The 72,089-nt window shown below is 41.4% G+C and overlaps 1 non-coding gene and 1 gene segment (V, D, J or C); one reads left to right on the top strand and one right to left on the bottom strand.

Annotated features, from left to right (window-relative positions):
• Positions 1-26,519: 26,519 nt before the first annotated feature.
• On the bottom strand, positions 26,520-65,950 carry LOC100294952 (T-cell receptor beta chain T17T-22-like). The segment is given in 4 exon segments: positions 26,520-27,049; positions 31,512-31,547; positions 65,453-65,749; positions 65,873-65,950. Coding segments are annotated over 4 exon segments (711 nt in total).
• Positions 64,944-65,015, top strand: TRNAS-GGA (transfer RNA serine (anticodon GGA)). The gene has a single exon. It is a non-coding gene; the product is annotated as a tRNA-Ser (tRNA).
• Positions 65,951-72,089: the final 6,139 nt, after the last annotated feature.

The following is a 72,089-nucleotide window of genomic DNA, read 5'->3' as shown; positions in this document are numbered from 1 at the left end:
TTAATGGGATAAAATATATTTTCTGCGTGCCCCTTTCTATAGGAACCTCAGTGGATCATCTCATTCATGTATATCAGATATAAATAATGGCAATGAATTGCTATTGTTGTTTAGTCACCCAGTCGTGTCTGACCCTTTGCAACCTCATGGACTACAGAACGCCAGGCCTCCGTGTCTGTCACCATCTCCTGGAGTTTGCCCAAGTTCATGTTCATTGCATCAGTGATGATGTCCAGCCATCTGGACAGCAATGAATAAATGACCCCAAATATTTATTCAAATAAGAGACTGAATTCTAGAACTTATTTTTGGAATACTTTTCTGTAATTAAATGATTAACACTTTGATAACTTGAATTTTTATATTAAGGACAATTCTAAAAGAATTTCAAAAGTTTTGGTTTGGAAGTAGAAGTATTACTTTGCTCTATAGGGAGAGTTTTGGAGAAGGCAATGGCACCCCACTCCAGTACTCTTGCCTGGAAAATCCCACGGACGGAGGAGCCTGGTGGGCTGCAGTCCATGGGGTCGCTAAGAGTCGGACACGGCTGAGCGACTTCACTTTGACTTTTCACTTTCATGCATTGGAGAAGGAAATGGCAACCCACTCCAGTGTTCTTGCCTGGAGAATCCCAGGGACGGGGGTGCCTGGTGGGCTGCCGTCTATAGGATCGCACAGAGTCGGACACGACTGAAGCGACTTAGCAGCAGCATAGGGAGAGCTTATAGAGTGTATAACTCTAAGTCTCGCTTCTTGTTATGACTTTTCTAACACTTCAGGTTTTGGTTTCAGTCCACTTTTATTAAAAATGTACTTTAGAGCTAAAACACTGTGTTAAAAATTTCTTAATCTGGGGGACATAGAGTGGTAAAGAGATTTACTTTCCATGATTTTTCTTCTGTACTGTATGAACGTTTTATCAAGTTCATGGATTACTTTTCCAACAATTAAATAGAAACATTCTCAGTAAAATATTCAATGCCTTTCAGTGTTTTTCATTAACCTATTTTTGCCTTTTAAAGTACTTTCCAGAGTGGAACTAGGCAAATGAATGTGAGAAGTTAGGGAGAAGTTACTTAATTGACTAAAGCGTGTATCTGTCCCTCGACATGCAATGGCAATTTATTTTAGACAATTGTCTAAATGTAAAGTATTTTCAGTTTTCAGTACAGAATGGCTGAACTTATTTTTATTGTTCATGTGTCACTTGATAATAAAGGATAATTTTGGATTCTGAAAAGCATTTCTGTAACTGGTAGAATTTAACCTTTCAAACCACTTAGTTCAAAGTGTTAGGAAACAATAAGCTCCCATGTTTGTCAGGTTAAATAATGGTGCTTTATTTACTCTAGGCAGGGTCTCCATGGCTGGAGAATGATCTGCCCAGGGCCTCACACAGAGCTGTGCCCAAGAGGGATTGTGTGTGTGTGTGTGTGTGTGTGCTCTCTCAGTCGGTCAGTCGTGTCCAACTCTTTGTGACCCGATGGATGATAGCCCGCCAGGCTTCTCTGTCCTAGGAATTCTCCAGGCCAGAATACTGAAGTGGGTTACCATTTCCTTCTTCAGGGGATCTTCCAGACCCAGGGATTGAACCCATATCTTCTGTGTCTCCGACAGTGGCAGGTGGATTCTTTACCACTGAGCCACCTGGGAAGCCCTTTGATCTATCCAAATTGGAAAATAAAACAATGGTTTATTTCTGACTTCCACTGTGCAATCTTAGCAATGTTTTCCCTGTCCTAAATATTACTTATTGGAAAATTATACTCTGATAACAAAAACTTAGAAGGAAGAAAGTTCATAAATTTTCACTTTAATAGAACAGCTTAATGTTTTGTCCATGTTTTCTTTTCCAGCCTTGCTTGTAGGCACATGCATTTTTACATGTGTGAAAACATGTAAAAGAACAAATTGTACGTTTGATTGGGCTTCTCTGGTGGCTCAGATGGTAAAGAATCTGCCTGCCAATGCAGGAGATCAGAATTTGATCCCTGAGTTGGGAAAATCCCCTGGAGAAAGGAATGGCTACCCACTCCAGTATTCTTGTCTGGAGAATTCCATGGATAGAGGAGCCTAGAGTGCAGAGTCCATGGGGTCACAAAAAGTCAGACATGATTGAGTAACTAACCACTATACTAGGTTTGATATTAATCTTAGCTAATCATCAGAATCACAGAAGGAGAGTAGACAAAAAGAAAAATGCCCTAGTTCAGAAATCACAGGAACCCCTTACAATGGTGAAGCCCTTTATAGTTTACAAAACTCTTGTACACTCAGAAGTATGAATACATAAAATCAAATTTATTTGCTATTTTATGAAATAGTTTCTTAATTGGCCAACATTTTGCCCCTTTATAGTACTACGGTAATCTTTTGTGAGATTCTGAAGTGACATTTGCTTTATCAAAGAAATAAAATTACTAGAGAAAGGAAACCAGATCTACTGATTTCCTTTCCTTCCTGGTTTTATTTAATTTCAGTCGTGATCTTTTAAAATCTATTTAATTTATTTTAATTAGAATAACACATCCGTTAGGTAAGGCAGCAAAAAAGGGAATTTTCTGAGGTTTCTTAACAAATTTTGGCAATTTCATTAGCCCTGCACTGGATGTTTTAATTTCGACTTCTGTGAAAGAAATGGGGTTTGTGGATTTTGATAATGGCACACAACAGATATTAAGTCATCAGGTTTTGATAGAACCAGGAGGTCTAATGACAGGATTTAAACTGAGATTCACAGAATCCTTTGAGTTTGAGTGTCGGGTTCTTGGGAGGAGGAGGAGAATGGTAGAGTGTATCCTGCTTTATCGTTAGTGGAGCTCTGAGGATGGGATTGATAGCTCCTGTTCCAAAGTGAAGAAACTCCAGGAAGTATTTTGTCTAAACTTGCAAATGGTAAAGCAACGCCTGTGTGTAGGTTGATAAAAAGAACAAGGGTACTTTCTTTTAACCTAGGCCCTGGACTTGGTTCTTCCGTGGTGTCTCTGTTCTTACAGTAACCTTAAAGAGGTGGTCTGTTAATATCTTAAAATTATAGACTAAGAAACTGAGCTTTTGAAAGTGTCACTTACTTGCTCAAAGCCAGTCACCCAAGTTATAGCAGAGTTGGATTCAAATCAGGTCTGCCTGCTCTGAAGTCCATCATCTTTTCATTGTACTTTTATTATTATACTGAGGAAACTATGATTAAATTTTTTTTTTTGTTTTTGCTTTTCTTGACAATTTGTTCCAAGATTGAATGATTTCCTTTTTCTGGACATGAGTGGGTTCTTAATTTCTCTGCCTCTGACCTATGGCTGGGCTGGACCAGACCTTCTGTTGTTTCCTATTCCTCCTGCTTAATCCACTCATGGGAGTGGGAGAAGGGTACTCGGCATGAGCCAGGATATTAAACAATCCCTTTCTTTGACTTTTCCTTGGCTTCTCTGTGACTCAGATGATAAAGAAACTGCCTGCAATGAGGGAGACCTAGGTTTGATCCCTGGATCAGGAAGATCAGCTGGCAACCCACTTCAGTATTCTTTCCTGGAGAACTCTGTGGACAGAGGAGCCTGGTGGGCTACAGTCCATGGGATCGCAAAGAGTCAGACATGATTAAGCAACTAACACTTCACTTCTCTTTTTCTTACTTTTTCCTTGGTACTAAGAGGACAAACTTTGTAGTAACTGAAATTGGGAATCTTAGGAGGAAAGGTCCCACTCATGGGGTACACATCAGCAGCATTTTGCTCCTCCATTGTGGCTTAAGCAACCTGTGAGTGGACCCTCACTCCAGCTCAATAGTGAGAAGAGCCTGTTTTCATTTCTTCTTTTACCAAGCCCAGCTGGATAGCACAGGTGCAGGGCTGGGCTCTTAAAATAAAAAGTCTTTGTTCCATGTTGACGTGGCGCTATGGAAACCCCCTTGCTGCTTCACCTGTTGCTCAGATTAATGAAATGATGATGATCTGTTTTCCATTGTGCTGTTTTCAACTTCTCTGAGACCTTTCATTTATCAGTGGGCATTTCTACTATCTTCACTTGTTAAATACAATGGGCTTATTCATGGTAACCTTGAGGATTCCTTTCAAGCTTTGATATTCTGTGCCTGTGTTTCTGATGAGGGCTCAGATCTTAGAATTCACAGTCTTTATTTTGTTTCATTTTCTCAGCAATATTATTCTAGCAGGAGTAGCTGGGCCTGCAAATGAGTCTTGGTGGTTAGAGTAGGTTATCTCATTATTTTGACTTCCCTTTTGCTCTGTATCAGCAACCCTCTGGAAAGCAAGGGTCAAGCATCATTTAAAACCTTGAAGAAATCTCCATGTGTATGTATGGGCTCACAGAAAACAATGGATGATTTAATTTCATCAGGGAGGGTTATTTCCATGACAGTGGTTCTTCCTTTCTGACTTAAGAGTTAAAGATTCCTCTCAAAAGTTGTAAATCTTAAGAAATTAGACTTTAAGAAATTGATATTTATATATCATACGACATCCCTTATATGTGAAATCTAGAAAGAAATGATACCAATGAACATACTTACAAAACAGAAACAGACTCATAGATTTAGAGAATGAACTAATGATTATCCCGGGGAAAGTTGAGGGGAAAGGATAGTTAGAGAGTTTGGGTTAGACGTGTACATACTGTTATATTTAAAATGGAAAACCAACAAGGACCCACCGTAGAACACGTGGAACTCTGCTCAATATTATGTGGCAGCCTGGATGGGAGGCGAATATGGGGGAAAATGGATACATGTCTTAATATATGCATGGCTGAGTCCCTTTGTTATCCACCTGAAACTCTGAAAACATTGTTAATAGGCTATACTCCAAAGCAAAATAAAAAGTTTATAAAAAAGAAATGGATATTTATAAAACGGCTATGGCATTTTTTCTGATGGTCAAATCAATCTTTGAGTCTTATTCTTCTTTGTTGGGGGGTGGTTTCCTTGGTGGCCCAGTCAGTAAAGAATCTGCCTGCAGTGAGGGAGACTTGGGTTCAATCCCTGGGTTGGGAAGATCCCTTGGAGAAGGAAATGGCGACCCACTCCAGTAATCTTGCCTGAAGAATCCCCATGGACAGAGAAGCCTGATGGGCTGCAGTCCATGAGCGACTAAGTCAAATCAATCTTTGAGTCTTATTCTCCTTTTTTCTTTTTCTTTTTTTTTTTGTAATTTAGGAATAGTAGTACCTCCTTTATGGGATTGTTGTGGTAAACACATGCGAAAAAGGATGTAGCCCTACTTAGCAAATGTTTGACACATTTTAGGCATTCTGAAAATGTTCACTTAGGGTCAAATAATAACTTACATTTTTTCTGCTCATGAGTGCTAGCTATTGATTAACCTTGAGGCTAAAAAATTGGCCCCATGATCTTGAGAAGCTAGCAATATTTTTTTAAGCTAACAATATTTTAATGAAACAAAACAAACATATATGAAACAATTAGAGAACAGCTGAAGTCAGGACATGACCGGTTGTTGTTCTGGAGACAAAATACCCCAACCAGAGCAGACAGATTCTCACAGTGATGGTCTTTGAGTCAGATTTTCAAGAAGAGTGGTGTGCCAGCATAGCTGACCACCCTAAAAGTCAAGGCCAACAATAAAGAAACAACTAAGTAAAATTACACACTATCAATAGGAGAGAATGATGTGTATCTGTCAAAATGATCAAGATAACATCTAAGTCAAAAACAGAAGTGCTGGCTTGAAAATGTACGGGTTATTTTCAAATATCTTTTGATAATGATTTCTAACGTAATTCCACGGTGATTAGAGAACTGACTCTGCATCGATTTCAATACATTTAGATCATGAAATTTTTGTACCTTGTTTTATGTCCCTGGATATGTTCCAGTGTCTCCTAGTTTATAGTCTATGGGAACTTGAATAGAATTTGTATCTTATTATTGTGTGAAAATTGTACAAATCTTAATTATGTTGAATTGGTTCATGGTGCTTTTCAGGTCTACTATATCCTTCTACTCTTCTGTATGTTCATTCTATTAATTTTTGAGAGTTTGATCTTGAAGCTCCAACTAAAAATCTTAATTTATCTCCTTAAAAATAACTGTAATATATAGTAGAACTATATGTAACATTTTTCTGTATTTTCCAAGTCTTCTGTAAATGTGTTATCATGCTTTTATAGTTTAAAAGATTTAAAAAGGAGAAAAAAACAGAAGTGCTGGGAAATAAAAGTAAATGAAAGAAGTTGTACACAAAATTATGGTAATAGTGTGACTTACTCCTATCAGTATGAATGAAATACACAGATAAATATTAGAAAGTAATATGACATGAGAAATGAAAATAATAGATGTATTAGGGTTATGGAAATGATAAAATTTCATAAACATGCTCTTTAGTAGGGTTTCACTTATAAAAATTGACATAGACCAAACATTTTAGATAATTTCATACTGGATAATGGCTGGGATTGAATATCGTACCAGTCCATGAATGAAGGTTCCACCCTTCTCTGGGCTAAGACTTCCTCTCTGATGTTCAATTCACTGTGATCTGTCTTGACTGACTCAATTTTTTTTTTTAAGAGAAAAAAAATACGAATCCAGTAGGTTGAGAAGCCCTCTTCCATTTACATTTCTGTGGCTCTTCCGTCTGCAACCTGTTATTGAATCCAAAGGAAGGAAGAAGCCCTAGAAACTCTGAGTTTGAGCTTTATGAATTTATTTTGCTACTTCTGTAGAAAATGTCTGGTTCCACTAAGAATCAGTCAACCCCAATAGAGGCTCATATCCCTTTAAGATTAAAAAATATACCCATAGTCAACTTGGCAAACTTATGTTTTATTTTGGTAGATGGACCCTTCATTTTCAAAGAATTCTCCATAAATGTCCCTTAAAAATATATTAACCTTTCAGGGACACATTGATTCCATGCAATGATTTGCCCTATAGGTCAAGTCATGAATACTTAGGACTGGTTCTTCCATAGTTTGATTAGGTGGGTTCTTATTAAGGGAAAGATTCTGAGAAAATGCAGCACAACAGGGACCCTCAGTCAAACTGATTCAACTCTATGCAAGCCCATCTATTGAAAGCTAGTCTCATCTAACCAATCAAGAAAACACGTGGGTATTTAAGCCAGTGACTCGGAGGATGAGTCATTCCCTTTAGATCAGAAGTTAACAAAGCAGCCTGGCCCAGGTTGCCCTCTAGTCTTTCCTGCCACCTCAGGGAAGCCTGGGGTCCTTTTCCACTCACTCTATGCACCAACCTTTCAAAGCCTCCTTGGCTAAGTCTGCTTGAAAATGTAGAGGAAGGAGAAATGGACAGAGAGCCTCAAAACTGACTTCTAATGTTGGCTCAACGTCAACTACTAAATCATTGGAAGTTAAGCTTTGTTACTGTTGTTCCGTCACTAAGTTGTGTCTGACTTTATAAAAATTAATCTATTTTTTAATTGAAGGATAATTGCTTTACAGAATTTCGTTGTTTTTCTGTCAAATGACAATATGACTCAGCCATAGGTGTACACATGTCTGACTTTTTATGACCCCATTGACTGAAGCACTCCAGGCTCCTTTGTCCTCCATTATCCCTCAGAGTTTGCTCAGATTCATGTCCATTGAGTTGGTGATGCTGTCTAACCATCTCACCCTCTGCTGCCGCCTTCTCCTCTTGCCTTCAATCTTTCCCAGCATCAGTATTTTCCAGTGAGTTGGCTCTTTGAATCAGGTGGTCAAAGTATTGGAGCTTCAGCTTCAGCATCGTCCTTCCAATGAATATTCAGGGTTGATTTCCTTCAGGATTTACTGGTTTGATCTCCTTGCAATCCAAGGGTCTCTCAAGGGCCTTCTCCAGCACCACAATTCGAAAGCATCAATCCTTCGGTGCTTTCAACATTTTGCAGTTAACTTGTTAATTACTTAGTCAACTACAAAGTCAGTCAGTCAAACTTTTGAGGGCTTAGTCTCTCCTTTTTTTATCTGACTGATTTTTCTGGCCACTTTTCTTCAGTCCTAATGTTCTGTGAATTCACTTTTAACTCTCTTATCCAAACTTCATGATTAACTCAAACCAAATCCCAATCACTCTGATACTTTTACCTGGTTCTTCTTGGGGTGATAGTGTTCAATTTGGCACTGTTCTAATTGCCCTTGTTTATACCCATTTTAGGGGATGAGGGTTATGTTTTATTTTTTTACACAGACTTCTTGAGGGTAGAACTTGTGACTTCCATGTCCTTATATCTCTTCACAGTGAGTTGACGTCTCAGGGCCATTGTCAAATGACATTCTTCCTGGTGAGTCTATCCTTTATGTTAGAGTTTTTCTCATGTCTATAAAGCATTCTTAACTCAAGAATAGAATGTTATTAAAATTTTAAATAAATACTGGAATTTTTATAACTTTAATATTTCTTTTTGGAGTAAGTGTTGGAAATAACTTTATACACACAATTTATTTTGAAAACTTCTTCTTAAAACTGAGGTTGTTTGATAAATCTGTCTGGTGAGAAACATAAGCAATCCTTTCCAGTTGTGAAAGAGCAGTGATTCTTAGTCATTTAGTGCAAATAAGTTCTTTCCTGTCAACTCAATGACTTCTTACCTCTGGTCAAACCATTCTACCCAAAAGTGTACTTGCTTTCCACTCAAAGAGGAAACGCCCATCATGTGTGTGCACAGAGTAGAGAGAGTGGCAAGGTGGTGGGCGGGGGTGGTGTTGGTGGATTTGAACTAGAATATTTGGGATTGTGAGAAATGATGCTTAATTTCTAGGTGGCTGGCTCCAGAAGGTGCAATCTCCCATCCTTACATGAAATCAGAACTTCATAATTTATTAGCTGTGACTGAAGACACAATTCATTGTGACTGAAGGCAGCATAGAGCAGGTACACCACACATGGACAGCAAAGCAAGAAGACCAGTCCCTGAAGGTCACTTTTGGAAGGTGGATTCCAAATGCAATGGGACTCTTCAGGAAGATCTGGATGGTCAGATCCAATGGTGTTTCAAGCAGGTGGTTGTGTTGAACAAAAGGAGGTTTGAAATCAGAGGGCAGGTATCTGAGAGACGGCTTTTCCACTTGGGCAAGTTTCTCAGTCTTTCCTGTTCTATTTCTTCATCTGTAAACTGGGGTAATAATGTCACACTCTATGAGTTTGTCTATCCAAATAACAAATAAGCACAATCACACACACAGAAAAACAACCCCTATAATAGTTACACAAACATGTATCAACCATAAATAATTCATATTCATTTACTCATTTGTTTATTTAACAAATGCTTTTCAACCAAGGCACTGTGCCTCATATGAGGCACTAAAACAAGTATACAACCGCATTAAGATGAAGGTGCAAAAATTCTAGTTCGAGGTCTTAATACATGGTAGATGGATCATCAACCAAAGTATGAGAATAAAGAATGACTTTCAGTTGGTTCTCAAACTACTATTGTGATCTTCAAATATTGTTTTGTTGCATAGATTTCAAGAAAAACACTATCAGTTTCTTTATAATGGACAGAATGCCCTGCCTTTTAGGAGCTTATATTTTGATGGGAAATAAAGACAGAAATCTTTGGGTCTCACACAAATCAAATACATGAATGATGGATGGTATGTACTGAACACAGTGATGCAGGGAATCAAGAGAGTAGATTGGGTGAAATCAGCAGAGTTTCTCATTTTTCAGAGATGATCTTTTAGAGGAGATGGGATCTCTGGAGGTCAGCTGAAAATAGAACCAAGTTTTCATTGATTTTCAGACATACCTGCAGATAAATAGCTAATAAATTATGAAGTGAACAAGTTTGATATTGTGTCATTGCACAAATCACTTGTGCTTCATTATTTCAGAGTGTGTCGTGAATCTGACAACACAGGTTAAAAGTATATTTGAAATTGTCATATCAGATAATCCTATGAAAACACAATTTGTTTGATTTCATTTGTTAACTCTGACTACAGAATACAGTAACTGGAAGACATGCATTCGTTTTTCTTATGTAAAAATCAGGTGTTACTGTATTTCTGAGCAGAATGCACAATTGAAAGCCATGTTGAGGTTGAGGGTGGAGATGCTCTTGTCAGATACCAGTCTGTGGGTCTGCGTGTGTGTTGCACTATGTCATTTTCATCTCTCTGATTACTGTCTCCTGTTTCAAGAACTTTGGATTTTTAGTCAATTTGGGAGAAGAATCCAAGAATAGGTGTTGGGTCAGAAGTTGTAACAGAATGAGTTGTTCTGAGTCCCCAAGTTACTTTTCTATTTATTTTCTTAAAATGTTCTGTGATGTTTATTTTTCCTTGTTATGTGTCTTCAAGCTTTTTCAATCCTCAAAGAGTGGGCAGGGGGAGGGGAGGAGAAGACAAGCTCTCAAGGAGAAGAGCAGGAGGCCTCAGACCTAACCAGCCCTTGGGCTTGGGGCTCTCTTCACAACTGCTGAAATCTGAGGAAATCTTTCTATCTTAGGGTGGCTGCTCTGGTGAATAAAGTCAGTGGAGACTCTTTCCTAGATCACCATTACTAGAGTATTTAATTGCTAGGTTATCATCTAGCAGCGGAACCCTAGATGATACAGTGCATGGCAGACAAGCTGATCACCACCTCAACAAAGAAGTTCTCAGAAGCCTGTGGCCTGGGCTCTCAGGGGAAAGACCTAATGAGAACTCTCTTGAGAGCTACCCAGTTTCTCTGTTTCTTTTTGTCTTTCTCTTTTTTATTCCAATTTCTATTATCTTTTGCCTTTCTTCCAGCTCTCTTTGGGCTTCCCTGGTGGCTCGGATGGTAAAGAATCTACCTGTGATGCAGGAGACCTGGGTTTGATACCTGGGTCAGGAAGATTCCCCTGGAGAAGGGAATGGCAACCCACTCCAGTATTCTTGCCTGGAGAATTCCCTGGACAGAGGAGCGTGGCAGGCTATAGTCCATGGGATCTCAAAGCATCGGACACAGCTGAGCAACTAACACTTTCTTTCACAGCTCTCTTTATTTTTCCTTTTCCCTCTAATTTTTTAAAAAATATTTATTTATTTGACTGCACCAGGGTTTAGTTGCTTTACATGGGATCTTTGATCTTCTTTGCAGGATGGAGGATCTTCAGTTGCAGCTCGAAAACTCTTAGTTTCAGCATGTGGGATCTAGTTTGGTGACCAGGGATCCAACTGGGCCCCCTGCCTGGAAGCCCCCTGTTTTAGCCACTGGACTACTAGGGAAGTCCCCTTTTCCCTCTAATCTTTTTCCAAATGTTCTTTAATTCAATACACTGTGGAATTAAATTACAAACATTAATTTGTTAAATAAAACACTGTGTGCTGCTGCTGCTGCTAAGTCGCTTCAGTCGTGTCCGACTCTGTGCGACCCCATGGACTGCAGCCCACCAGGCTTCTCCGTCCATGGGATTCTCCAGGCAAGAACACTGGAGTGGGCTGCCATTTCCTTCTCCAATACATGAAAGTGGAAAGTGAAAGTGAAGTCGCTCAGTCGTGTCCAACTCTTAGCGACCCCATGGACTGCAGCCCACCAGGCTCTTCCATCCATGGGATTCTCCAGGCAACAGTATTGGAGTGGGATGCCATTGCCTTCTCCAAAACACTGTGTACCCACACACAAAATATTTTCTATTTGTTAAAACAGAAGAAGAGAATTTAAGCAGCTCCCCCAGAATGTAGACGTCTAGGATAGATTATCCATTTAGATTGGTGATCCTCAATCCAGAATTTCCTCACTTCTGGATCATTGTCTTTGGTGGGCAGTGAAAGAAAACATATGTGGGAAGCTCATATGTGGATCTTTGAGTCTGTGGCAAGTACAGAGACATGAATGGGAGTAGGGAAAGGTCCTTATTTTATTCAGGTCCAGGGAACACATTCAAGCTTCTGTGGTGGCTGAGGATCTTAAAGGTCCCAAGGTGAGTGTTTGTAGGTCATCTGCAGCCTTGTGAAGTTAGGGACATCTGTGTCTTCCTCTTTACTGTGCATCTTCCCTCACCTACCCACCAGCCCCCAGGACACAGACCCAAGTGCTCGTAAATGTCTATAGAATGAAAGAATCCAGGAATAGGTGTAGGGGCAGAAGTTGTAAGAGAATGAGTTGAATATATTCTGACTCCCCAAGTTATTTATCTATTTATTTTCTCATTCCTCTCTATCTGTGGTGCTCATTTTTTCCTTGTTATGTGTCTCTTTCCAATAGGGAAGGGCAAAAAACCCAGATCGGGTTTTTTAGAGGACTTCAGTAAATGAGCCGTCACCTGTGCCCATGTGAACCCGGGTGAGAAGCCAGGTCTCGGCTGGCAGGTCGTCCAAGAAGAGTCTGTGATGTCTTAGACTCCAGAGCCTCCTTTCCACAATGATATAAACACACTTTTAGTTCACCATACTTCTGGTGAGAAGAGAGCTGAATGGTTGGACCACTTGAAACCATGTGCTGATGTTTGGAGAGCTCGTTTCTTTTTTTTATTTTTCCAGTACGAAATTTTAGTCTTTTGGGAAATGCACCTTCCACCTAATCCTACAACACTTAAAATATTTTTATTTTGTATTGGGGTATGTGGTCATGTATGGATGTGAGAGTTGGACTGTGAAGAAGGCTGAGGGCCGAAGAATTGATGCTTTTGAAGTGTGGTGTTGGAGAAGACTCTTGAGAGTCCCTTGGACTGCAAGGAGATCCAACCAGTCCATTCTGAAGGAGATCAGCCCTGGAATTTCTTTGGAAGGAATGATGCTGAAGCTGAAACTCCAGTACTTTGGCCACCTCATGCAAAGAATTGACTCATTGGAAAAGATTCTGATGCTGGGAGGGACTGGGGGCAAGAGGAGAAGGGGATGACAGAGGATGAGATGGCTGGATGGCATCACTGACTTGAAGGACGTGAGTCTGAGTGAACTCCGGGAGTTGGTGATGGACAGGGAGGCCTGGCGTGCTGTGATTCATGGGGTCGAAAAGAGTCGGACATAACTGAGCGACTGATCTGATTTGATCTGATCTGATAGCCGATTAACAATGTGGTGATAGTTTCAGGTGAACAGAGAAGGGCCTCAGCCATACGTATACATGTATCCATTCTCTCCCAAATTCCCTCCCGTCCAGGCTGCCACACAACATTGAGCAGAGTTCCTTGTGCTATACAGCAAGGCTACCATTCTTCAGGTCATTGAGTGCAGATACAATCCCAAACCTATAGAATTATGATTAGAAAAGGAATGAAATTAAGGCTCAGAGCATAATTCCTCAAATAGCTACTGTCCAGTAATTTCAAGGACTGTTTGCCAATCTTGCAACATTTTTATGTTCCATAACAGTGTCAGGCAAGATGCCCTGGAGGAGGAAATACACTGAACTGAAGTTGATCCTTAGGCCTGTGGGCGAGATATTGTATCAATAAATGGTTCTACTTTGTGTCTCAGTATTTCCATTTTTCAGAAGGTTGAGAGAATTTTCTTGCCTTTACATATCAACTAGGTGAAGAGGAACAGAAGGACTGTGGTGTATTATTGCAAACTGGAAGAAATGAAGATTTCACACAAAATTAAAAAGCTTCCTTGTGGAATCACTGCAGGGAGAATATTCACTGAGCTCAGCCATGGAAACCAAGAACCTATGAAACATTAAAAATCAGAAAAGATTGTGGATTGTCCACATTCTCTGTGACATGCCCTATCCTAAGTGAATTACACACAATATTTCATTTAATGTTCATAGTAATACTGAGACAGAGGTTTTATTTCTATTGCTTTATTATAGACAAAGAACCTAAGACCTAGACAGGGTAAATGGGTTTCCAAGTGATGGATCCCCATGTCACAGTGCCTTAGCCCACGGCTTCCCACTCAAAGGGTTGGAGCACTGGAGTGATTCATGAGAACACCCTTTTGTTGTTGTGTTTAGTCACTACATTGTCTCTGACTCTTGCTATCCCCATGGACTGTGGCCTGGCAGGCTCCTCTGTCCATGGGATTTCCCAGGTAAGAATACTGGAGTGGGTTGCCATTTCCTTCTCCAGGGGATTTTTCTCCACCCAGAATCAAACCCACCTCTCCCACATTGACAGGCAGATTCTTTACCACCGAGCCACCAGAGAAGCCAGAGAACACCCTGGGGTGTTTACCTGGGGTCAGGTAAATCCCAGGTTGGCTACTGTTTGGGCAGGAGGATGAAGGTATGTATCTTTCCTTGTATGGAGGTTTCCTGACCTCCAACGTGTGTTATGGGCCCATCCTGTGTGGTTCCACAGGGCCCTTAGACATGCCACTGCTCTGGTGGGATTTCTGCTAGCTTGTTTCCACACTAGGTTGGGAGCTCCTTGAGGTTGAGAGCTCTATCTTGTTCACCATGTTTCTGCAGAACATAGCACAGAGCCAGGTACTGAAGATGCTAATAAGAAAATCTGTGGAATGAAGGAATGTGGGCATCCATACAAATGGATATTACCTATATTAGTTAGGGTTGCTTGGTGTAGAAGTGCAAACAATTAACCCTGTGACTTGAGTGAGGACCAACACATGGCTGAATGGATGTGTACATGGCTACATGCATAGATGGAAGGGGGAAAAGTAGAGGAGACTGCTTCTGTCCTGGGAGCTGGGAAATTTACTGAAATGTGATCTGAAATGTTTCTGTGAATCATCCCTGTGTTCCCAGCCTCCTATCCCTGAGATGCTCAAACTATTCAACATGAATGGTTTCTTTAAAAATTTTTTTTTAAATTTAACCTTTTTATCTTGTATTGAAAGTGAAAGTGAAGTCGCTCAGTCATGTCTGACTCTTCGTGACCCCATGGACTACAGCCTACCAGGCTCCTCAGCCCATGGGATTTTCCACGCAAGAGTACTGGAGTGGGTTGCCATTGCCTTCTCCTATTTTGTATTGGGATATAGCCAATTAACAATACTGTGATAGTTTCAGGTGGACAGCAAAGGGGCTCAGCCATACATATACATGTGTCTCCATTCTCTCCTAAACTCCTTCCCATCCAGGCCACCACATAACATTGAGCAGAGTTCCTTGTGTTATACTGTAGGACCATGTTAAATGGTCCTTTTTAATATAGCATTTTAAATATAGCAGTGTGTACATGACCATCCCAAACTCCTAAATATCCCTTCACCCCTGGCAACCATAAATTCATTCTCTAAGTCTGTTGAGTCTCTTCCTGTTTTGCAAGTAATTTTGTTCGTATCATTTCTTTTTAGATTCCACTGAATTGTTTCTTGTTTCTCTCAGACACTTCTTCAGGGGCCTCATGAGGAACCTGACTGCTCACAGCTTCCTTCTCACATACAGTGTATATGTGTTCTGTTACCACATCAAGCCACTTAGAGGATGCTGACCTTTCTGGGCTGAGGTTTTCAAGCCTCTAGGACTGGAGATGGGGCAGTGGGGTTAGGCAGGATGGTATTAAACAAGGGTAGGGTCCATGCTGCTTCCATCCTAGTGCTGGACACAGACTTGGTCGGGTGCTGTGGGGGTCCCAGGTGCAGGGGGCCATGGAAACTAGTGCAAGGGTGTGGAGTGTGTGAACCACACAGGCTGTTGAAGGAGGATGGGAGTGAAACCAGCAGATGTGCTCAAGGTTCTGTTTTCAGTTCCCCAAAAGATCTTCTCCTTGACCAAAGCACTGTGACCGTTGCTATGACAGTTGCTATCTTGGTCCTTGGGGTTCTCCCTTGTTACGATTTCATTACTTTTTTGGTCTTAGGCCAGTCACCATGAAACTCAGTAATAACCAGTCTGGGGTTGGGGTGGTTTGGGCATGGCTGGGGCCTGAGTGCTGTGATGGTGGAAAACACTGGGGATGCAAAAAGGGACCTTTGGTTAATGAGTTATCTTTCCAAACTAGACCAATACTCCTAGTTGTCTTGGGCTTGGATGACCCTCCATTTTTGCTGAAGGTCATGAATTCCTCCCTTGAGAAGTCTTTAATTAGTTCATTTCTGCATCTGGTAAAAACAAAACAGGTAGAAAGAACACTGACTTCAAATCTTGATTCTGTCTCCCAGTGACCATGTCATGCCATACTTTTTAGTCTCTAAATCTGTTAATGAGATATTCAATTTCCAGCTCCTCTCATTCAAAGTTCGGTGATTCTTCGATCCTGAAAATTGCAACCATGAATAGTAGTTATCAAGGGACTGCATTTTAGAATTTGGGCTCTTGATCAGGCTGCCTGAGTTTGAAAACTGATTTTAGTATTTCCTGACTTAGGAAATGACCTTGGATGTAGTATGTACTCTAAGTCTTAGTTTGCTTATAATACAAACTACAAATGGGTTGTTGGTGGATTCAGTGACATGATCTCTGCCAGTGTTGAGACATTACTATCCATTACTGTATCATAGTGTACAAATCTGTTACAACTTGGTATGTGTTGAGCCACCAACAGTATTGCAGAAGGTCTTCTCTGTGTAATTTTTGTTTCCTACCTTGACCATCAATATTTTGTTACTATGTCATAGGTTGGAGGTTGTTCTTTGAGCCTTTAATGAAATAAAAATTTGTGTTTTTTCCAGATAAACTTACTTGCAAACAGAAACAGACTCACCAACTTAGAGAGCGACCTTATGGTTGCCAGGAAGGAAGAGACGGGGAATTCGGGATGGCCATGTACATTCCACTATATTTAAAATGGGTAACCAACAAGGCCCTACTGTGTAGTACATGGAACTCTGCTCAATGTTACATGGCAGCCTGGATGGGAGGGAAATTTAGGGGAGAATGGAGACATGTTTATGTATGGCTGAGTCCCTTTGCTGTCCACTTGAAACTATCACAAAATTGTTAATCGGCTATAGCCCAGGATAAAATAAAAAGTTTAAAAAAACATATATATATATTTTTTTTTTTTTGAGAAGGACTAATAGAAAAGATTCATAGTCACTGTAAAGTTCAACTGTTTTGTTAGTATTGAAAAGTGAAAGTGAAGTCACTCAGTCCTATCGACTCTTTGCGACCCCATGGAATGTAGCCTACCAGGCTCCTCTGTCCATGGAATTTTCCAGGCAAGAGTACTGGAGTGGGTTGCCATTTCCTTCTCCAGGGGATCTTCCCAACTCAGGGATCGAACTCTGGTTCCTGCATTGCAAACAGACGCTTTACCATCTGAGCCACCAGGGAAGCCCTTTGTTAGTATTAGAGAAGTTAATTGAGGCTCAACTAGTACTGTTACAAACCAGTAACATTGAAAACTTACACAGAACCTGCCATGTGCAAAACTATGAGAAAAACTGCTGTTTTGGGCTTACGGTTTAAGACATAGTTCTACCTCATATGAACTCTGTAATCTTAAGCACATTACATAACCTCCTTAGTAACAGTTTGCACGTCCACAAGGCAAGGTTAATGTCATCAGTGCCTGTGGACACCCCTTTCTCTTCTGTTACTGGGTGAGCTGTCTGTGTTCCTAGGTAAGGGTAACATCGTATCTACTTGTGGTCCCCCTTTCCCACCTCACATACTAGATATGCCTCAGCAATTTTTCCTTCTCTCTCTTACAGCACCGATCTTCTTTCGCTGCTAGACGATTTTCACAAGCCTTTGTCAGGAAGGAATACATTTTTCTCTACTGCTTTAGATTCTTCTGGCTGGTCTGACAATTAAATTGACCTGAGACACATTAACAGGAGAAAACAGTTTAATCACATGGATAAGTGGGAGAGATCTAGAAAAACTGAGTAACTTGCCCAAATGGCTGAAACCGTCATCTTAAATATCATCTTCAGCTAAAGACAAAAGAGGATGTTGGAGGTAGTGATTTGACACTTCAAAGGAGAGGAAGGCAATTCATATGAAGATGGAAAAGTAATGTTTGGTATCACTTCATGGCAAATAGATGGGGAAAAAGTGGAAACAGTGACAGATTTTATTTTCTTGGGTTCCAAAATCAATGCAGATGGTGAATGCAGCCATGAAATCAAAAGACGCTCCTTGGAAAAAAAGCTATGACAAACCTAGAAAGCTTATTAAAAAGCAGAGACGTCACTTTGCTGACAAAAGTCTGTATAGTCAAAGCTATGGTTAATCCAGTAGTTATGTACGGATGTGAGAGTTGGACCATAAAGAATATTGAGTGTCTGGAGAATCCCCATGGACAGGGAGCCTGGCGGGCTATAGTCCATGGGGTCACAAAGAGTCGGACACTACTGAATGACTAACGCTTTTTCTTTCACTTTTATGGTTAACTGTTTTTCAACAAATGTGCCAAAGTAATCCAACAGAGAAAATTAAAATCTTTAAAAATAAATGGTGCTGGGGCAACTGGGTATCTGTATGAAAACATAATATTTATGTTGACTCTCACACCTCATACTCTATGCAAAAGTTAATTCTAGATGGACCAAATTGAGCTTTTCTCCCAGACTTGCAACATCTGTAAGCTTCCTCATTTCATTAAAGCAACTCTATCCCAATTCCTCAGGCAGAAAATCCTGGATGCAACCTTGTCTCCTCTGTCTTTTTCTGCACCCACATTGTCAGCATGTCCAGTTAGTCCTGCTTTCAAAGCAGTGTGACCTCTTGCCTTAGGTTATTCTAGTAAACTCCTAGCGATGGGTCTTATCCCACCCCTGACAGTGTATTCTCATCAGAGCACTCAGGAGGGTCCGGTTATGTATAAGTCATGTGAAATTATTTTGCTCAAAACCCACTGTTTGTCTTACTTGGAGTATAAAAAATTTTCCTGTACCCAACGGGCGCCGGTAGGACCTGCCCCTCCCTGCTGTGACTCTGTGCTGTCAACACTCTGGGTACACACCTACTTCAGGACTTTTAATCCATTGCTCTTCCCGCTGCCTAAAATGGTTATCCCTTATCATGATTCACTTCCTCACTTCATTTAGGTCTTTAAATCTAAATGTTACCTTATTAGTGACAACATTCCTCATGACTGATCTGACCTTATAACCTCACTCTAACAATCACTGCCCTCTTTCTCTGCTATAAATTTCTATTTAATACATATAATTATTTAAGATATTGTTTATGTATTAATCTTATTTATCATTTATCTCTGCAGCTAGACTATAATCCTCACAAGGGCGGGGAATTTTACCTATGTTGAATCTCCAGCATCTAAAACAGTGCCAGCAATATTTTAGGCATTCAATCACTACTTAATGAGAAAAGGAATAAAAGGAAGTGAGAAAAGGAAGTCTCTCAAGGAAAACTTGGGGGCCCTACACTGGCATACCCCCACCTTCAGCTGGGTTGGTAGTCTTTTCCTGGGCAGAGACAGCGTTTCAACAGTGTTCGAGACTTACCAAGCATGAAATATCAATCATTCGTGAGAAAAAAGAGGTCCACATCTATGGCATGGAGCTGGGCATCACCTGTTTGGGAATAAAAATAATTGGACATCTTGAAAGCAGCATATGGATTGCATATACACTAAGACACAGTTAAAAGAACCAAAACTTCCTGGTAGTTGGGAGTGGGTTTAGAATAATAATAAATATTTAGTGTCATAAGATTGGGATAGTCCAATGGCTAAACCCCTACTTCCACCCACCACTCCTAAGCCACCTGTTCCACCCACCACACCACCCCAAGTACTCTTGGATGCATCATTTCCCCTCTGGGTTTGTATGATATAAGACATTTGCATTATATTAAGACAAAGCTATGGATTATGGATCCTGGAGTCTTTTTTTCCAGCTCTAATGTCTATTAGAGTACATTAGAGTAGCTTCAAAACTATGCTGTAACTTTCTATTAACTTTCTTTTTTTTTTTAATAAGAAAAGACGTTTCCAGAATTAACCATGGGTCTTAGATTTGGTGCTAACACATCCCCATAGGTTCTTAAACAGGTTGATAATTAAATGTAAAATTTGGATAAAACAGAGAGAAAAGAGGGTGAGTCAAGAAATAGTAACAAAAAAACAATCAAAAAATGGATGGTGGAGAGCAAGAACTGGGGGACCAAAAGGGAGATAGAGGAGGAGGAAGCAGCAGCAAAAGCTGATCGATGGAGGATAAGCAATGAAAGAGGAAAGGGAAAGAGGAAGTGAAGACAGATCCTTGTCTGTTTATTTTTTTACACTGTACCTGGTCCAAGCACTGACAATTCCAAGACCTAGCTCTTTCATTGTGTCCCCCAACCTAGTAAGTCTCTTTGTATTTTCTTGAGTTGCTGGACTTTGGTGAGCCCAGGTGGCTGCCAGGCCTATAGAAGGTGCCACAGATCTATAGACTACTGGTTTTTTCAATTTCCCTAAACCATTTTCTTTTCTGATGCTGTCATTTCATGGGGCTGATTCAGCTTCCTTGTCCTATTAACCAATAAGAGAATTAATGATTTTCTGATGCTGACTCATTCATCTGTACAGATGGAAGTTTGTTGAGAACTGAACTCTCATCCCTGTTATCACCATTATGTTAGTTTGCTTGGGCTGCTGTGACAAAGCATTTGTTGTTCTTCAGTCGCTAAGTCATGCCCGACCCCATGGACTGTCACCTGCCAGACTCCTCTGTCCATGGGATTTCCTAGGCAAGAATACAGGAGTGGGTTGCCGTTTCCTCCTCCAGGGAATCCTCCCGACTCAGGGACCAAACCCGTGTCTCCTGCATTGGCTGGTGGATTCTTTACCATTGAGCCACCAAGGGAGCCCAACAAAGTATTGGGGTGGCTAAACAGTTTCATAAGATGGTACGGGCAAACCGGAATGAACTTTTTGGCCAACCTGATACCACGAACTTGGTGACTTGAAATGACACAAATTTATTCAGTTCAGGAGGCCAGAAGCTTGAAATTAAAGTGGTTCCTGCTTGAAGCTCTGAGGCAGAAGCCACCACAAGCCTCTTTGCTAGCTTTTCTGGCTCTCCAATGATCCTTGGGGGGCTTTCTTGGTGGCTCAGGGATAAAGAACCTGCCTGCAATGCAGAAGACATGGGTTGGATCCCTGGATTGGGAAGATCCCCTGGAGGAGGGCACAGCAACCCACTCTAGTATTCTTGCCTGGAGAATCTTATGTGCTGAGGAGCCTGGTGGGCTTCAGACCGTAGGATTGAGAAGAGTCTGGCATAGCTGAAGCGACTGAGCACACACGCATGCTCAGTGATCCTTGATGTGAATTACTTTGCAGTTGCTTTATTCCAATCTTTGCTTTCATCACCACATGACCTTCTCCCTGTGTGTCGCTGCATCTCTAATCTCTTTATAGAAGGACACTGGGCATTGGATTTAGGGACCACCCTAATTCAAAATGACCTCACTTAAAAAAAGATTATTTTGAAAAAAACTAGAGAATAACAGGAAGCTGCAGTGACAGAACATAGATGTCTGGTGTGCTCTTCACCCATTTCCCCCAGTGGTTACTTCTTACATAATTACAGCACAATATCAACCTCAGCAATGTGACATTGCTACAATGTGTATGTACCATGCTATGTCATTTGAAGGAATGATGCTGAAGCTGAAACTCCAGTACTTTGGCCACCTCATGCGAAGAGTTGACTCATTGGAAAAGACTCTGATGCTGGGAGGGATTGGGGGCAGGAGGAGAAGGGGACGACAGAGGATGAGATGGCTGGATGGCATCACTGACTCGATGGACGTGAGTCTGAGTGAACTCCGGGAGTTGGTGATGGACAGGGAGGCCTGGTGTGCTGCGATTCATGGGGTCGCAAAGAGTCGGACACGACTGAGTGACTGAACTGATCTGATGAAAGTGGAACTGTTAGTCACTCAGTTGTGCCTGACTCTTTGAGACTCCGTGGACTGTAGCCCACCAGGCTCCTCTGTCCATGGGATTCTCCAGGCAAGAATACTGGAGTGGGTTGCCATTCTCTTTTCCAAGGGATCTTCCCGACCCAGGGATCCAACCCATGTCTGCTGCATTGCAGGCAGATTCTTTATTGTCTGAGCCACCAGAGAAGCCCTATCACATTTCTAGATGTATATAACCACTACTGCAATCCAGAAATAGGATTATTCCCTTATCACCAATTTCTCCCCATATTTTTAAATTTTTAATTAACTGTTGGATGCACTGGGTCTTGGTTGCTGCGTTGGGGTTTTCTCTAGATGCAGTTGTGGTGAACCTGGTTGTGGTGGTGCTACTCTTTAGTTGCGGTATGCAGGCTTCTTATTGTGGTGCGTCTCTTGTTGCAGAGCACAGGCTCTATAGAGTGAGTTCGGGCTCTGTAGTTGTGGTGCACAGGCTTAGTTGTATCACAGCATGTGGAATACTCCAGAGAAGGGATTGAACCTGAGCCCCCTGCATTGGCAGGTGGATTTTTAACCCCTAGACCACCAGGGATGCCCACCAAGTTCTCCCTCTATAGTTACATTCAGTCTTCTTTTCCCCCACCAACCCTCACCCCTGGCAACCAGTAATCTGTTCTCCACCTCGATAATAATATAGTTTCAAGAGGGCTGAGTGCTGAAGAATTGATGCTTTTGAACTGTGGTGTTGGAGAAGACTCTTGAGAGTCCCTTGGATTGCAAGGAAATCCAACCAGTCAATCCTAAAGGAAATCAACCCTGAATATTCATTGGAAGGACTGATTCTGAAGCTCCAATATTTAGGCAACCTGATGCGAACAGCCAACTCATTAGAAAAGACCCTGATGCTGGGAAAGATTGAGGGCAGGAGGAGAAGGGGACGACAGAGGATGAGATGGTTGAATGGCAACTGACTCGATGGACACGAGTTTGAGCAAGCTTCGGGCGGTGGTAAAGGACAGGGAAGCCTGGCGTGCTGCAGTCCATGGGGTCACAAAGAGTCAGACATGACTGAGCGACTGAACAACAACAACAATAATGTCATGTAAAAAGAATCTTGTACTGTGTGACCTGTTGAGACTGGCTTTTCTTTTTTTTCCACTCAGTATAGTACACTTCAGGATCATCTTAGTTGTTGCATATATATCAGTATTTTGTTTCTTTTTTTTGCTACATGGTATCCATAAAATGGATATATCACAGTTTGTTCAGCCTATTATTTAGAGGCATGTTGAGGGATCTGCTGAGTCACCTTTCGAGTCATGTATAGGGGGCCATGTTGGTGGTTTGCAGTTATTACATACAAAACTGTTATGAATAACTATGAACAGGTTTTTGTGTATGTGTACTTTCTTATTTCTTGGGGATAACTGCTGTGGAATGCAATTACTGGTGTATTTTGTTTAGTTTTTCAGGAAACCAGCCAACTATTTTCTAGTGTTACCTGTAACATCTTACATTTCCGCTAGCAATGGATGAAAGATCCAGTTTCACTGCATCTTTACCAGCATTTCAGTATAATCTCACTTTAATTTGATTACATCTGCGAGAACCCTATTCCCAAATGAGGTCACTTTTATAGGAATGCGAGCTGGAATTTGAACGTATCTTTTTGTAGGATACAATTATTACCCGTAATACCTGTTTCTACTTCCTTGAGTCACAGTGGGTCTGTCTTCAAAGTTTTGCTTTATGAAAAGACCCTTGCATGGGATCAGAGATGCTATTGACTGTTGAGTTTTGCCTCCAGAGATGGATGAGAAAGTTTATGTCATTTGAAGGGACCTTACTAAGTCTTTCTGAACTTTGTTCAGACCTCCAAAATTTCAGAGACTTGATAAAAATAAATATCCTCAAGATGTACAATGTCAGTGTTGTCTCCCTACCCTCTTTTCCCATGAGAGTCCTTTCCCACTTGCTCCAGTACTGACAAAGGAAAGGAAAAAAAATGGAAGAAAAACTGGATTATAAAGTTCTTGAAGGAAAGGACACCATCTTAGTTACTTGTGTACCTCTTTCAGGGTATCAGCTGAAAAAGGTGCTCAGTAAATATTTGTTGGATGGGTAAGTAGATGAGATGGGAGAGGCTAGGATGCCTGCACAGAAGTGGGGGAAGAGAGTCAAGGTTGGTTTTATATGTGGCCTCCTCCTGACCTCCCCGCTTCCCAAACACATAACCTCTCATTCATGGGATCCTAATATATGGATCAGGTTAACTACATTCTTTTGCCCATAGCTGAACGTCTGTTCCTTTCCATTGCTACTTATGTGTGTATGCCTCTGATTTCCAAATGGAGAAGTCCCTGAGAAGGTAGCATTTGAGTTTCTGTTCTGTGCAGCACCCTAAGCACCGGAAGGCAGAATGGTTATATAGATGTCAAGAGAGCAGAATTGGGCAGGTGGGGATTTGATCCTTGGCCCACCATCTGTGTGGCTTTGATCTATTACTTATTCCTCTTGGCCTCTCTTATCTGTAAATTGGGTATAAGATATTGATGTGAGCATATCTTGAAGTAGAATGCATATACAGAATCGTGCACAGATTATAATTTCACAGCTCAATACATTTTCACAAAATGGCATGCTTCACATTACCAAGAATACAAGAAGCCCCATCTTATATTCTCTTAGGCACTACCTCCACTGCTGCTGCTGCTAAGTCGCTTCAGTCGTGTCTGACTCTGTGCGACCCCATAGATGGCAGCCTACCAGGCATCGTTGTCCCTGGGATTCTCCAGGCAAGAACACTGGAGTGGGGTGCCATTGCCTTCTCCTATGCATGAAAGTGAAAAGTGAAAGTGAAGTCACTCCGTTTTGTTCGACTCCTGGTGACCCCATGGACTGCAGCCCACCAGGCTCCTCCATCCATGGGATTTTCCAGGCAAGAGTACTGGAGTGGGGTGCCATTGCCTTCGCGGCCCAAAGTAATTCCTATCCCAATTTCTAATTGTATTTTTCCTGGTTTTGAACTCTTCATAGATGAAAATATAGGGCATATCTTTTGTGTTTGGTTTCTTTTGCTGATTGTCATGCTTATGAGAATCATCTATATTGTTTGGTATAGTTATAGTTTAATATACAAACATGCTACAATTTAATGACTCATTCTACTGTTGGTGGACATTTGGGTTGTTTCTAGTTTGGGGCTTTTATGAATGAAGATGCTCTGAAAAATTCTTACATATGTTTTTTTAGTGGGCAGGGACATATTCATTCAAGGGCAGGATTGGTAGGTATTAGGGTATGAATATCTCTCAGCTATATAGAACCTGACTTACACTTTAATAAACATTTTGTGTTTTAACTGTGTTTTCTGGTAGCTCAGCTGGTAAAAGAATCCACCTGCAATGCAGGAGACCCAGATTGGATTCCTGGGTCAGGAAGATCCAGTGGAGAAGGGATAGGCTACCCACTATTCTTGGGCTTGGGCTTCCCTGGTGGCTCAGCTGATAAAGAAACCATCTGCAATGCTGGAGGCCTGGATTCTATCCCTCGGTTGGGAAGATCTCCTGGAGAAGGGAACGGCTATCCACTCCAGTATTCTGGCCTGGAGAATTCCATGGACTGCAATGGGGTCACAAAGAATTGGACATGACTGGGCAACTTTCATGTTCTTTCATTTTAACTGTGTAGTGTAGTAAGAATTAAATTAGGTTGTGGAAACATTTAATGTGGTCTTTGGCAGATAGGAGGCCTCAACATCTATTGCATTTAAAATGTAATGAAGGCATCGTATTCCCTTAAGTCAAAGTGCCATAATGGACTTAAATATCTCCCTATTGCTTCTTCACCTACATTATTATCATTGTATAGCCACAATGAATGAATCTGTTTCTAGCCATTCCATTCTTTTGAAAGATTTTCTGTTGGTAAATTAGATTCAACTGGATCAAAGACTATGTTATCATAAGAACCATCACCCTGCAAAGGGCTCTGAAGCCTGCTGAGAAGGGGAAATCAAAGAGGCAAGAGTCTCAATCCCGATGACATATATAACTAAGGAAAACTTATTGTATAGCCCAGGAAACTGTACTCTATACCCTGTGATGACCTGTATGGGAACAAAATCTAAAAAAGAGTGCATATATGTATATAGACAACTAAGTCACTTTGCTGTACATCTGAAACTAACACAACATTGTAAATCAACTATATTTCAATAATAAAAAAAAAGAAGCAAGCCTCTCATACCATGGCCCAGGAGAGGGCTATGAATATAGATGGCTTGTGGGTTTCATGAAAGAGTAAGGTAGGGTAGGCTAGAATGGAGGCTGATGATTTTTATAAATGATGGTATGGTTTTTATCAACTCAATATTTAATTCCTTAGAAGATAAACTGGGGTCATTAGAAAAACAGTGTTTAAAAACCTTTGACCAAGGAACTTCCCTGGTGCTCCAGTGGTTGAGAATCTTCCTGCCAAAGCAGGGGACTTGGGTTTCATCCTTGGTCTGGGAAGATTCCACATGCTGTGGCTGGGCAACTACTGAGCCCCTGTGCTGCAACTACTGAAGCTCACATGCTCTAGAACCCATGCTCTGCAACAAGAGAAATCACCTCAGTGGGAAGCCGGTTCACCGCAACTAGAGAGCAGTCCCTGCTCTTTGCAACTAGAGAAACTCCGTGCAGCAATGAAGACCCAGTGTGTGCGTGTGTGCTAAGTCCCTTCAGTTGAGTCCAGCTCTTTGTGTCCCTATGGACTATTGCTTGCCAGCCTCCACTGTCCATGGGATTCTCCAGGCAAGTACACTGGAGTGGGTAGACCCAGTGCAGCAGCCCCCCATCCCCCCAAAAATTTAAAAAACAAAACAAAAACCCTTAAATCAGAAAGGAGAGAGAAATCACAGGTGCAAAGATTTACTTTATTTATTCATTGTCCCCCCAACATTAGCACGATTAAAGCCAAAGAGGGGGAGGGGGATGAGGTGGGGAGATGGGTCAGAGGATTGCAATAGGGGTTGATCTGTGGACAAAGGGCCTGAGGAGGGGTGAGGGGCTGGGACCGAATCAGCACAGGTGACTGGGGAGCCTGTAGACCTCTTGCTCTAACACTCGTTCTTACTGAAGCTCTTGACGAGGGTGGTAGTCAGGCTCTTGTGGCTGACCTCACACGTATAGGCGTCATGGCTTTGGTACTCTGAGCTGGGCAGTGTCAGGATGCTGCTGAGGCTGTAGGTGCTTTTCTTGCTGTCCTGGTCTGTGAAACTGTTTTGGAAGTTGCTGCTGCTCTGAGTAACCCCATCCACTTTCCACTTGACATTGATATCTTTGGGGTAGAAATCATTCACCAAGCACACGACAGAGACAGTTCCGGTCTTCAGCTGCTCATCAGATGGTTTGAAGAGGAAGACGGATGGCTCAGCATCAGACCCTGAGGAAGGAAGAACAGAGAAGGGTGTTTAAGTAACAGTGAAGTTCTCTACTGGGGTGCACTGTCTGGAGTGACCTTGGAAATGCAATAGAAAGATGTGCAGAGAGCCACATGCTCTTTTTGTAGTATCCAGGGGCCACCCAGGGAAGTCAAGAAGCAAACTCACAATTGCCATGATTTTGAGTTTTTCTGTAGCCCCCTACTCCTTAAGAAAGCTCTGAATTTTTTGTACTCTTTGCAGCCATTCTAAGGCTGCAAAATAATATGAATTTTAGAAAAAAATGAAGTGAAATATCCCATGAAGATACTCCTCTTTGGGTCAATCCTTGATAGCTTTAAACATTCTCTCCTGCATTAAAGTATTAAATAATTAGCATATTTGATACAAAAATTCTTGTAAGTCCTTATATCTTCCAGGGGATTGTCCCAACCTAGGGATCAAACCCAGGTCTCCCACATTGCAGGCAGATTCTTTACTGGCTGAGCTATCAGGGAAGCCCTATCAACTTTTTAATGGAATTTAAAAATTCATTAAAAGATTTTTTTAAAGCCCTAAATAATTTTAGAACTGTTTAAAATACTTAAATAGTTTGAGCAGTTTGAAAAGAGTTTTAAGTTTTCTGACCTTATCTTTCTTTCCTTCATCTGTGTTCCCTGCCTCCTACAAGGGAACCCAGCGCAAGAGGCCAAGAAACAAAACCACTTCATCAGACCCTCTTGGAGTTTAGAAGTGAGGACAGATCTAACAAGATCACTTCCCCCTTGCCTCTCCTAGTCCTGTGCAGTGATGTCAGGCTGTCTTCTACTTCCTGGGCTTCCTTTGGGTGTGTTGGGGTCAGACCCACCCTTCATGGGTGAGCCCTAAACTCTGAGTCTGGGTCCGAGCATGTGTGTGTGGGTGTCAACCCCTTCACCATCTGTGATCAAGCCAGCAACTCTCCCACTCCTTGCAAAAGGCCTCAAAGGGACACCCCCAGCCCTGGCCTTATGACTGTCACCATATGGGGCAAGTCTCAGGCAGACTCGTAGGGTCAACTGTAATTTCAGCCACCTGCCCAGGAGAAGCTGATGAGATGCACTTCTGAGCAGCTGTCAGATGGCCTGCTAGAAATCCCCTTGGTGGGCCTTTGAGTTCTTGAATGGGGGAGTGTGAATTAAATAACAAAGAATTCTTTGCTGGGAGAAGTCACAGATCAGTGAACAGATTTTATAAAGCTATAAACCTCCATGTTAACCAAGCAGTTCAATATCAGATACTGAATTTTTAATGTTTTGATATTTTCCTTTCTTTTACTCTTCGTATTATTTTTTTTTCAGAGAATTTTATAAAATAGCCTATGCAGTAAAATAAGTTGAATTCTAGAAAAAAAGGAGATGAAATATCCTATGAAGATACTCCTATTTGGGTCAATCCTTGATGGCTTTAAACATTCTATCCTGCATTAAAATATTAAACAGTTATCATATTTGACATGGAAATTCTTGTAAGACCTCATATTAACTTTTTAATAGAGTTTAAAATTAATTGAAAGATTTTTAAAAGGCCCCAAATTATTTTAGAACAGTTTAAAATACTTACATAGTTTAAACAGTTTGAAAAGAGTTTTAAAATGTCCCTAAAATAGTCCTGTCAGGTTGTCCACAAACCAAAAATAATTTTTTTCAAGTATCACTTTTGAAATTAGCCAGAGTAAACAACAATGACAATAACAAATTTTAAAATGATTTTAAAGGGTAAAACACCCAGATTGAAAATTTTCTATCATGGAATGAGGGGGTTGGAAAATACTTTCCTGTTTTTTATAAAAAATTTATTAAAAAATGCCATTTATAAAAAAATGCCATTGAGTTTTTATCAATGGCATTTATATACATTTAGATATTTTGTATGCCTGAAATATAATCTTACTGAAGCCATTACATTTCTGAAAATTAAAAACACCACAAATTTATCTAATTTTTTTTCAGCAATATAACTATAATATTTAGTTTGAACTTTTAACTCAGTAAGTTAACTGATCAAAACCTGAATGGCCAGATTGCTAGTCTTCAGTTAGATTTTTGCTGGTCTGAATTTTGCCCTAAGAGTTATATGTATAAAGAGAAAATTATATATATATATAAATATATAATGTTAACTTTTATATATATTTCATTTTGATTGAACATTTATTACTAAATATATTTGATGAGAGGATATTGAAATAATTATAGATCACTGAAAAAAAAACTAAGTTCTTTATAGTCCCCTACTGGTAATTTTTATTAAGCAGATACAATAATATAAGTTTTATTTTTGTAATTGCTGTTAAAAATCAGGCTTCTCCCTATTTTCCCCATGTTAGCTCACGTCCATCACATTTCTGTTCTCTACTGTTAGCGACATGATTCGTATCACTGTGTCAGGAAAGCGGGCCATAACACAGCTGAATGGGCGATCACCGGGTTGGCCATGCCTTTTGAGGCCTTTAGCGGCCAGGTGCGTGGCCACTAGAGCCCAGGGGCCTGGCCGCCAACGTCCTTCAGTCATGAAAGAAGACGCCCCGAAGTCTAAAGACAGCCGCGAGGTCTGCAGACCACGTTAGCGGCCACAGCCCCCACAGCGGTACAAAGACACCGCCAAGTAATAAGAAAAATCATACTCATTAAAATATTTCCTATCTTTTTAACGTCTGTGGGCATCTAAAAAGTGCAGTTATTTTATTTTCCTTCGCTTAAATTTCTTCAAAGCTGAGCTTTTGGGAGCAACCCTCTTGCCTTCATTTATAAGAGGAGATGTATTTATACATTTCCAGTACAGTCTAATACAGAAATTTGGCTTTTTTTTTAGAGTCATCTGTCAAGGTATAGAACCCCTATAGCATTTCTGAATATTGACAGTTTTTCATTCATTTTAGACTCTAAAAATAACACAGCTGCTGATTCTCAATCAAGCAGAAACTTTAACATAGACAAGTATATTTTTCTAATGTCTTACTGATTTTTTAGTGCATTCCATTAATTTTTATTGGTATAAAATAATTTATCAGACACACTTCTCTACTTTTCTGTTTTGTACATCTAGCAAAAATCAGTACAATATTTGGCAAATCTCAATGAAAATTAATTCACTTTGGCTCTTTAGAGCTGCAAAGATTCCTTGTTATGGAGATATTTGAAAAAATTTTAATATCCTATCCCAGGGACATTCTACAAATCTTAAGATGTAAAAAATTTAAGTCTCTGTTATGATTTTTAAAAGCTAAACATCTTTATCTTTGGAAAAGTGTCCTTTTTCATCGACACTTATTTTTTCCCCCTTTGAGTCATTTGGTTTAGATTAAATTAATCTTTTTTGTCTACAAATCCAGTTTTGGAGCTGAGTTTAACTTTTCAAACTGACAATAACTCTGAAATAGTCTCATTTACCCATCTCTACAAAACTCATACTTAAGCCTCTAAAAGTCCATACTGGCATTTAGACCCACATTTCAGAAGGTAATAGAGAAAAATTATTTACGTCTAATCTCCAGACGTGTCCCTTGGCCAAAGATGATCCACAGATTTAACTTACTTTCCTCTCAACAAAAAACACTTTTTGCTGCTAATCTCTTTCAATGGTCAGATACAGAGAAAATCTGGTCATTTAGGTGCCACATTAACTAACTAGCTTTTTGCTCTTTCTTGAGACAAACTGATTTCCAGCCCCCGACTCATCTGATTTTTCAGAAGAACCCCATTCTCTTCAAAACTGACCTCAACTCATATCCCAAGCATTAAACCCCCCAAATTTCACAGCTCTATAAGAAAAAGGACTTGAAAAGTGCACTTACGATTGATTTCCACCTTGGTCCCGCCGCCGAACGTAATTCACAGCGAAGTCCCTGACATATCCCCCTTAACAAAAACCTCCTTCTGAAGCCAATCACAGGAAAGAGCCCAGTCCACAGAAAAATCCAGTCATTTCTCTGCCTTTCTCTTCACAAACCCTGCTCTCCTTACAAATTCAACGATGTGGCTGTTTGTTCAGCTTAAAAATTGACTATCTTCTGATTTTCTGTCTTTTACTTTTGGGGACACCAGGCATGGCTCATGTAACCAAAATATCACAAACCCGCACAACTGATACAACAGGACAGAAGTCTCCAGTACAAACAATTGAACAAAAGTTTACTCACATTTGATCTCCACTCTGGTCCTTGGCCCGAAAGTGAACCACAGTGATTCCCCCTAATTTCTGCTTGTACAAATACCTACCCTGAAGGGGCATCAAGCCCCCTTCCCCAATTACGTTAAAAATTAATCTTAAATTTACCATCAGCTAGCCTCCTATGGAAGAATTTCCCTTCCCCTCCTCTGTACCTAACCTGGGAATGAAATTTGTTTTAGCCCTGACACTGAATTAATGAAAACAGGCAAAAAGGAACAAAAAGTAAACCAATTAGACAGAAACAGCAAAGGATTAGCTGAAAACAATACTTACTTTTGATCTCTACCTTGGTTCCTTGGCCGAAAGTATTTACACAACAGTTCCTCTTAACCTTGTTCCTATACAAAAACCCTTTCCCTTCCTGACCACTGAGCAAAGCTGTTTCAGAACAGACCCTTTGCTCCCCAATACATTTCTGAAACTATCACTCAGACAAGTTATTCTCACCCAGAGACTGGTTCTTCATAGAAAATGTGCAATCAGTTCTCCTGTTTGATTACGGATGGATTATAGCTTTGCCCTGGAGAATGGCAGAGTCTGGTTTCATAGAGTCAATGAATGTATGGATCATTTCAGAGACACAGGGATCATAAGACACAGACAACTGAGAAAGGAAAGTTTGGATTTTACTCACGTTTGACTTCCAGCTTGGTTCCTTGACCTAACGTCCATCACAATGATAGCTGTACGTTAGTTATCTCGCTGTATAAAAACCCTTCTCACTAAAGGGGAACAGAGCCTCGGGTCAAGCCGCTGAAGCTTAACTCCCATCTCAAGCAGGTGTGGAGGCCCTGGGGCTTTTCTGATAGAGAATGTTTGTCATTCTTAGGTGAATTCTAAAATCCTTAGATGATTTATTTATGTCGATGGCCTAAATAAATGGTCCCATACGTTAGCAATCTCCCACCTCTGGACTGCTACTTATTTACTGGAAAGCAGGTTGAATATAAATTAGAAAGAAAGATAAACTCATTTTATAAAACCCTGTACTTTTAGACAGTTGAAGCTTAGTTGATTTACAGTGTTGTGTTAGAGACATCAAAGTGATTCAGCTATATACACACACATATATATTCTTTTTAACATTCTTTTCCATTATACATTATTATAAGGTATTCCAGTAGTCATGTATGGATGTGAGAGTTGGAGTATAAAGAAAACTGAGTGCTGAAGAACCAATGCTTTTGAACTGTGGTGTTGGAGAAGACTCTTGAGAATCCCTTTGACTGCAAGGAGATCAAACCAGTCCATCCTAAAAGAGATCAATCCTGAATGTTCATTGGAAGGACTGATGTTGAAGCTGAAACTCCAATACTTTGTCCATCTGATGCAAAGAGCTGACTCATTGGAAAAGACCCTGATGCTGGGAAAGATTGAGGGCAGGAGGAGAAGGGGACGACAGAGGATGAGATGGTTGGATGGCATCACCGACTCAATGGACATGAGTTTGAGAAAACTCTGGGAGTTGGTGATGGACAGGGAGGCCTGGTGTGCTGCAGTCCATGGGGTCGCAAAGAGCTGGACACGACTGAGAGACTAAACTGAACTGAACTGACTGAATGTATTTCCCTGTGCTATATACAGTAGGGCCTTGTTGTTTGTCTCTTTAATATCATGTATCTGTTAATCCCAAACTCCTAATTTATCTCTCCCCCGTCTTTCCCCTGTGGTAACCATAAATTTGTTTTCTATGTCTATTTCTGTTTTGTAAATAATATCATTTTAAAAACTGTACTTCTTTATACCTTCTCCTGGGGTGAGGGGAGGGGCGGGGCTTGCACATGACAAACCTCATTCAATGTTATTATGAAACTTCTTAGCTTTTCTCAGTTAATAATACTGAAATAATGTTTTTTTTCTATTTGAAACTCTCTTTTGCCACCATGTTGTTTTAAAAAAAGACTAAATGTATTAATATATCAAACCAAGGCCCATGTCTTATTTTGAAATATATTTTGGAGTGAAGCTGTAGATGGCCCATGAAACAAAAACAAAGATCAAAAGAGTAGAAAAGTAGACTTTTCTTGGTTAGTTGTCTGTTGTCACAGGACAGGTAGAGCTGGAGGGGTACCCACCATGCCACAATGAGCTGAACCAGGTGTATGCTGTCTTTGGAGCTGCTAGAGAATTGTGGCATGCCTTGATGTTTCCATAGTAACCCCATCAAGGGCCCCGAAGACCTCATTTTGCTGTGAGCCCATCTCTACTTATTCTGGTCCTGTTTCCCTTTTAACTTTCCATTCCCACTTCAGCATACTAAAGTCCTTACTGTTCTCCTGAGACCTCCAGCTTCTACAAAGCTCCCCCTCTTCTTGGAAACACTTTTGTTCACCTGCCTTACTTGTGAACAACTAATTGTCTTTCAAGACTCAATTTAAGAGAGACTTTCTGTTGGATTATCTCCCAGCAAACAACTCAATGTTGTAGAGTACAGAGGCAGGTCACTGAGCCTGTAACACCTAGTTGCTCTTATCTGCAGTTAGATTCTTTCTGCCCTACTGGATTGTAAGCTGTTTGATGTTTCATTGCCTTATATTTGGAAGGTCCAGTCTAGTATCTTCACTTGGTAAATGCTCAACAAACATTTGCAGAATGAATGAAAACAACAAAACAAGAGACAAAAACAAACCATAAATAGTTGAAAAATCAAGACTAGATCAGAGCCGATAAATTATAAAGGACCAAGGATTAATACTGACTATGGTAATAGTAAGTTTTACAAAAGAAATTGTAATAGTAATTCTGAAGTAGGTTCAATACTATATACAAGACTACACATGAAATGTGGTTTAAAAAGTAAAAAAAGAGAAGTTGTGTTAGGCATATACAGTGGAATATTACTCATCCATAAAAAGGAACGAAATTGGGTTATTTGGAGTGATGTGGATGAACCTAGAGTATGTAATACAGAGTGAAGTAAGTCAGAAAGAGAAAAATACCATATATTAGTGCATATATATGAAATGTAGAAAAACGGTACTGATAAACCTATTTGCAAGGAGGAATAGAGATGTAGACATAGAGAATGAACTTGTGGATGCAGCAGGGGAAGGAGAGGATGGGATGAATTGAGAGAGGAGCACTGACGTATATTGTGTGTAAAATAAATATTAAGAGCTAGTGGGAGACTGCTGTATAGCACCGGGAGCTCAGTTCAGTGCTTAAGGATGACCTAGAGGTGTGGGATGGTGGGGGGAAAGGGAGGCCCAAGAGGGAGTGAATATATGTATACTTGTAGCTGATTCACTTATAGCGTATAGTAACTAACACAATGTTGTAAAGCAGTTATCCTCCAATCAGAAAAAAAGGTAAAAGAAGAGAAAAGAACTGACATCTTCATCATAAACTAATTATGACAGAGCTTTGCAATGGAGCACAAAACAGCCACTAAGGGGATAAAGTAGGTTTCTGCATAGTCACGTAGAAGGTGATACAGAAGATATAGGCTGAATGGTATATATTGTATGATACTATGATCCCATTTTAATTGAATATGTATGGATATGAATAGAGGCTAATTGCAGAAGGAAATACAATCAACTGTGCTCAGTAATTGTCTCCTAAAATTGATTACAGTGGTGTGTTGTTGTGGAAGAAAGGGGAGCAATGTCTTCTCTTTCTACTGTACTATTGTAGATTATTTGGTTTTTAAAAATTATGGGAATATATTCCCATAGAAACACTAAGGCTGTACCAATTTTGATAGCTTGATATCATCAAGTAGAATTCTCCATAGTCATGAGCAATTGTAAATATAATTTTTAAATGATATATACATGTTTAATTTTTCTTTGTCATTCAAATACTGTTTTAATAATATTTAAATTAAGAGTGCAAAAAAGGTAGGAGTTTTCCTGTTCTGTATAGGAGATATTGTTTTACCAATGTAGGACATATGGGTGTGATGTGGGGGCTGAAAAATGTATATTCCTAAGTGAGTAAATAGGAGATTGAAAGTGAAGCATGTAAGTAAATGACTATTAAAAGCAGAATTTGCTGCTAATAAAAGATTCTTATTATAAGAACTGTTGTGCAAAAGCTAGTTTTTTTGACTACACACAGTAGGATCAATAGGAATGGTTGTGATGTTTGCTGTAACATCACATGGATCACTGAAAAGTGGCTGAGAACCTTAATGTGTATGTGGTTTATTATTTGAAGGCAAAGGATGTCTTAGAAGCATTTGTGAAGACCTACCATTCTACAGAGTGTCCAGGATGGGCCTTGATAAGATTGATTTACTAAGGAAAAATAGAGTCAATAAACTGGTCTGAGGGGTTCTTAGATTTATGCATGAGTGATGGAAACAGAAAATTTAGGGGAGCATTCCAAAAAACTCATCACTAAAGCTGCTTTCCATGTGGCTGCCAACAAAGTCAGATTCTTAGAATAAATTCTCAACTGCTCATGGTGTGTGTGTGTGCTCAGCTGCTCAGTCGTGTTTGACTCTTTGCAGCCCCATAGACTGTAGCCCACCAGGCTCCTCTGTCCTAGGGAGAGAAAGAAAACATGAAAGAGAGAAAGACAAAATACATGTAGATAAGTCATCCTGAAAACTGTTGAGAAGCTTTCTAATCAGTGTTCTCAGGTCTAGCATTTCAAGAAACACCTTTTTTTTTTTTTTTTTTTAGTTTGACACAAGTAACCAGCCTATTTGAAAGGTCTGTCTCCCATCAGTACCATACAGAAAACCACCCAACATGTCAGAGACACAGTGACACAATTTTGCAGAGTTTGAGGACTGAGGGATTCCCTACCTGGCTCCTGAATGTTTGCATCTGATAATCCATCCAGAAGTCTGTGGTTCAAAATTTTTTCCAGCTCATCATTCACAATCGGAGAAGGCAATGGCACCCCACTCCAGTACTTTTGCCTGGAAAATCCCATGGACGGAGGAGCCTGGTAGGCTGTAGTCCATGGGGTCGCTAGAGTCGGACATGACTGACCAACTTCACTTTCCCTTTTCACTTTCATGCATTGGAGAAGGAAATGGCAACCCACTCCAGTGTTCTTGCTTGGAGAATCCCAGGGACGGGGGAGCCTGGTGGGCTGCCGTCCATGGGGTCGCACAGAGTCGGACACGACTGATGCAACTTAGCAGCAGCAGCCAGAGCAGCAGCATCATTCACAGTAAAGTCCAAAGTAGGTGTGGTTCTTTTGGCTTCAGCTTGATTCCTTCCTCCTTAAGATCATACTGTCTGTCCTTTGTACTTGACTTAAGCTGATAATTCAAAAAATGAGGAGGAAATTCTTGAGCCACATTCAGTGGTGATCAGAACCTGATCAATTGCTGTTCTCCAGGCTAGAGTGCCACAAATAGACATCTGACTTGAATCCCCAAGGGGCAAGGATGGCCTGCATTTGGCCAGAAGGAGGAAGACAGAGGTCACTTGAGACCTGGAGATCGCTGCTTCTTTGCTGCTTTGGGGCTGTGTCTATTTCCATCCATTTCTGAAGAAAGACATGCTGAGAGAAGCAGTCCTTTGCCCAACCATGTACAAGCACATAAGCTGTACTCCTGACCCGAAAGTCTGGTCCCGCTCTGGAAAATGTAGACGCTCATCTTGTTTCTGGGGCTTTCCAGGTGGCGCTAGCGGTAAAAGATCCGACTGTTGGTGCAGGAGATGCAAGAGACTCAGGTTCAGTCTCTGGGGCAGGAAGATCCCTTGAAAGAGGAAATGACAACCCACTCCAGTATTCTTGCTTGGGAAATTCAATGGACGAGGAGACTGGCAGGCTACAGCCCATATAGTTGCAAAGAGTCAGACACCACTGAGTGCCTGAACATGCACACAAACACACATATCTTGTTTCCACGAAGACATAAAGGCTGCAGGTGTTTTTTTTTTTTTTTCACTTTCTAGAGTGAAAGATAAAACAGTAGCAACATACCAGGGCTTATGAACCCTTGGAGAAGCTCTGACAATGAGATTTATATATTGAATGTTGTGGTTTCCAGTTGGTTTTACACTAGTGATGAATCTTTCAAGCTCTACCCTGGAGTTCCCTAGCCCCTTGTCTGTCTACTTGGCATGTAACCCTGTGTCCCCCTCACCCTGCTGCACAGAAACCCATTGCAGACAACTACTGTGATTGAGCCAGCTCTGCGTGCAGCCATGGAGTCCCTGAATTCAGGCTTGGTTCTGTCACGCGAGTGTATGTTCCTTGGTTCTTTGTCTCGTCACAACAAAGATTTGGAGCGACAGACATTAAAGCCCTCAGTGCGTCACAGCTCTCAGGTCTTGGACAAACCGTGTTATAGCTCTTAGGCAAATCAGTGTTACAGCTCTATTTTATTTAGAAGATAGCAGGAGAATCCATCCTCAAAGCGTGAGGGCATGCCAACCCAAAGACTCAAAGAGAAGAGTGTGGAGGAGAGTGCGGGGACAGAGAGAGAGAGTGAGCGAGGGAGAGAGAAAGAGCGCACGCATGTGGGAGAGAAAGAGAGCAAGAAAGTGCTTTGGCTCCTCCTTTTATATGTTTTTTCCTCCACCTGGGCCTGCCCTATGCAAATTGGGCTTAGCCAAGAGTGCTGTTTGTTCTACCTGAAGTCTTCACTCTGGTCCTCAGACCTTCCTTTGACCTTCCTTTGTTCTATTTTCGCGGGCTTTTCCCTTCCTTGTCTTTTAGCCACCGCCATTTTGGACTCCTTTTCCCTATTCTACTTACCTAACAGTTCCTCACATTTTTGCCTTTGTTGTCAAAATCTTCAAATCCTTCATGAACACTCTACCCTGCTTTCTGCTGACTCAGGACTACTCAGTGAGAGGCCCCTCCCACCCCTCTGACCACTCCCCACTTCCTCCTCTTCCCAGTTTTGCTCATTTTGACTAAGAACCTGGGCTCTGGATCTTTTCTGTCCACTGACCTGCATTGCCTCCTTCCCTTGATATGTACATCCTGATTCCATTTCAAAAGGATTTCAATCTCACTCTACTTTCCAATTCTGCCCCCCCACCCGCAATTCTGTTCAGCTCCAGGGGTCAGTTAAGCTGCTTACCACACAACCTAATATTTTGCTGCTGCTGTCTCTGCCCTGTTCTTTCTGTTGTGGGTTTCTTTGTTTCTTTTTTCTGATTATACCACAAAACTTGTGGATTTCAGTTCCTTGATCAAGGATTGACCCTGGGGCCCTTGGCAATGAGAATGTGGAGTCCTAACCACTGGACTGCCAGGGAATTTGCTTTGGGTTTATTTCTTTAAAAAATCATTTTTGCAATTAAGGTTTAAAAAATTTTTTGTATTTATTTATTTAAAATTTACTTATTTATTTGACTGTTCTGGGTCTTAGTCAAGGCACACAAAATCTTCTTCATTGCAGCCTACCAGATCTTTAGTTGCAGCATGAGGGATCTTTAGTTGTGGCATGTGGGATCTAGTTTCTTGACCAGGGATGGAACCCAGGTCCCCTGCATTGGGAGCATGGATTCTTAAGGGGAAATATTGTGATTGAATGTGTGAGTTTAATCCCTCTTCTTAAACTTGATTTTTCTTAAATTGGCTCCTTTGGTTTCTAAGTGGGGTTAAACTAGGCTTGTTCTTGGCTCTTACTCCCATGTTGCTGTTCAGTTGCTCAGTCATGTCCAACTCTTTGTGACCCCGTGCACTGCATGCCAGGCTTCCCTGTCCTTCACCATCTTCTGGAGCTTGTTCAAACTCATGTCCATTGGATCAGTGATGCCATCCAACCATCTCATCCTCTATCGTCCCCTTCTCCTCCTGCCCTCAATCTTTCCCAGCGTCAAGGTCTTTTCAAATGAGTTAGTTCTTCACATCAGGTGGCCAAAGTATTGGAGCTTCAGCTTCAGCATGAGTCTTTCCAATGAATATTCAGGGTTGATTTCCTTTAGGATTGACTGGTTTGATCTCCTTGGGACTCTCAAGAGTCTTCTCCAAATCACAGTTCAAAAGTATCAATTCTTCAGTGCTCAGCCTTCTATATGGTCCAATCTCATATCCATACATGACTACTGGAAAAACCATAGCTTTGCTAGACGGACCTTTGTCAGCAAATTAATGTCTCTGTTTTATAATATGCTGTCTAGATCTGTCATAGCTTTTCTTCCAAGGAGCATCTTTTAATTTCATGGCTTCAGTCATCATCTGCAGTGATTTTAGGGCCCAAGAAAATGAAGTCTGTCACTGTTTCCATTGTTTCCCCATCTATTTGCCATGAAGTGATGGGACCAGATGTAGGGTTGTCCAGTGAGGGGACTTCCCTAATATTTGGAAACCCAAAGAGAAGTCTTCAATATTATCCATGGGTTATATATGCACATGCATGCTCAGTGGTGTCCGACTCTTTGAGACCCCATGGACTGTAGCTCACCAGGCTCCTCTGCCCATGGAATTTTGTGGGCAAGAATACTGGAGTGGGTTGCCATTTCCTTCTCCAGGCGATCTTCCCAACGCACGGATCAAACCCACGTCTCTTGCAGCTCCTGCACTGGCAGGTCGGTTCCTCACCACTGAGCCTTTCTGCAGGATAATATATGGACAGAGGTGAGAACCATAGGATCACCTAGTGAGGTGCTCCAGGCAGGTAGGAGCATCAACATCCTTCCCCCTAGGTTTCCTACCCAAGTCTGAGGACCACACGGTTAGGCAGTCTGTATCTCCAATAGCAGAGGTGCTCTGGCTTTGGGGAAACCATGTGGGAATTTTCCATTTCTGGCATCCACTTCCTTTATTAGCATATCCCCAAGCATGTGAATATTGTACTTTAGACCCTAATTTTTTTGCTTTAAAGTTCTGTTTGAACTATCTAGAGTGACTTCTTTTTGCTGCATGAACCCTTGTGTGTGTGCGTGTGTGCCTGCTCAGCAGCTCAGTCGTGTCTTACTCTTCTGTGACCCCATGTAGCCTGCCAGGCTCCTCAGTCCACGGGATTCTCCAGGCGAGAATACTGGAGTGGGTAGCCATTTCCTCCTCCAGGGGATCTTCCCAACCCAGGGATCAAACCCACATCTCCTTCATTGGCAGGAGGATTCTTTACCGCTGAGCCACATGGGAAGCCCAAATCAGGCTCCTCAGGGCAAATCATCTCTGTTTATGTTAAATCAGGAGTGACTTGGCCATGTCTGTGCTGCTGGTGCTGTGGAGGAAGAAAGAGGGTTAGGGTGTACTGAGGAGACTCCTGCCCCTTCTGCCAAAACCTTCCAGTGACTTTCAAAGTGGGGGTGCATCCGAGAGTATTTGTGCATTGTTTTCAATAGATGGAGGAACTAGGAGGAGTAGCTGGGGCGGCCCAGCTTCACCCATCTGCTTCCTTGGGTGGTCTATGTTCGTGTGTGTGACACTGTGGTAGGTAAACCGTGATCCTGCTGACAGTAGTAAGTTGCAATATCATCAGCCTTCAGACTGCTGATGGTGAGGGTGAAATCTGCCCCAAATCCACTGCCACTGAACTGGGAAGGGAACCAGGAAGGCGACCTGGGTATTGCATAGATGAGGAGCTTAGGAGCTTTCCCTGGTTTCTGTTGATACCAGGCTAATTTAGTGTCAATGCTCTGACTGGCCTGGCAAGTGATGGAGACTCTGTCTCCTAGAGATGCAGACAAGGAGGATGGAGACTGGGTTACCTGGATGTCACACCTGGCACCCGAGATTGGAAACATAAAAACATATATCCACAGGATTAACCAAGTTATAAGAGGACTTCCCTGAAGGGCCAGGTAGTACTGACCACACTGGGCTGCACAAATCCCCAGTGTTGTCCCTCCTTTCCTGGGAGCCAGAGCAGCAGGAGACCAAGGAGCTGCCCAGGGGCCCTCATGTTCACTGTGCATTCTAACCGGGACGGACTCCTGCCCAGGCTGTGATCAGACTATAAGGAAGTGTCTGGGGTAGTGGGCTGAGCTCTGGGGACATGCAAATCAGCAGGGGAAGGGCAGGGCTGGTCGAGGCTGCAGGGCTGGTTGAGCTCAGTAACCGCACAGAAGCAATGAGTTCCCAGCATCCCACGTTAGACCAGAGCAACACAAATTAGCCTGCAGAGAACATGTTTCTTCATGCAGGCCATAGGACACAATCAGCCTACCATGCTATGATTAGAATGTTTGATTTTGCTCCCTTCGGAGTTGAAAACTTGCTTTTCTTGCTATCTCTCCAACTAAGGCAGAGTCTTTCAGGTATGGCACACACCGAAAACTTCAAAAATTTTATAACTTTCTTCAAATGAGAACCTATGTACATGATGGAGGCCAGTGGGGCCTTCTCTTTGATCCTCTGATGCTCTTAGTAAGATAAATTATTAGCAGTACCAGCAAGAAATGCTATGAAGTAGAAGAGCAATAAAAATGCACACAGTCATGATTTGTAAACAAAGCACTAGACATTGGGTATCTGTCATCACTAACCTTTCATCCCCAGCTAAGCATTTATGTATGGTCTGTCCCATTATCCCCATCAAGACCAGCCAAGATAAGAAATTTTCTATCTGCACATCTGAGAAATATCAGCCATCTTCCTAATTCTGTGTGCTCTTACTTTGACTGTGTGGATCACAACAAACTGTGGAAAATTCTTAAAGAGATGGGAATACAAGACCACCTTTACCTGCCTCCTGAGAAATTTGTATGCAGGTTAATAAGCAACAGTTAGAACCAGACATGGATCAACAGACTGGTTCCATACTGGGAAAGGAGTATGTCAAGACAGTATATTACTTCTATGCAGAGTACATCATGTGAAATGCTGGGCTGGATGAAGCACAAGCTGGAATCAAGGTTGCCAGGAGAAATATCAATAACCTCAGATATGCAGATGACACCACCCTTATGGCAGAAAGTGAAGAGGAACTAAAAAGCCTCTTGATGAAAGTGAAAGAGGAGAGTGAAAAAGTTGGCTTAAAACTCAACATTCAAAAAACGAAGATCATGGCATCTAGATGGGGAAACAGATGGGGAAATAGATGGGGAAACAATGGAAACAGTGACAGACTTTATTTTCTTGGGCTCCAAAATCACTGCAGATCGTGGCTGCAGTCATGAAATTAAAAAACACTTGCTCCTTGGAAGAAAGCTATGACCAATCTAGACAGCATATTAAAAAGCAGAGATATTACTTTGCTGACAAAGGTCCACCTAGTCAAAGCTATGGTTTTTCCAGTAGTCATGTATGGATGTGAGAGTTGGACTATAAAGAAAGCTGAGCACTGAAGAATTGATACTTTTGAACTGTGGTGTTGGAGAAGACTCTTGAGAGTCCCTTGGACTGCAAGGAGATCAAGCCAGTCAATCCTAAAGGAAATCAGTCCTGAATATTTATTAGAAAGACTGATGCTAAAGCTGAAATGCCATTCCTTTGGCTACCTGATGTAAAGAACTGACTCATTTGAAAAGACCCTGATGCTGGGAAAGATTGAACAAAGGAGGAGAAGGGGATGACAGAGGATGAGATGGTTGGATGGCATCACTGACTCGATGGACATGAGTTTGAGCAAGGTCCGGGAGTTGACCTATGGACAGGAAAGCCTGGTGTACTGCAGTCCATGAGGTCACAAAGCAATGGACATGACTGAGCAACTGAACAGATTACACATATTTATGCTAGATGTTCCCTGAATTCTACGTATTATTCCTCATGCTTTCTCTCCTGTCTTTCCCCAAGGTCTTCTTATTTAGAAGCTGAGGTCTTCCCTAGACCAAATGCCCATTTATACCCTTGCACCTATTAATACTATGTTCCTTAAACTTCATATTGCACCATCCTATCACAAAATCTTTTCAAGATCCTAAGAGAGTCTTGGATTTAAGATATTAGAACCCAAGCGTGATGAGGAAGCAGTCACATAGGAAGATGAAGGTGGAAGACCCGTGTGGAATATGGAGTCCATAATATGATAGGGCATCTTAGAATCTTGCCTGGGAAACTCCATGGACAGAGGAGCCTGGTGGGCTACAGTCCATGAGGTTGCGAAGAGTTGGACACGACTGAGAGACTGAGCACATAAATTAGTTTTTAGGCTTTCTTCAGTTGGCTTGAAAAAGTACAGCTGATAGCAAGAAAATTTTACATTTAGGAATTTTTGCTGAATGGTATTGAGGAATCACAGTTTTAATTTGGTTGCCAAGCCTCTCATAGACCATACATTTCCTGGAGTAGTCATATGATATTTTTGTCTCCTTTTCATCGTGCATTATTTGTCTTCACAGCTCACTGCATATGTACTTTTGATGCCATGCTCTGATGCTTTGCCTAGGCTCCTGGAGCTCTAGGCAGGATGCTCAGGGCTCTATTAAAGGGGTTTCCTGAAGATGGGGCCTGAGTGCGTCAGAAGAGTGAGAAGCAGCAAGATAATGCCACAGCCATAACTCCTTATCTTTCTGGCCTTCTGGGTCTCGGGTGAGAGATTTAGGGAAGAAGTATCTTTATAAAATTAAAAGATGATTTTACCATGCAAAATGAGTAAATCATTTTACTTAAATGGTGTAATTAGTTATGATAAGGAGCAAACCCTACATTTTATATATATATGCTTTAATATATGAATGATGCAATGTATAATCGCCATTCCATCATGATTGCAGGTGTCTCTGGGGACATCATGATGACCCAGTCTCGAAGTTCCTTGGCTGAGTCTGCAGGAGAGGAAGGTCATCATCATCTACAGATCCAGCCAGAATCTTCTATACTTCAACCAGAAAACCTAGTTTGCCTGGTACCAGCAGAAACTGTGGGCTTCCCCAGTGGCACAGTGGTAAAGAATACGCCTGCCATGTAAGAGCTTCAGGAGATGTGGGTTTGATCTCTGGGTCAGGAAGGTCTTCTGGAGCCAGATTAACAGACTTTTTTTTTTTCCCCCCATCTTCTTCCTTTACAACCACTAGTACCTTGAGTAACTTAAGCTCTAAGTACTTCTAAGTAGCTCTAAGCACTAATGATTGTTCATCATTAGGGGGGTTATTATGAGATAATTGCTATAGGTGAATAAGCCCTTGCTACAACATTCAACACTTAGTAAATCTCTAAGACTTCATTGATCACTGAGGAAGGCTTTCTTATCTCTCCTTGCTATTCTTTGGAACTCTGTATTCAAATAGGTATATCTTTCCCTTTCTCCTTTGTATTTTGCTTCTCTTCTTTTCACAGCTATTTGTAAGGCCTCCTCAGACAAACTTTTTGCTTTTTTTCTCTTGGAGATGGTGTTGATCCCTGCCTCCTGTACAGTGTCATAAACCTCCATCCATAGTTCTTCAAGCACTCTGTCTATCAGATCTAATTCCTTGAATCTACTTGTCACTTCTATTGTATAATTGTAAGGGATTTGATTTAGGTCATACCTGAATGGTCTCTGGATGCTTTTGAACTGTGGTGTTGGAGAAGACTCTTGAGAGTCCCTTGGACTGCAAGGAGATCCAACAAGTCCATCCTAAAGGAGATCAGTCCTGGGTGTTCATTGGAAGGACTGATGCTAAAGCTGAAACTCCAATACTTTGGCCACCCCATGCGAAGAGTTTACTCATTGGAAAAGACCCTGATGCTGGGAGGGATTGCGGGGAGGAGGAGAAGGGGACAACAGAGGATGAGATGGCTGGATGGCATCACTGACTCAATGGACATGAGTTTGAGTGAACTCTGGGAGTTGGTGATGGACAGAGAGGTCTGGTGTGCTGCACTTCATGGGGTCGCAAAGAGTCAGACACGACTGAGTGACTGAACTGAACTGACTGAATGGTCTAGTGATTTTCCCTACTTTCTTCAATTTAAGTCTGAATTTGGCAATAAGGAGTTCATGATCTGAGCCACAGTCAGCTCCCAGTCTTGTTTTTGCTGACTGTATAAGGTTCTCCAGAAAATGGCAACTCACTCCAGTGTTCTTGCCTGGAGAATCCCAGGGATCGGGGAGCCTGGTGGGCTGCCGTCTATGGGGTCGCACAGAATTGGACACGACTGAAGCGACTTAGCAGCAGCAGCAGCAGCATAGAGATTCTCCATCTTTGGCTGCAAGGAATACAACTGATCTGATTTTGATATTGACCATTCTGTGATGTCCATGTGTAGAGTTTTCTCTTGTGTTGTTGGAAGAGGGTGTTTGCTATGACCAGTGCATTCTCTTGGCAAAACTCTATTACCCTGCTTCATTCTGTACTCTAAGGCCAAATTTGCCTGCTATTTCAGGTATTTCTTGACTTCCTACTTTTGCATTCCTGTCCCCTATAATGAAAAGAACATCTTTTGTGGTTGTTAGTTTTAGAAGGTTTTGTAGGTCTTTATAGAACCGTTCAACTTCAGCTTCTTCAGCATTACTGGTCGGGGCATAGACTTGCATTACTGTGATACTGAATGGTTTGCCTTGGAAATGAACAGAGATCATTCTGTTGTTTTTGAGATTGCATCCAAGTACTGCATTTCGGACTCTTGCTGACCGTCATGGGTACGCCATTTCTTCTAAGGGATTCTTGCCCACAGTAGTAGATATAATGGTCATCTGAATTAAATTCACCCATTCCAGTCCATTTTAGCTCGCTGATTCCTAAAATGTTGACGTTCACTCTTGCCATCTCTTGTTTGACCACTTCCAATTTGCCTTGATTCATGGACATAACATTCCAGGTTCCTATGCAATATTGCTCTTTACAGCATTGGACTTTACTTCCATCACCAGTTATATCCACAACTGGGTATTGTTTTTGCTTTGGTTCGTCTCATCAGTCTTTCTGGAGTTATTTCTCCACTGATCTCCAGCAGCATATTGGGTGCCTACCAACCTGGGGAGTTCATCTTTCTGTGTCCTGTCTTTTTGCCTTTTCATACTGTTCATGGGGTTCTCAAGGCAAGAATACTGAAGTGGTTTGCCATTCCCTTCTACAGTGGACCATGTTTTGTCAGAACCCACCACCATGACCTGTCTGTCTTGGGTGGCCCTACACGGCATGGCTCATAGTTTCATTGAGTTCCAAGGCTGTGGTCCATGTGATCAGATTAGTTAGTTTTCTGTGATTGTGATTTTCAGTCTGTCTGCCCTCTGTTGGAGAAAGATAAGAGGCTTATGGGAGCTTCCTGATGGAGAAAAGGAAAGATACACCCATTTGAATGCAGAGTTCCTAAGAATAGCAAGGAGAGATAAGAAACACTTTCTCAGTGATCAAAGCAAAGAAACAGAGAAAAACAATAGAATGGAAAAGACTAGAGATCTCTTCAAGAAAATTAGAGATACCAAGGGAACATTTCATGCAAAGGTGGGCTCAATAAAGGACAGAAATGGTATGGACCTAACAGAAGCAGAAGATATTAAGAAGAGGTGGCAAGAATACAAAGAAGAAATATACAAAAGAGATCTTCATGACCCAAAAAATCATGATGGTATGATCACTCACCTAGAGCCAGACATCCTGGAATGCAAAGCCAAGTGGGCCTTAGGAAGCATCACTCTGAACAAAGCTAGTGGCAGTGATGGAATTCCAGTTGAGCTATTTCAAATCCTAAAAGATGATGCTGTGAAAGTGCTGCACTAAATATGCCAACAAATTTGGAAAACTCAGCAGTGGTCACAAGACTGGAAAAGGTCAGTTTTCATTCCAGTCCCAAAGAAAGGCAATGCCAAAGAATGCTCAAACTACTGCACAATTGTACTCATCTCACATGCTAGCAAAGTAATGCTCAAAATTCTCCAAGCAGGCTTCAACAGTACGTGAACCATGAACTTCCAGTAGTTCAAGCTGGATTTACAAAAGGCAAAGGAACCAGAGGTCAATTGCCAAAATTCATTGGATCATCAAAAAAACAATAGAGTTCTAGAAAATCTTTTATTTCTGCTTTATTGACTATGCCCAAGCCTTTGACTGTGTGGATCGCCACAAACTGTGGAAAATTCAAGAGATGGGAATAACAGACCATCTGAACTGCCTCTTGAGAAATCTGTATGCAGGTCTGGAGGCAACAGTTAGAACTAGACATGTAACAACAGACTGGTTCCAAATAGGGAAAGAAGTATGTTAAGGCTGTATATTGTCACCCTGCTTATTTAACTTATATGCAGAGTGCATCATGAGAAATGCCAGGCTGGATGAAGCACAAGCTGGAATCAAGATTGCTGGGAGAAATATCAATAACCTCAGACATGCAGATGACACCATCCTTATGGCAGAAAGCAAAGAAGAACTAAAGAGCCTCTTGATGAAAGTGAAAGAGGAGAGTGAAAAAGTTGGCTTAAAACTCAACATTCAAAAAATGAAGATCATGGCATCTAGATGGGGAAATAGATGGGGAAACAGTAGAAACAGTGACAGACTTTATTTTCTTGGATCAGTACAAAATCACTGCAGATGGTGACTGCAGCCATGAAATTAAGACACTTGCTCCTTGGAAGAAAAGCCATGACCAACCTAGATAGCATATTAAAAAGCAGAGACATTACTTTGCCCACAAAGTTGGTCTAGTCAAAGCTATGGTTTTTCCAATAGTCATGTATAGATGTGAGAGTTGGACTATAAAGAAAGCTGAGCACCAAAGAATTGATGGTTTTGAACTGTGGTATTGGAGAAGACTCTTGAGAGTCCCTTGGACTGCAAGGAGATCCAACAAGTCCATCCTAAAGGAAATCAGTACTGAATATTCAATGGAAAAACTGATGCTGAAGCTGAAACTCAAATACTTTGGCCACCTGATGTGAAGAGCTGACTCACTGGAAAAGACCCTGATGCTGGGAAAGATTGAAGGCGGGAGGAGAAGGGGACGACAGAGGATGAGATGGTTGGATGGCATCACCAACTCAAAGGACATGAGTCTGAGTAAACTCCAGGAGTTGGTGATAGACAGGGAGGCCTGGCTTGCTGCAGTCCTTGGGGTTGCAAAGAGTCAGACACAACTGAGTGACTGAACTGACTGAAGACTTCTTAAATGGCAATTGGCCATGTAGTTATTGTTTGTGTATATTATTTTTAGTAGTAGTAGTAGTAGTAAAAATCTCAGTAGTATAAATAGGCATATTTCCTTGAATTTGTAATAGTAATAGTAGTAGAAATAGTCATATTCCTTGAATATGGGTTCTTTTTGTTGGTCTAGTTTTCTGTCTTTATTTTTTTTTTTAATTTATAATTAATTTTATTTTATTTTTAAACTTTACATAATTGTATTAGTTTTGCCAAATATCAAAATGAATCCGCCACGGGTATACATGTGTTCCCCATCCTGAACCCTCCTCCCTCCTCCCTCCCCATACCATCCCTCTGGGTCGTCCCAGTTTTCTGTCTTTAAAAATACTTCTCAGAGTGCTTTTCAGAGAAGAGATTCAAAGACTGTGCCATGATGGAACTCTGCTTAATGTTATGTGGCAGCCTGGATGGGAGGGGAGTTTGGGGGAGAATGGATACGTGTATATGTATGGCTGAGTTTCTTCACTGTTCACCTGAAACTATCACAACATTGTTAACTGGTTATTCCCCAATCCAAAATAAAAACTTAAAAAAGTAAGTTATAAGGATATATTGTACAACACAGGAAAAATAGCCAATATTTTATAATAACTATAAATGAATGTGGAACTTCCCTGGTGGTTCAGACTGTAAAGAATCTGCCTGCAAAGCAGGAGACTCAGGTTCAATCTCTGTGTCTGGAAGACCCATGGAGAAGGGCATGGCAACCCACTCCCGTATTCTTGCCTGGAGAATTTCATGGACAGAGGAGCCTGGCGGGCTACAGTTCATGGGGTCACAAGGAATCAGACACGACTGAGAGACTTTCACATGAATGAATATAACTTTAAAAAATTGTGAATCTATGTTGTGTGCTGGAAACACATATTACACAACTATACCTCAATAAAAGGTAATAACAATAAACTTTTTACACACCGTGAAAAGACCGTGTTGTGGACAAACTCCTCTGCAGGCCTGAAATGGAAATCTCTTTTTAGAATAAATTAAATAGAGGTTGGAGGGTTTTGTGTTGTCCAGAAAGGAAGCTTTCAAAGGACTGAAGTCCCTGGCAAGGATTATCCTTTCACCCTGCAAACCCTTCCTCAAAGTAAACCCTGCAGCTCTGAACAGAGCATACAGCACAGTGCAGCTGCTGTAACCACCAACCCTCAGCACATAACTGGCCTGGGAGGATTGTTCATGTTTGGGGCTGTAACACCGTGGGAGGAAGTGCATAATCCTGCTGGCAGTAATACATGGCAGCATCATCAGCCTCTACTTGGCTGATTGTGAAAACAAATTCTGTCTCAGATTGAGTCGCAGTGAACCTCTCTGGGACACCATTATAACGATTATCAGCATCATAGATGAGAATCATAGGAGCCTGGCCAGGTTTCTGCTTATACCAGCTTAAGTAATCACTAATGCTTTGATTGGCTCTGCAAGTGATGGAGATGCTCTCTCCTAGGGATGCAGCGATGTAGGCTGGAGTCTGGTAGAGCACAGCCTCCCCACTGGCAGCTGAGAAGGAAGCAAAGCACAAAGTCACCATGGTTGACAAATCCCATGCCTCTTGCCTCCCAGCAGAGTTTAACTGCACTGGGGTCTCTAAGAAGGGATTGGGGGTCAGAGATCCACAGAAACCCTGGGCAGGATTTCCCAGTTAGCAGGGAAGAATTCCCATCATCTCCAGGGTGTATCCCCTGCATTCCTCTTCTCACCTGGGAGCCAGAAGAACAGAAAGCAGGAGAGTTGAGTCAGGACACCCATGTTTCATCCAGGTCCTGCCTGAGCTTCTTTTTTCTTGCCCAGAATCACTTAGATTCACTTGCCTGAAAATCACTTGCCTCAAAATCACTATTTATGAGGCTTCTGAAGAGCAGAAATGGACTCTGGAGAAAGCATGCAAATCATGAGGGGTTAAGCAGTTTTGTCCTTACAGCTGCAGAGCCAGTGCTGCTGTGGGGCTCAGGGCCTCCTGGGTGCTCACATCATGGATCCACATTCAGTCCCAAGGGTTTTCTCTCTGGTATTTGTAAGATAAAATCATCTCTACATTTTGTGGTACTTATCTGTACTGAGGGTCTAAAATCTAATTACAATAGGAAGGTCTTTTTGTAAAAATTTAGAAAGAAAAATAGTTATATTTTTATAACTCTAAGACTTAAATTTTAATTTGAACCTATTGTGTATTATATGAGCTATCAAGCTCTCGAGATGGGTGTGAAATATTGGTTCTAACTTGATAGATCCTTTTTAATCTTTTCTGCATTTCTCTAACACTGGCCTCGTGATTTACAATAAGGAGAAAGTCCTGCTGTGACTTTTGAGTTTGTTCCAGTAGTTTCTTCAGGCTTTTTAATGCAGGGCCTTTGTAACATGTCATGCTTAGAAACCTATTCCCTAGGGCCGTATTTTAAAATGGAGGATTTTATCTGTTCACGGGCCAAGAAATCATTTAATTTAGAGCAGCAGTCCACAACCTTTTTGCCACTAGGGACTGGTTTCATGGAAGAAAATTTTTCCACGGACGAGGGGAGGGGGAATAGTTTAGGGATGACTCGAGTGCAGTAGGGTTTGCGCTCTTATGAGAATCTAATGCCGCGCTGATCTGACAGGAGATGGACCTCAGGCAGTAAGGTGAGCAATGAGGAGCAGTTGTAAACATAGATGAGGCTTTGCTCACTTGCCCATCCCTCCTCGCCTCCTGCTGTGTGGCCCAATTCCTATCAGGCCTTGGACTGGTAGCATTCCATTGCCTGGGGTTTGGGGACCCCATATTCAGAGTGTCATGACCAGATAGTTTAATGACAATAGCTAGAATAATGGAATAAAATAGAATAGAATGGAAAACGAATATGTGATATGGTCTTATGGTAAGTCTGTTTTGTGGGTTTTTAAAATATGTATTATACCTATGTTGTGTATATGTGTGTGCTGTGCTGTGCTTGTTTGCTCAGTTGTGTCTGACTCTGTGCAACCCCATGGACTGTAGCCCGCCAGGCTCCTCTGTCCATGGGGATTCTCCAGGCAAGAATACTGGAGTGGGTTGTCATGCCCTACTCCAGGGGATCTTCCCAACCCAGGGATAGAACCCAGGTCTCCCGCGTTGCAGGCAGATTCTTTACCATCTGAGCCACCAGGGAAGCCCGTATATATATGTGTGACTGTGATCTAAAAACCTAAGGGGCACTGGCTTAAGGATGTCTACTTTACCCAGTGTAGATGTCTTGCCTCTCTAAGAAAGCATTAGAGACCCTGACAATGTGGAGATGTATGTGCAAATCAGTCTTTGGGAGGTGAATGGGCATCTTGCTTGGTTTTCTCCTAGCTAATTGATAGAAGGAAACAGCTTTCATCCCCATTAGTATTGATCTTCAAGTTTTCTCCCCAAAACATCATGGACTTTAGTTACCTTGAGTAATCTGTCATGTTCTATCACCTGGTTAACTGTTTAAGAATTTTAGAGCCAAGTATTAGAAACTGTCTTTCTCCAGTACCTAGTGAATTAAAGTTTACAAAGCATTCAAGTGACTTGGGTCAAAAGAAATTTATCCGGCTAGAAAAATCTCGTTCTTCTAACTAAAAAGCTTATAGTCCCTATTTAAGGCAAAAGACAAGAAAACAGAATTTCGTGCCTCAGGCAGTGAATGTGAAATACTTGGGAACCAGTTGTTATAGACTGGTGACTATCACATTTTGAATAAATATACCAGATTAATCAAAGGATTTCTTAAGAGAAAAATTTCCTTGGAATAGTAGGAGAGAATGAACAAGGAATATTTTCATATATTATCTTTTTTCTGAACGGTTATAAATTCTTTTCATATCAACTTTTTCTCATCATGTATTTGGTTGGCCATAGTCTTGAATCTACAGTTTAAAAGGAAATTCTGTATGTTATAATGAGAACAAATCTACTCTTTTAATGTCTCAGTGTTCTGTACCTATGACTGACATTTTCCTGGGCTTTCGTCAAAGATGATCACTGTATGTGGATGGGCCTAGAGTCTGTCATACAGTGAAGTAAGTCAGAAAGAAAAAGACAAATGTCATATGTCAATGCATGTATATGGAATCTAGAAAAACAGTACTGGTGAACCTATTTGCAGGACAGGAATAGAGACACAGATGTAGAGTAGGGACATGTGGACACAGGGCCAGGGAAGGGGAGTATGGGATGAACTGAGAGTAGCATTGACATATATACACCACCATGTGTAAAACAGCTAGTGGGGAGTTGTTGTATAGCACAGGGAGCCCAGCTCAATGTTCTGTGATGACCTAGAGGGGTGGGATATCGGATGGAGGGGAGGGTGGTCGACGAGGGAGGGTATATATGTATTTATATAGCTGATCATTGGAAAAGACCCTGATGCTGGGAAAGATTGAAGGTGGGAGGAGAAAGGGATGACAGAGGATGAGATGGTTGGATGGCATCACTGACTCTACGGATATGAATTTGAGCAAGCTCCACGAATTGGTGATGGACAGGGAAGCCCAGTGTGCTGCAGTCTGTGGGGTCTCAAAGAGTTGGACACGACTGAGCAACTGAACTTATAACTGACTTACTTCATTGTACAGCAGAAACAAACACAATATTGTAAAGCAATTATACTCCAATTTTTAAAAAAGTGAAAAGAAAATATGGTCACTGTAGAAAACAGTGCTGGATCAGAACCCCTCAGGGGTATTAATTTTAAACTTTCTGCCTCTGGAGCTATGAGGGAATAAATTTGTATTGTTTTAGGTCTCTATGTTTGTGATACTTGGTTATGGCAGGCCTGGGAACCTAATCACTCATTACCTAATACGGAAACTTCTATAGTGAAAAAATAAGAGTGGAAATAAGGCTGTATTTTCTTCTGTTGTAAATCAATTCTTTTTTTTTTTTAATTAATTTTTGGTTGTGTTGGATCTTTGTTGGTGCATGTGGGCTTTCTCTAGTTGCTATGGGTGGGGGATGGTCTTCATTGCAGTGCGTGAGTTTCTCATTGTGGTGGCTTCTCTTGTTGAGGAGCACAGGATCTAGGCACACGGGCTTCAGGAGTTGTGGCTCATGGGCTTAGCTGTCCTGGGCCCTATGGAATCTTCCAGGACCAGGGATCAAACCCATGCCCATGTCCCTTGTTTTGGCAGGCATATTTTTATCCACTGTACCACCAGAGAAGTCCCAAATCAACTCTTTAAAAGGCTACTTTTACAAAGTATTCTTTAGCTTGAATTTCATATAGTATTGCTATTTTCTGTGAAATTAACATAAAGTTTTAAATTCTGATTGGTGTTTTATTTTACCATCTGTTGCCTTGAAATACACAGAACAAGTAAATGCTTATAAAAATTATTTCTTTGTCAGAAAAAGGCTTTGAAATTTTCTTAAAGAGCCTGTACACAGAGAACATAATATCCTTAATTCTAAAAAAGAACCTCTGCTTCCTACATGTTATCAGATAGTGTTGTTGGTAGAATCATTTGAGTGTGTTATCGTGGAGTTAGAATTTGTGGGGTGGACAGTGTGATATGGTTACATATTTTGTAGTCATTGTTGTTTAGTTGCTCAGTCGTGTCTGGCTCTTTGCAACCCCACAGACTGAAGCATGCCAGGCTTCCCTGTCCTCCACTATCTCCCGGAGTTTACTCAAACTCATGTCCATTGAGTTGGTGATGCTATCTAACCATCTCATCCTCTGCTGTCCTCTTCTCTTTTTGCCTTCAATCTTTCCTAGCATCAGGGTCTTTTCCAATGAGTCAGCTCTTCACATCAGGTGGCCAAAATATTGGAGCTGCAGCTTCAGTCCTTCCAGTGAATATTCAGGGTTGATTTCCCTTAGGATTGAATGGTTTGATTTTCCAAAGGCAATGGCACCCCACTCCAGTACTCTTGCCTGGAAAATCCCATGGATGGAGGAGCCTGGTAGGCTGTAGTCCGTGGGGTCACTAAGAGTCAGACATGACTGAGTGACTTCACTTTCACTTTTCACTTTCATGCATTGGAGAAGGAAATGGCAATTCACTCCAGTATTCTTGTCTGGAGAATCCCAAGGACGGGGGAGCCTGGTGGGTTGCCGTCTCTGGGGTCGCACAGAGTCGGACACGACTGAAGCGACTTAGCAGCAGCAGCAGCAAGGGACTCTCAAGCGTCTTCTCCACCACCACGTGTTTTTTAGACTTTGATCTATAGACTTTGTCAGCCCAAATAGTACAAGTCCACGTTGCTTTGGCCAAGATTAGAGACAGACATAGGATTGTGTCATGACAGGTCCAAACGGAGGTTCTTTCTGATGAAAAGTGAGAGTTTCTCCTTGGGTGATAACTGAGATAAGCCATCCCTCAGCGGGAGCTCCCCACCTGCAGATCACTGGACTGGATTCCTGAGCCCTGAGACGTATGAATGAAGTGGGTCATCTTTCCTAAGTAACTGCACCTGTTATTGGCTATAAGAAAAATTCACTGATAAATATTCTAGTTTAAAGGGAGCTCAGGGAAGGTTTTGTAAATGTCTTTATTATCTGAGTTGGTGGGGAAAAAAGTATGTTAGTTGCTCAGTCATGTCTGACTCCTTATGACCCTGCCAGGCTCCTATGTCCGTGGGATTTCCCAGGCAAGAATATTGGAGTGGGTTGCCATTCTCTTCTCTGGGGGATCTTCCCAACCCAGGGATCAAACCCATGTCTTTTATATCTCCTGCATTGACAGGTAGATTCTTTACCACTAGCGCCACAAGGGAAGCCACTCTGTTTATGGAAATATTATCTTTACATGCCTGATTTTTCTGTTTTCTCATGGCCATATTCTCTCCTTCTGTTATTTATTTCAAGTTAAGCAACATTTTGTGATTTTGGTTTCTATCCCAATATATTCAATTTTGAAAAAGAGCATAAGATTTGTGATGCACCGAGGGCTGTCTGCAAGTCACCTACAACATCCCCCTCTTTCTGTGTCACAGTCTTCACCAGAGGATAGGTCCTTTTTCTTTCTAGAATGTTCCTCAGACTCATAGACCTAAACATCACATATCTCTTCCCAAAGGATAAAACATATGCCTCCAACTCCTGGACAAAACAGACATGGAGGGCAGTGGTGGCCCCAGAACTCACCCCCTATCCTCTTTCTCATCCCCACTCCATCCTCACCTGAGACCCAGAGCAGGAGGAGCCCCAGGAGCTGAGCAGAACTTCATTATGAGAGTTCATCTGATGAGTCATGATAAGTCAAAGCAAGACTAGAGCTGATCTTTTATGTCAGACTTAAAGTTCTCACCTGAAGTGTTTTATCTGAGGCCTTTCTTAGGGACCAAAATGCAAATGCCCTGGTGGGTGCAGTCACATGGAGAGTGCCAATGGGAGGATAAGGGCTCTCGAGAGAGGGCAGAGAAATATAAAATGTCTGTGTTTGAGGGAAAACCAACAGAGATAAAATCAATGCTTCCCAATGGGAAAGAGATGTAATTAAATGTTTCCTTCATTTCCTCAGCCAGTTTTCTATTTCTTTAGTACTTTTCCAGTTACATTTACACTTCTCTTTAATAAGCTTGCTGCTGCTGCTGCTAAGTCGCTTCAGTCGTGTCCGACTCTGTGAGACCCCATAGACGGCAGCCCACCAGGCTCTGCCGTCTCTGGAATTCTCCAGGCAAGAACACTGGAGTGGGTTGCCATTTCCTTCTCCAATGCATAAAAGTGAAAAGGGAAAGTGAAGTCATTCAGTCATGTCCGACTCCTAGGGACCCCACGGACCGCAGCCTTCCAGGCTCCTCTGTCCATGGGATTTTCCAGGCAAGAGTACCGGAGTGGGTTGCCATTGCCTTCTCCTTAATAAGCTTAAGTTTCATAAATATTCAGTAATGCTTATTCTCTTTTCATGTTTTTTATTTAAAACATGAAATAAATGTTTGTACTTTTTTGTACTCGGTTTGTACTTTTTTAAAAATTGAGATTAAAACAAATGCAGGGTAAATGGCAGAAATCTTATTTGTGCAACTGAGTCAAGTTTATATAAGTTCACTGACCAGATCGTTTCCAAACACCTCTCTCAAGGAGCTTTTGGGTCAATAATAACTCCTCCTAGTGCAACAAGGTAGTTGTTATTGTCACATCTGTCACAATAGTTTGATTTTTCCTGGACTTGAACATTATGTAAATTGAAGCAAGCATTTTTTGTTTCTATCTTCTTTACCTTTGTTATTCCTTCCTGTGGATTTGAGTCAGTTGATCTGAAAGGTTTTCTTTTGTAGTTTTTATAGGCATACCTGCTAGCAATGACTTCTCTTCACTTTTGTTTATTAGGGGATATTTTTACATTTCTTTGTTTTCAAAAGATAGTTTCATTATAAAATTCTTGTTGCCTTTTTTTTTTTCCTTTTGACACTTTAAATCTGTCACTGTTTTGTAATATCTACTGGTCATGATAAAAATTTAGTCAATGAGATTAGTCCCTCCTTATCCGAAGTGTCACCTCCAGCAGTTTCAGGCACCAGCAGTCAAGCATTTTGAAATTACTGCTCTCCCCAGGGATCTGGTGGAGGTATGGTCAGGTCATGTGGAAATCTGTTATAAACAATACGAAGAAAATCTTTCCTGGAGAAGTAAATGAGAATTGATTTAACATTATAGAATTACTATTTCACAAATCATGGAATACTTGATTATCAGATTCGAAGAAGGAGCACTCATTCATTTTCAGGCTAAAAAGTGTGAGAACTTGTGGATTAGAGAATGAATGGAGAATCACATTGATTAATTTGCATATATTGAAGAATCTTTGCATCCCTGAGATAAACTCCACTGGATTGTGGTGTATGATCCTTTTAATGTGTTGTTGGATTCAGTTTGCTAGTATTTTGTTGAGGATTTTCCACTCTATGTTCATCAGTGATATTGGCCTGTAATTTTCTTGTTTGTGAAATCTTTGCTGCTTTTGGTATCAGGAAGATGCTGCTTATTAGAATGAGTTTGGGAGTATTTCACTCTCTGGCATTTTTGGCAGAGTTTGAAAAGGATAAGTGCTATATCTTCTCTAAATTTTGATAGAATTAATCTGTGAAGCCATTTGGGTCTGGACTTTGGTTCATTGGAAGATTTTTAACACAGTTTCAATTTCATTGCTTGTGACTGGTCTGTTCATATTTTCTATTTCTTCCTGGAATGGATGGAGAGAGAGTGCTGGGGAAGAGGAGAAAGAGCTGTGTAATGAAGGCACCTTCGCAAAACCCTAAAAGACACAGGCTTCTTTGCCTTGTGTGGAGCCAGAGAGCAGAGTGAGGACCAGAGGCACTGCTCCCAGCCTTTAGACTGTATGCATTCAATATGGTTTAAAGAAGCAATTTAAATCTCCCCATAAATAGTGACATAAAACCACGATATACTTGATGTAGAGAATACAGAAAAGTGTCCACTCCTTCTGTAAGCATCTAGTGGACACCACGTCCTGTGAGATTACTAAATGGAGTGACGCTTAGATCCAATCAGAACTGAGACCTTAAGGATCAACTTTCCTGTGCAGCCATCACCCTGTCCTCACAATACCTTCCAGGGGAACTGAGGGATGCAGTGAGACAGAAACCAAAAATTGACACATAGGTTAAACTAGCAGAGAACAACAAAAGTGTGGTATAAGCAGAGATTAACTGAATAGCTGAGGACCCCAACCTTGACCACACCACCGTAACTCCATTGCCAAGTAGAAATCCTTTGCTTTCTCTTCTTTTGTCTCTCTCAAAACACTGCTTTATTGATGTTATTCCAAATTGTAAGACAATCTCTGTACATTCAGAAATTAGAGCTTTATCCACAGCCACAGTGGTTAACACACTGAACCTTGAAGGCAAACCATCTCAGTTGGATTGGAGCTCCATAACTTACTTGGTTGTATGATATCAATCAAATTTTTGAACTCTTTTTACCTCAGTTTCCATACTTGTGAAATTGTGAAAACAGTAGTAGATACTTTACAGTATATTTCTATACATAACTATATTTCACCCACAGCCAGGGTTCAGCGTCATCTTTTATCCAACAGGTTCACAAGTCTCTTAATCTTAATTTATCAATCAGTTCTGAAGCCCATAGATCTACAGTCATGGCCCTTCAGACTCTTTCAGTGTGTTTTCTCCCACTGCCCATTATATTTTGTCCTGTGAAAGACTAGAATGTCACATTGCTGTTCTCTTTCTTATATAATCCTTATTCAATTTTTAAAATCGTTTCACTTTGTCTCCAAAACTTAGCCCATGACATAGAATAAGGAAAACTACTATTATCAGTTTGGGGCCTACTCTAGGGTATTTTTTCAAGTGTTTTGGACCTTATTTTCAATACTAAGAAGCATAAGAATAAAAAAAATAAATAAATAAAGAGTAAGTCTAAGGAAAAAAAAACACATAATTCAACTATAAAAAAAAGAAGCATATGCTTGAGAATGGTATTTTGTAATGTGGAGTGTTTTATTCAATCATGGATCAAAAAATTAATTTAGTGGGCAGTGAGCAATTTTTTTAATGATATAAACTAGAATAATAGAATAAAATAAAATGAGCTAAAATAGAAAGAGGATCCCTGTGCATGTTGTGTATACTAATGAGAATTACTGCTTCATGGGTTTATTTTTCATTTATGTTAGACATATATGGTCTATATGTGTGTACTGGTAACTCAAATATTTTAGCATTGATGACTTAAGGAATCCCTGTGCTACACTTGATTTTTCCAGTTTTCTTATTATGACTAAGAGGTTCAGTATTATTCCTGTTAGTCTGAGGAAAAAAGCAGAGGAAACTTATTAAGATCAAGCAGTCGAAGCAGAAGGTTGTTGCTGCTGTTGTAATTATGGAATAAAATAGGAGAAAAAATAGCTGAAAGATTTACAAGTTGTTCTCTTCCTCGTACTCACAGTTTCTTTACAGATGTACAGAGGATGGTCCAGGAATCTCTGACTCCTCCAGAGTTCATTCTATTCTAAATGTCTTTCTTGGCATGGTATTGCTTTGAGTGACATGCTAGATGGACCTGGGAGGTGGACTTGAGTATTGGGAGGAAATGTTGGAACCTCAGGTACTGGTTAGAAGGATAGGGGACTAGTGGGTTTATAGGTTTAATTAGGTGCCATTTATTTCTATGACAGAGGAGACACAATAAATCAGACTCAATCTGGAAGAGTTATTGGATTATTTTGTATTTAGGAATTATTACTGTTATTTTTTGGCTGCACCTTGTGGCTTGCAGGATCTTAGTTCCCCAACCAGGGATTGAACCTGCACTCTCAGCAGTAAAAGCACAGAGTCCTAATTCCTGCACCCCCAGGGAATTTCCTTAAGAATTATGAATACTTGTTAAATAGGTTTTTTAAAATTAAAAGTAATTTCACATTAAAAAGTTATCTACCCCCACTGAGTTTTGGAGGATACCATCGTCTTGGCTTTGAAGTAGAGATTTGCATTACTTATGTGAGTTATATCTGTGAGGAGCAGGAAAATTCTGCATTGTTTGGGAAGAGTGCTTGAGTAGTGATCACGTTTTTTGAAGGAGAATGTTCTGTCACAGCACTTTCCACACTATTAAATTTAAACAGGGCAAATCGTCTCATACCTAAAAGAATAAACAGGTCGTATAGTCGCACTGTTGAAATGGAGTAGTACCCTAGGATCCTTGGGCTCCCCTCATGTCCTCTGCCTGCCTTTTGTCTGTGGAAAACTTTAGTCAAAGAAAGAGTTTAATCAGAGAAGTGAGAACATATGAAAACAAAGGAAAACAATCAAAGGAGACCAAATAACAATGTAGTCATTAAACATAGTCACGGAGAAGGCAATGGGGCAATGGCACCCCACTCCAGTACTCCTGCCTGGAAAATCCCATGGATGGAGGAGCCTGGTGGGCTGCAGTCCATGGGGTCGCTAAGAGTCAGACACGACTGAGCGACTTCACTCTGACTTCTCACTTTCATGCATTGGAGAAGGAAATGGCAACCCACTCCGGTGTTCTTGCCTGGAGAATCCCAGGGACGGGGGAGCCTGGTGGGCTGCCGTCTATGGGGTCGCACAGAGTCGGACACGACTGAAGCGACTTAGCAGCAGCAGCAAGCATAGTCAAGGACCTTTAGCTATTTCTCAAGAGCTATAGATAATAGCCATATCTCAGCTGTATCCTGTGAGCCGTCTTATAGATACTAGAACACCAGGTGGAGAAGGTAACTACATGATGATCAGACTGTACCCAGGACATGAGCTGCCACAATTCAGAGAACTGGCCTCAAAGAAATGGGAATGAATAGAGCCTGGAACTGAAGATTAACTGTACCTAAAACAACCAAGCTGGTCAACCATCAGTGACCAACGTGAAGATGACTGTCAGAGCTGACCGTGCTGCTTCTGCATGTAGCCCCTTCCTTCTGTCTACAAAAGCTCTCGCCCCACTGGTTGCCAGTGGTGGTGGGGAGTCAGCCTTTGGACAGATGTCTGCCACCCTCCCCCTACCAGCTGCCAACATCTGAAATAAATCAAGCGTTCCTTTCCACCAACCTGACTGTTTATTGGCTTTTGAGCGGCAAGCAGCTGGACCCACTTTGGTGTTGCTTTTGGCAACACCATCACCAAGAAGGAAACAAAGTATATGGCCTTCTTACTATTTGCAAGTGAATAAAAAAAATGCTATAGAACTCTGGATTCATTTTTTTGGGAACTTTCCTGACTTGTCATTTACTATCATGTACTGAATCTTGAAATCAGAATAAAATGAGTTTTAATCATATTCCATGAAATTCTACCCTGCTTTCCTGAACTCCATCACAGTAACTCCAAGGATAGTTATGGGAGCGTAGAAAGCAACAGGTGCGGTCTGAACTCAAGGGTCAGCAGATAGCAAAAGAGGATTATTCCTGACCTGTGCACTATGTGAGGGTGGTCCAAGGCCGGTGACTCTGTAGTATCTCTAACCTGCAGGCCTCTAACTGTGGGCAAGATACTTGTCTTAAACGAATCTACTGAACCAGAATAAAGCCTGAAATTAGAGATGGATGCACTCCTGATGAAGGTCATACGAACCTACATTGGGTTCTGCTAATACTAGGCTAAGTACCTATTGAGAATTAACTGTCCTGGCTGGTTACGGTGACTCTTTCTGAAGTCCAGAGCCTGGGTCAGTACCCTGAGTTTTTCCTTGTCCATAGACTGGAAAATTCAATATTTTTAAGATTTTATTTCTGCAAATTTGACATGTAGAGTCGATGTAATCCAACTAAAATCCACAAAGGATTTTTTGAAGTTGAAAAGATGATCCTAGAATTTGTCTGGAAATTCAAAGAACCAGGAAAACCTTAAAGAATAAAAATAAAGTCAGTAGACTTATAATATCATTCTTCTAGATTATTATAAAACTACAATGATCAACAGTGTGTGTACCCTAGGTACATAGATAGATAAACAGACAAATGAGACAGAACAGAATCAGGAAGAAGAGCTGGGACTTCCCAGATGGTCCAGTGGTTAAGACTTCACCCTCCAATGCTGGGGGTGTGGGTTTGATCCCTTATTAGGGAGCTAAGATCCCATGTGCCTCCTGGCCAAAAAATTAAAACATAAAACACAAGGAATAGTATAACAAATTCAATAAAGAGTTTAAAAATCTTAAAAATAGAGAAAAAGAGCCACATGCACAATCACTTGGTTTCTAACAGATGCACTAATTGCTAAGTCGCTTCAGTCGTGTCCGACTCTGTGCGACCCCATAGACGGCAGCCCACCAGGCTCCGCCGTCCCTGGGATTCTCCAGGCAAGAACACTGGAGTGGGTTGTCATTTCCTTCTCCAATGCATGAAAGTGAGAAGTCAGAGTGAAGTCGCTCAGTCGTGTCCAATCCTCGGCGACCCCATGGACTGCAGCCTTCCAGGCTCCTCCGTCCATGGGATTTTCCAGGCAGGAGTACTGGACAGGGGTGCCATTAAAGTGGGGTATAATTTCCTAGTTTTTTGCTTATTTATTTTTGTTTCACAATAAATGGTGAGGAGCTATTAGATATGGAAATGTAAATAAAATTCTGATTCATCTAACACTAGGCAAAAGTATAAATTAGAGTTAGTTTTCATGTGAGAGGTAAAATACTGAGGCTTCTAAAAGAAAGTTTAGGAAAATATCTTTGGGCCCTAAAAGTAGCCAAAATTTATTGAACAGGACACACATGTAAACTCATGAAGCAAACACAAAAGAACAATAGAGATTAACCAGTGCAAGTGTTAGCTGCTCAGTTGTGTCCACTCTTTGTGACCCCATGGACTGCAGCCCACCAGGCTCCTCTGTCCATGGGATTCTCCAGGCAAGAATATTGGAGTGGGTAGCCATTCCCATTTCTAGGGGATCTTCCTGACCCAGGATTGAACCCGGGTCTCCCACAGTGTAGGCAGGTTCTTCAAATATACATTTTATGTGTTATATATGATTCATACTACATAAATAGCATAAAAATGTCTATGTAGACATATAAAGGGATTCCCAGGTGGCTCAGATGGTAAAGAATCTGTCTGCAATGCAGGAGACTCAGTTTTGATCCCTGGGTCAGGAAGATCCCCTGGAGAATGAAATGGCTACCCACTCTAGTATTCTTGCCTGGAGAATCGCTTGAACAGAGGCGCTTGGTGGGCTACAGTCCATGGGGTCATAGAGTCAGACATGGCTGACTGTCTGACTCAGTCAGACATGCAAGCATGCAGACATATAAAGAGTCTTTGAGCATGATTGGTCATCAGGGAAATATAAATTTGCAATACAATACCACTTCATTTTTATCAATACAGATATTATAAAATGTCTGACAATACCAAATATTGGAAAGGACTGCAGCAACTGGAACTTGTATACATGGCTGGAGGATTTTTTAATACACTCATCATTTTGGAAAACTATTTTGCAGTGTTTACCAAACCCATCCTAATCCTATGACTTGGCACTTCCACACTTAGGAATGTACCCAAGGAAAATGAGTGTATAATTCCACAAAAGACATTGCAAGAATATTCCAGGGACTTCTCTGGTGATCCAGTGGTTAAGAGTTCACTTTCTAATGCAGGGGATGCAGGTTTGATCCCTGGTCAGGGAGCTAAGATCCCAGAGGCCACAGAGCAACGAAGTCCTTGTTCTGCAACTAGAGGAAAACCCATTTGCTGAAACAAAAGATCCTGCCTTCCACAGCCAAATAAATAAGTAAATAAATATTAAGAAAAGAATATTCCAAAAATAACTTGATTCATACAACCTAAAAACAACTCTTTAATTAAAGAATGAATAAATTAATTTTTATATGTTCATATATAAGAGAATTATTCTGCAGTGAAAAGGAACACATGACTGCCGTACCACCAACACAGATGAAGTTTAAAATGTACATGTTGAATAACTAACAGGAAGGTAAGGGGATTCCGCTTATGCCCCCACAAAGTACAGCTTCCCCTATTAACAACATCACTCACCAGAGTGACACCTCTGTTACATTTGATGGACCTATATTGACACATTAAGATCATTGGAAGCCCATAGTTTACCTGAGGGAACACTGTTGGTGTACATTCTATGGGTTTGGACAAATGTTCAATGAAACACATTCATCATTTTAATATTACACAGAATACTTTCATAAACCTGGAAACTCTCTGTGCTCTGCCTATTTATCCTTCTCCTCTACTGTACCCAATCTCTGGCAACCACTGACCTTTTAATTATCTTCATAATCCAGCCATTAAGAATGTCATATAGTGGGAATCGTGTAATATGTAGCCATTCTAGATAGACGTCTTTCACTTAGTAATATGCATTTAAGTTTGCTCCATGTCTTTTGTGGCTTGATAGCTATTTCTTTTTCAGAGCTGAGTAATATTCCATGAGCTTCCCTGGTGGCTCAGTGGTAAAGAACCTATCTGCCAATGCAGGAGACATGGGTTCTATCCCTGGGTTGGGAAGATCCCTTGGAGAAGGAAATGGCAACTCATTCCAGTATTCTTGCCTGGGAAATCCTATGGACAGAAGGAGCCTGGTGGGCTACAATCCATGGGGTCACAAAAGAGTCAGACATGACTTAGTGACTAAACAGCAAAGATATTCCATAGTCTGAATGTGCAAGAATTTATTTACCCATTCATTTACTGAAGAACATCTTGATTACTTCCAAATGTGAGCAACTATGAATAAAGCTGCTATTAAATCCATGTGTAGGTGAATTTAAGTTTTATTAATACCAAGAAGGGCTATTGCTGGATCAAAAGTGGGGGTATGTATGGGTATCTACCTAGGTAAACACTCTCCAGGTGTTCACAGGCTACAGCTGAGTGGGGTTAGAGTAGGTTCATCGGCTCTTCAGGTTCACCGATTATGCTGGGTAATAAGTCCGCTTATTATTACCTGGTTCTCTGTGGGGTTAGTATCCTTCTGGGTCCCTTGATGGACAATGTTGAATCTTACAATTCCCACACCAAGGAGGGCAATTCCCACACCTGGAGCACTAGAGAATCACTTATTTCTTCCACTGCTTCACCTAGTATCACACTCCCCAGACTTTGAAAGGTTATATTTAAGACTCACACTCCATGTACTTTTCCTTTTTATTTTTTAGTGGAGGATAATTACAATATTGTGTTGGTTTCTGCCATACATCAACATGAATCAGCCATAAGTATATGTATGTACCCTCCCTTTTGAATCTCCCTCCCACCTCCCAGCCCATCCTACCCCTATAGGTTGTCACAGAGCCCCGGATTAGAACGCCCTGCATCACGCAGCAAATTCCCACTGCCTATCTATTTTACATATGGTTGAGAATAGCATTGGAACAAACATTTTTATGTACTTAAAAAAATCACTGCCTGGAATATGGAGTCCCTGATGGCTCAGAGGTTAAAGCGTCTGCCTGGAATGCAGGAGACCCAGGTTCGATCCCTGGGTTGGGAAGATCCCCTGGAGAAGGAAAATGGCAACCCACTCGAGTACTCTTGCCTGGAGAATCCCATGGAGGGAGGATCCTGGTAGGCTACAGTCCATGGGGTCGCAAAGAGTTGGACACGACTGAGCGATGTAGACTGGCTTTTCTTTTACTGAGTGAACTCTGACTGGTGTCACAAACCAGACTCTGCAGGTATAATCATCTGTCTTTTATTAAATCAGGTGGGGAAGAGTCATGTCTATGCTGCTGACACTGAGGAGGAGCAAGGAGTCAGTGTGCTGAGGAGGCTCCCTGCCCCTTCTACCAGACCTTCCAGTGGCATTCAAAGCATGGGTGCATCTCCAAAATGCTCTCAGCAGATGGAGGCACCCAGAGCAGCTGGGGCAGCCCAGTCGCACACATCTCCTCACCTGGGTGGTTTATGTTTGGGTGTGTAACACTGTGGGAGGTGTACTATAATCCTGTTGACAGTAATAATTTGCAGCATCGTCAGCCTCCAGGCTGCTGATGGTGAGGGTGAAATCTGTCCCAGATCCACTGCCACTGAATCGGGATGGGACTCTGGTGTACCGGCTGGTTGCATAATAGATCAGGAGCTTAGGAGCTTCCCCTGGTTTCTGTTGATACCAGTTTAAGTAGTGGCTAACGCTCTGATTGGCCTGGCAAGTGATGGAGACTCTGTCTCCTAGAGAAGCAGACAGGTAGGAGGGAGACTGGGTCACCTGGATGTCACATCTGGCACCTGAGATTGGAAACATAAAAACACATCTCCATGTTATTACTAATGATACAAGAGGACTATCCTGTAGGATCAGGCAGTACTGATCACACAGGCAGAGTAAATTCTAAAGCTCTCCATCCTTACCTGGGAGGAGCCAGAGCAGCAGGAGACTGAGGAGCTGAGTGGGGGCCTTCATGTTCTCTCTGAGTCCTGACTGGGACTGATTTCTGCACAAGATGTGATCAGAGCATTAATAAGTCTCCAGGGCAGTGGGTTGATCTCCAGTAATATGCAAATTAGCAGAGAGTTGGGCATAGCTGAAGGGCTGGCCAATCTCCATAACACAGCACAGGTGCAATGTCTGCCAGATGCCCAAGTCTGATGAGAGCAGCTCAAATTTGTCTATGGACAGTGTGTTTCTCTCTGGAGGTCAAGGCATTGAATCTGTTTAGTGTTCTTTCAGTACAGTGCTATTTTGCTATTTTCAGTGTTCATACAATGCTTTTATCGCTACTTTTTCATCTAAGACAGGTTCTACCAGACATGATGCATTTAAAGGAACTGCCAGAAATTTTAGAAGATCTCTGCATTTGATATCTGGTGATATCATTGGGCCCAGAGCATCTTCTTTTTTGATCTGATTCCCTGATGCGTTTGAGGTGATAAATTGTCAATACACAGAGAGAACCCAGGATAACTATAGAGTTTCCCCTCCATATTTAACAATGTACTGATGGATACAGACATGTGAGTAATTTACTGATATTATAGAAAAATTCCTCTGAAGTTATATTAAAGGAGAAACCTGAAGAGCGAAGATTAGTTGTTTACACTAGATGGAGCAGTAAAGCTCAAAATTCATTAGGCATCAGATGGCACACTCTGAAAGGCTTTGTTTTAGTAGTGGGGCAAAATTGCCCCGATATTAAATGCCATTTTGGTCTTTCCTAATAAAGCTTAAAAAAGCAAGACTTTAATAGAGTCCAACAGTTTCAACTGACAAGATTAGGTACCATAGAAGAAAATATTAATGACTTTAGCAATAGAAAATATCCAAATTGAGCACAGTGGGAAAAAGATATTGAAGAAATACAATAAAATGAGCAGAGCATGAAATGAGCTATGACAACTTCAAGTCATCTATTGCGTATATAACTGAAGTCCTAAAGAGGAAGAGGTAGTGAGAGGAAGCACAAAAAATATTTGAATGCATCACTAGAGTTTTCCAGATTTTAAGAAGTTATTCCCAGGGCTTTCAAAATTAAAAAGCCAAAGTCAGCTCAAAACCATGAATTCAGTGGCTAAATAGAGAAGCCCAATAAAAATTACACACCTTTTCCATAACTCCCACTGCGGTCCTGGCTGTAGTTGTAAATACGTTTCTAACATGTGGGCGGTCAGGGGAAAATCAGAAAATTACCTTTGAAATGAAAACACCAGCCTCACAACTGAAAAGTAGAGTTAATATTGGTTAGTCCTCTTGGGATTATGAAGGCAACATATACATTTTGGCTCAGATGGTAAAGAATTTGGCTACAATGTACACGACCTGGGTTTGATCCCTGGGTTGGAAAGATCCCTTGGAGGAGGCCATGGCAACCCACTCCAGTATTCTTGCCTGGAGAATCCCTATGGACAGAGGAGCCTGGTGGGCTACAGTTCACGGGGTCACATAGAGTCGGACATGACTAAAGCATGCATGCACAATCAACAAAGATTGACAAGTTGTTGCTGGAGGAAATAATTAATACAGGAATTTACATATTGATGGAATATGGATGCATGTTACTGACTGCAGCAGGTCCAGCCCATGTCTCAAGAGAAGGAATGATATCTTGCTTCCCTCAGAGACCACAGTGGGGCCCTTGGTTTCTTTCCTGTGTGTTGTAAGTTGGGGCATCTCACAGTTTCAGATCAGGTCATCTGTACTGTTTTCAGCTCTTCAGGACAAGTGTGTAGCTCTGGGGTTTCCGTGGACAAGACTGAGAGGAGTGAGGTTTGTGAAGACCTTCTGGGATGTCAGGCATCTCCTTCAGTCTTCTCACATCTCCTTGGAGCATGCTAGACAGCATGTCTGGTTTAGTCTGGTTTCCTTCTTTCTTTCTCTGGGTTTAACTGTCCATTGGCAACCTTCCTAAGGAGGATCCTGTCAGTTACCATAAGAGGTAAACTGAACACAGCAGGGAGATGAACTGGTAGGCAGGTCTCTAGGGATAAGACACAGTCTTGTGGTCACCCTACAGTGCAGGAGATGCGGGTTCAATCCCTGGGTTGGGAATATCCCCTGGAGGAGGGCATGGGAATCTTCCTAGCTCACGGGTTTTCTCCACCACTCAGCACAAGGCAGCTCCTCTCCAGGTGTCCCCATCACATCTGAGCCCGTTCAAGCCTTAGGGGCTCCTGTTGAAAACGGGACAGTAGCACTCAGGATCTCAGCACTCCTAAGAATAGCCTTCTGTCTTGTGTTTCTGCTGCGTTTGTCTGCCATCTAATGGCAGTTTTGTGATACAGTTATAAAATTTTCAATGTGGAATCTCAAAGCATTTTGACTGTGAGATTTTTACTGGTTTAATACTTCTGAAGCTGATACTGTTTCTTCCACACAAAATTTCTATCCTCAATAATCCAGTCATCTAAATAGGAATTCAGGAAAGATATTGGTCATAAAAGAGTTAGGGCTAGGTGCTTGATCCACATGAAATGTCAAAGACATCTCATGGTTTTGGGAAAGAGCATATGGGACAGGAGGGTCCCTGCAGGTACAGTGGCAAGGGCCGGGCAGGTAGGAGCAGGCTCCTAGTCTAGAACTGTCAACCCAGCCTCATCCTCTCATCCCAGAAACCCCTACAGAGAAGTCCTGAGAACCATAGTAGCTGTACCAGCCAAGGAAGCATCAGGACCAAGAGTGTGTGAGGTCTGTGCTCTGAGCCATAACACCACTGAGTGACCAGGGGTGATCTTTTGGACCATTACTGAGTAATTGAATTTTCTGTGATGACGAAAGTGCCAGCATTTGCACTGCTCAATATGGCAACCACTGGGGATTCCCAGGTGGCTCTAGTGGTAAAGAATACACCTGCCAACACAGGAGACAAAACAGATGAGGGTTTGATCCCTGGGTCAGGAAGATCCCCTGGAGGAGGGCATGGCAATCCACATTAGCCACAGGTGGCTACTGAGCACCTAGAATGCAGGTAGTGCAACCGAGAAGCTATGTTTTTAATTTTAAGTAATTCTAATTTAAGTTGTGAAGCTATATGTGGTTCATATTTAATATGTTAGAGGGTACAGTTTTAAACTTTCAGTTCAGTTCAGTTCAGTTCAGTGCTCAGTCATGTCCGACTCTTTGCAACCCCATGAATCGCAGCACACCAGGCCTCCCTGTCCATCACCAACTCCCGGAGTTCACTCAGACTCATGTCCATCGAGTCAGTGATACCATCCAGCCATCTCATCCTCTGTTGTCCCCTTCTCCTCTTGCCCCCAATCCCTCCCAGCATCAGAGTCTTTTCCAATGAGTCAACTCTTCGCATGAGGTGGCCAAAGGACTGGAGTTTCAGCTTTAGCATCATTCCTTCCAAAGAAATCCCAGGGCTGATCTCCTTCAGAATGGACTGGTTGGATCTCCTTGCAGTCCAAGGGACTCTCAAGAGTCTTTTCCAACACCACAGTTCAGAAGCATCAATTCTTCGGCACTCAGCCTTCTTCACAGTCCAACTCTCACATCCATACATGACCACAGGAAAAACCATAGCCTTGACTAGATGGGCCTTTGTTGGCAAAGTAATGTCTCTGCTTTCGAATATGCTATCTAGGTTGGTCATAACTTTCCTTCCAAGGAGTAAGTGTCTTTTAATTTCATAGCTGCAGTCACCATCTGTAGTGATTTTGGAGCCCCCCAAAATAAAGTCTGACACTGTTTCCACTGTTTCCCCATCTATTTGCCATGATCTTCGTTTTCTGAATGTTGAGCTTTAAGCCAACTTTTTCACTCTCCACTTTCACTTTCATCAAGAGGCTTTTTAGTTCCTCTTCACTTTCTGCCATAAGGGTGATGTCCTCTGTATATCTGAGGTTATTGATGCCATGATCTTCATTTTCTGAATGTTGAGCTTTAAGCCAACTTTTTCAGTCTCCTCTTTCACTTTCATCAAGAGGCTTTTTAGTTCTTCTTCACTTTCTGCCATAAGGGTGGTGTCATCTGCATATCTGAAGTTATTGATATTTCTCCCGGTAATCTTGATTCCAGCTTGTGTTTCTTCCAGTCCAGCGTTTCTCATGATGTACTCTGCATATAAGTTAAATAAGCAGGGTGACAATATACAGCCTTGATGTACTCCTTTTCGTATTTGAAACCAGTCTGTTGTTCCATGTCCAGTTCTAACTGTTGCTTCCTGACCTGCATACAGATTTCTCAAGAGGCAGGTCAGGTGGTCTGGTATTCCCATCTCTTTCAGAATTCTCCACAGTTTATTGTGATCCACACAGTCAAAGGCTTTGGCATAGTCAATAAAGCAGAAATAGATGTTTTTTTTGGAACTCTCTTGCTTTTTCCATGATCCAGCAGATGTTGGCAATTTGATCTCTGGTTCCTCTGCCTTTTCTAAAACCAGCTTGAACATCTGGAAGTTCACGGTTCATGTATTGCTGAAGCCTGGCTTGGAGAATTTTGAGCATTACTTTACTAGCATGTGAAATGAGTGCAATTGTGCGGTAGTTTGAGCATTCTTTGGCATTGCCTTTCTTTGGGATTGGAATGAAAACTGACCTTTTCCAGTCCTGTGCCCACTGCTGAGTTTTCCAAATTTGCTGGCATATTGAGTGCAGCACTTTCACAGCATCATCTTTCAGGATTTGAAATAGCTCAACTGGAATTCCATCACTTCCACTAGCTTTGTTCGTAGTGATGCTTTCTAAGGCCCACTTGACTTCACATTCCAGGATGTCTGGCTCTAGGTCAGTGATCATACCATCATGATTATCTGGGTCGTGAAGATCTTTTTTGTACAGTTCTTCTGTGTATTCTTGCCACCTCTTCTTAATATCTTCTGCTTCTGTTAGGTCCATACCATGTCTGTCCTTTATTGAGCCCATCTTTGCATGAAATGTTCCCTTGTTATCTCTAATTTTCTTGAAGAGATCTCTAGTGTTTCTCATTCTGTTGTTTTCCTCTATTTCTTTGCACTGATTGCTGAGGAAGGCTTTCTTATCTCTTCTTGCTATTCTTTGGAACTCTGCATTCAGATGCTTATATCTTTCCTTTTCTCCTTTGTTTTTCACTTCTCTTCTTTTCACAGCGATTTGTAAGGCCTCCCCAGACAGCCGTTTTGCTTTTTTGCATTTCTTTTCCAATAGCAGTAGCAAAACTTTTGAAAAAAATATTATGTCTATGACTTTCCAGGTTTTACAAAATAATTTCCAGGACTTCAATCGTTAAAAATCAAGATCAGGTCAAAACCATGAATTCAGTGGCTGAATTTAGGGAAGCCTGAGAAAAATCACACACAGCTCCTTCTGGTGTCCTGGCTGTAGTTGTGAATATGTTTCTAGCATTTGAATGGCCAGGAGAATATCAAGAAATGAAATGAAATTCATTTGAAATGAAATTGTATTTTCAAATGAAAGTGAATTGAAAGTGAAGTCGCTCAGTTGTGTCCGATCCTTAGCGACCCCATGGACTGCAGCCTACCAGGCTCCTTCATCCATGGGATTTTTTAGGCAAGAGTACTGGAGTGGGTTGCCATTGCCTTCTCCATTTCAAATGAAAATACAACCCTAATAACTAAAAAATAGAGGCAACACAACTTAGTTTTCTTTGGAGTCTGCAAGCTACATATGCATTGTGGAGTCAGTTGTTGTGACTCATTTCTTAATAACTTGTATGTTTGTCAGTTCTAAGTGATCCCAGAAGACAAGAAGACTCTGCACTAAGTACAACCTGCAGTAGACCTTATGACCTACTGGACCAATGATGCTACCGTGCCTGGGGTAGATAGGGACAGTGGATGGATATTACAGAAAGCTCCAGCAGGAGAACCACAGTTCAGACCTCTAGAGTATTATGTTCATTAGACTTGATGGTCAAGAAGTTGCTGGAATGAGAATGACTGGTAAGATATATGTGTGCCAAAGGATGAGATGTAAATCCTACAAAAATTCATGGGCTAATGATTAGTGAATATGGCAGGGGTTCAGATCAATGTGATCTACTCTCCAGTGGTCAATACAATGCCTCTCTCAGTTAGAGGTCATTAGGACACAGGTTGATTTAGAATTCATTCTTGCTGCCTATCTTGGTCACGGCTGGACATAGGATGACTTTTTCAGTTGGCCCCTTCAAGTTGTCCAATATCAATAATCT

The sequence above is a fragment of the Bos taurus genome, chromosome 11, assembly GCF_002263795.3.
Source record: "Bos taurus isolate L1 Dominette 01449 registration number 42190680 breed Hereford chromosome 11, ARS-UCD2.0, whole genome shotgun sequence".
NCBI classification, from domain to species: Eukaryota; Metazoa; Chordata; class Mammalia; order Artiodactyla; family Bovidae; genus Bos; species Bos taurus.
The sequence above is the reverse complement of the archived record's forward strand: the minus strand, read 5'-3'. Positions and strand labels throughout refer to the sequence as shown.